This window comes from Hordeum vulgare, chromosome 6H (assembly GCF_904849725.1).
Source record: "Hordeum vulgare subsp. vulgare chromosome 6H, MorexV3_pseudomolecules_assembly, whole genome shotgun sequence".
In the NCBI taxonomy this organism is placed as follows: Eukaryota; Viridiplantae; Streptophyta; class Magnoliopsida; order Poales; family Poaceae; genus Hordeum; species Hordeum vulgare.
In genome coordinates, this window is record NC_058523.1 from 561,180,557 (window position 1) to 561,252,645 (window position 72,089).

Here is a 72,089-nt window from a genome sequence, read left to right on the forward strand (position 1 = left end):
AAGATCTTCGTAGAATATGTAGGATCCAATATGGGCATCCAGGTCCCGCTATTGGATATTGACCGAGGAGTCTCTCGGGTCATGTCTACATAGTTCTCGAACCCGCAGGGTCTGCACACTTAAGGTTCGACGTTGTTTTATGCGTATTTGAGTTATATGGTTGGTTACCGAATGTTGTTCGGAGTCCCGGATGAGATCACGGACGTCACGAGGGTTTCCGGAATGGTCCGGAAACGAAGATTGATATATAGGATGACCTCATTTGGTTACCGGAAGGTTTTCGTGCATTACCGGAAAGGTTTCGGGCTCATCGGTAGTGTACCGGGAGTGCCGGGAGGGGTGCCGGGGACCATCGGGAGGGGTGTCACGCCCCAAGGGGTCTCATGGGCTATGGGAAGAGATAAACCAGCCCCTAGTGGGCTGGAATAAGTTCCCACTAAGGCCCATAAGGTTTGAGAAGGAAAAAACACAAGGTGGAAAGAGTTTCCAAGTGGGAAGGTGGAATCCTACTCCAAGTAGGATTGGAGTAGGACTCCTCCACCTCCAATTTCGGCCAAACCTTTAGGTTTTGGGGCTGCCTCCTCCCCTCCCTCCCACCTATATATAGGAGGTTTTAGGGCTGATTTGAGACGACTTTCTCACGGCTGCCCGACCACATACCTCCATAGTTTTTCCTCTAGATCGCGTTTCTGCGGAGCTCGGGCGGAGCCCTGCTGAGACAAGATCATCACCAACCTCCGGAGCGCCGTCACGCTGCCGGAGAACTCTTCTACCTCTCCGTCTCTCTTGCTGGATCAAGAAGGCCGAGATCATCGTCGAGTTGTACGTGTGCTGAACGCGGAGGTGCCGTCCGTTCGGTACTAGATCGTGGGACTGATCGCGGGATTGTTCGCGGGGCGGATCGAGGGACGTGAGGACGTTCCACTACATCAACCGCGTTCACTAACGCTTCTGCTGTACGATCTACAAGGGTACGTAGATCACTCATCCCCTCTCGTAGATGGACATCACCATGATAGGTCTTCGTGCGCGTAGGAAAATTTTTGTTTCTCATGCGACGTTCCCCAACAGTGGCATCATGAGCTAGGTTCATGCGTAGATGTCTTCTCGAGTAGAACACAAAAGGTTTTGTGGGCGGTGATGTGCGTTTTGCTGCCCTCCTTAGTCTTTTCTTGATTCCGCGGTATTGTTGGATTGAAGCGGCTTGGACCGACATTACTCGTACGCTTACGAGAGACCGGTTTCATCGTTACGAGTAACCCCCTTTGCTCAAAGATGACTGGCAAGTGACGGTTTCTCCAACTTTAGTTGAATCGGATTTGACCGAGGAGGTCCTTGGATGAGGTTAAATAGCAACTCATATATCTCCGTTGTGGTGTTTGCGTAAGTAAGATGCGATCCTACTAGATACCCTTGGTCACCACGTAAAACATGCAACAACAAAATTAGAGGACGTCTAACTTGTTTTTGCAGGGTATGATTGTGATGTGATATGGCCAATGATGTGATGTGATATATTGGATGTATGAGATGATCATATTGTAATAGAAATATCGACTTGCACGTCGATGGTACGGCAACCGGCAGGAGCCATAGGGTTGTCTTTATACTAACATATGTGCTTGCAGATGCGTTTACTATTTTGCTAGGCTGTAGCTTTAGTAGTGATAGCATAAGTAGCACGACAATCACGATGGCAACACGTTGATGGATGATCATGGTGTGGCGCCGGTGACAAGAAGATCGTGCCGGTGCTTTGGCGATGGAGATCAAGAAGCACGTGATGATGGCCATATCATGTCACTTATGAATTGCATGTGATGTTAATCCTTTTATGCACCTTATTTTGCTTAGTACGACGGTAGCATTATGAGGTGATCTCTCACTAAAATTTCAAGACGAAATTGTGTTCTCCCCGACTGTGCACCGTTGCGACAGTTCTTCGTTTCGAGACACCACGTGATGATCGGGTGTGATAGACTCAACGTTCACATACAACGGGTGCAAAACAGTTGCACACGCAGAACACTCGGGTTAAGCTTGACGAGCCTAGCATGTGCAGACATGGCCTCGGAACACATGAGACCGAAAGGTCGAGCATGAATCGTATAGTTGATATGATTAGCATAGGGATGCTTACCACTGAAACTATTCTCGACTCACGTGATGATCGGACTTGAGATAGTGGATTTGGATCATGTACCACTCAAATGACTAGAGAGATGTACTTTTTGAGTGGGAGTTCTTAAGTAATATGATTAATTGAACTAATTGTCATGAACATAGTCTAATGGTCTTTGCGAATTACGATGTAGCTTGCGCTATAGCTCTACTGTTTTTATATGATCCTAGAGAAAATTTAGTTGAAAATTGATAGTAGCAAAACTTTGCAGACTGAGTCTGTAAAACCGAGGATTGTCCTCGTTGCTGCGCAGAAGGATTATGTCCTTAATGCACCACTCGGTGTGCTGCACCTCGAGCGTCGTCTGTGGATGCTATGAACATCCGACATACACGTTTATGATGACTACACGATAGTTCAGTGCAAAATACTTAATGGCTTAGATGCAAGGCGCCGAAAACGTTGTAAAACGTCACGGAACATAAGCGATGTTCTAAAGAGATGAAATTGTGATTTCATGCTTGTGCCCTTGTTAAGAGGTACAAGACCTCCGACAAGATTCTTTGTCCACAAAGTAAAGGAGAAAGGCTCAATCGTTGAGCGTGTGCTCAGATTGTCTGAGTACGACAATCGCTTGAATCAAGTGGGAGTTAATCTTCCAGATGAGATAGTGATGGTTCTCCAAAAGTCACTGCCACCAAGCTTTGAGAGCTTCGTGATGAACTATAACATATCAAGGATAGATACAATGATCTTTGAGAGATTCGCGACGTTTTGACACTGCGAAAGTAGAAATCAAGAAGGAGCATCAATAGTTGATGGTTTGAAAAACCACTAAGTTTCAAGAAAGGCGAGGGCTAGAAGGGATACTTCGTGAAACGGCAAAACAGTTGCTGCACTAATGAAGAGACCCAAGATTAAACCCAAACCCGAGACTAAGTGCTTCTGTAATAAGGGGAACATTCACTGAGGCGGAGCAACTCTAGATACTTGGTAGATAAGAAGGCTGGCAAAAGTCGAGAGAAGTATATTTGATATACATAATGTTGATGTGTACTTTACTAGTACTCCTAGTAGCATGAGGGTATTGGATACCGGTTCGGTTGCTAAGTAATTAGTAACGCGAAATGAAAGCTACGACATAAACGGAGACTAGCTAAAGGCGAGGTGACGATACGTGTTGGAAGTGTTTCCAAGGTTGATATGATCAAACGTCACACGCTCCCTCTACCATCGGGATTGGTGTTGAACCTAAATAATTGTTATTTGGTGCTTGCGTTAGGCATGAACATGATTGGATCGTGTTTATTGCAAATACGATTATTCATTCAAAGAGAATAATGGTTACTCTATTTGCTTGAATAATCACCTTCAATGGTTTATTGAAACTCGATTGTAGTGTTACACATTGGTGCCAAAAGATACGAGTTAAATGATGATAGTACCACTTACTTGTGGCACTGCCGCTTGAGTCATGTTAGTATAAATTGCATGAAGAGGCTCCATGCTGATGGATCTTTACTCACCTGATTTCGAATCACTAGTGACATGCAAATCATACCACATGAGCAAGGCCTTGTTTTCGTTGAGATGAAACAAGATAGTAACTTGTTGGAAAGTGATACATTTTGATGTATGCAGTCCAGTGAGTGCTGAGGCACGCAGTGGATATCATTATGTTCTTACTTCACTGACGACTTGAGTAGATACAGAAGTATTTACTTAATGAATCACAAGTCTGAAATATTGAAAAGTTCAATTCTGTTTCAGAGTGAAGTTCGTCGTAACAAGAAGATGAACTGTCTACGATGTGATCATAGAAATGAATATCTGAGTTACGATTTTTTGGTACACAGTTAAGACAATGTGGAAATTGTTTCACACTTCATGCCACCTGGAACATCATAGTGTGATGATGTGTCTGAACATCATAGCCACGCACTATTTAGTATGGTGCATACTGTGATGTCTCTTATCGAATTACCACTATCGTTTATGGGTTATGCATTAGAGACAACCGCACTCACTTTAAATAGGGCACCGCGTATTTCCGTTGAGATGACACAGTATAGACTGAGGTTTAGAGAAATCTAAACTGTCGTTTCTTGAAAGTTTGGGGTTTCGACACTTATGTGAAAAAGTTTCACTCTGATAAGCTCGAACCCAAAGCGGATAAATGCATCTTCATAGGATATCCAAAACAGTTGGGTACATCTCCTATCTCAGATCCGAAAGCAAAGTGTTTGTTTCTAGAAACGGATCCTTTCTCGAGGAAAGGTTTCTCTCGAAAGAATTGAGTGGGAGGGTAGTAGAACTTGATGAGGTTATTGAACCATCACTTCAACCAGTGTGTAGCAGGGCGTGGGAAGTTGTTCCTGTGGCGCCTACACCAATTGAAGTGGAAGCTGATGATGGTGATCATTGAGCTTCGAATCAAGTTACTACAAACCTCGTAGGTCGACAAGGTCGCATACTGCTGCAGAGTAGTACGGTAACCCTGTCTTGGAGGTCATGTTGTTGAGCAACAGTGAACCTACGAGTTATGGAGAAAGCGATGGTGGGCCCAGATTCCGACAAATGGCTGGAAGCCATGAAATCCGAAAGAGGATCCATGGATGAAAACAAAGTGTAGACTTTGGAAGAATTACTTGATGGTCATAGGACTATTGAGTAAAGATGGATCTTTAAAAGAAGACAGACGATGATGGTGATAAGTCACTATTAAGAAAAGCTCGACTTGTCGCAAAGATGTTTTCGACAAGATCAAACAGTTGACTATGATGAGTCTTTCTCACTCGTAGCGATGCTAAAGGTCTGTTAGAATTATGTTAGTAGTTGCTGCATTATTTATGAAATATTGCACGTAGGATGTCAAAACATTGTTTCCTCGACGGTTTCCTTGAGCAAACATTGTATGTGATACAACCAGAAGGTTTTGTCGATCCTAAAGATACTAGCAAGTATGCAAGCTCCAGCGATCCTTCAATGGACGGGTGCAAGCATCTCGGAGTTGGAATAAGCACTTTGATGAGATGATCAAAGATTTTGGGTGTGTACAAGGTTTATGAGAAACTTGTATTTCCAAAGAAGTGAGTGGGAGCACTATAGAATTTCTGATAGGTATATGTGGTTGACATATTGTAGATCAGAAGTAATGTAGAATTTCTGTAAAGCATACAAGGTTGTTTGAAAGAAGTTTTCAAAGGAGTACCTGGATTACGCTACTTGAACGTTGAGCATCAAAGATCTATGGAGATAGATCGAAAGCGCTTAATAGAAGTTTCAACAAGATGCATGCCTTGACAAGTTTTTGAAAGAGTTCAAAATAGACCGGCAAAGAAGGAGTTCTTGGTTGCGTTGTGAGGTGTGAATTTGAGTAAGACTCAAAACCCGACCACGGCAGAATAAAGAGAATAGACGAAGGTCGTCTTCTATGCCTTAGCCGTAGAATCTAAAGTATGCCATGTTGTGTACCGCACCTGATGTGTGCCTTGACTCAAAGTATGTTGAGAGGTACAGAGAGTGATCCATGATTGAATCACTAGCAGCGGTCAAAATTTATCCTTAGTAACTAATGGACTAAGGAATTTTTCTCGATTATGGAGGTGGTTAAAGAGTTCGTCGTAAAGGGTTACGTTGATGCAAGCTTTGACACTAATCCGAATAACTATGAGTAGTGAAACGGATTCGTATAGTAGAGTAGATATTTGGAGCATTTCCGAATAGCACGTAGTAGCAGCATCTATAAGATGACATAAAGATTTGTAAAGAACGCACGGATCTGAAAGTTTCAGAACCGTTGACTAAAACCTCTCTCACAAGCAAGACATGATCAGACCCCATAACTATATGGGTGTTGGATTCGTTGGAATCACATGGTGATGTGAACTAGATTATTGACTCTAGTGCAAGTGGGAGACTGTTGGAAATATGCCCTAGAGGCAATAATAAATTAGTTATTATTATATTTCTTAGTTCATGATAATCGTTTATTATCCATGCTATAATTGTATTGATTGGAAACACAATACTTGTGTGGATACATAGACAAAACACTGTCCCTAGTAAGCCTCTAGTTGACTAGCTCGTTAATCAAAGATGGTCAATGTTTCCTGGCCATAGGCAAGTGTTGTCACTTGATAACGGGATCACATCATTAGGAGAATCATGTGATGGACTAGACCCAAACTAATAGACGTAGCATGTTGATCGTGTCATTTTGTTGCTACTGTTTTCTGCGTGTCAAGTATTTATTCCTATGACCATGAGATCATATAACTCACTGACACCGGAGGAATGCTTTGTGTGTATCAAACGTCGCAACGTAACTGGGTGACTATAAAGATGCTCTACAGGTATCTCCGAAGGTGTTAGTTGAGTTAGTATGGATCAAGACTGGGATTTGTCACTCCGTGTGAACGGAGAGGTATCTCGGGGCCCACTCGGTAATACAACATCACACACAAGCCTTGCAAGCAATGTAACTTAGTGTAAGTTGCGGGATCTTGTATTACGGAACGAGTAAAGAGACTTGCCAGTAAACGAGATTGAAATAGGTATACGGATACTGACGATCGTATCTCGGGCAAGTAACATACCGAAGGACAAAGGGAATGACATACGGGATTATATGAATCCTTGGCACTGAGGTTCAAACGATAAGATCTTCGTAGAATATGTAGGATCCAATATGGGCATCCAGGTCCCGCTATTGGATATTGACCGAGGAGTCTCTCGGGTCATGTCTACATAGTTCTCGAACCCGCAGGGTCTGCACACTTAAGGTTCGACGTTGTTTTATGCGTATTTGAGTTATATGGTTGGTTACCGAATGTTGTTCGGAGTCCCGGATGAGATCACGGACGTCACGAGGGTTTCCGGAATGGTCCGGAAACGAAGATTGATATATAGGATGACCTCATTTGGTTACCGGAAGGTTTTCGTGCATTACCGGAAAGGTTTCGGGCTCATCGGTAGTGTACCGGGAGTGCCGGGAGGGGTGCCGGGGACCATCGGGAGGGGTGTCACGCCCCAAGGGGTCTCATGGGCTATGGGAAGAGATAAACCAGCCCCTAGTGGGCTGGAATAAGTTCCCACTAAGGCCCATAAGGTTTGAGAAGGAAAAAACACAACGTGGAAAGAGTTTCCAAGTGGGAAGGTGGAATCCTACTCCAAGTAGGATTGGAGTAGGACTCCTCCACCTCCAATTTCGGCCAAACCTTTAGGTTTTGGGGCTGCCTCCTCCCCTCCCTCCCACCTATATATACGGAGGTTTTAGGGCTGATTTGAGACGACTTTCTCACGGCTGCCCGACCACATACCTCCATAGTTTTTCCTCTAGATCGCGTTTCTGCGGAGCTCGGGCGGAGCCCTGCTGAGACAAGATCATCACCAACCTCCGGAGCGCCGTCACGCTGCCGGAGAACTCTTCTACCTCTCCGTCTCTCTTGCTGGATCAAGAAGGCCGAGATCATCGTCGAGTTGTACGTGTGCTGAACGCGGAGGTGCCGTCCGTTCGGTACTAGATCGTGGGACTGATCGCGGGATTGTTCGCGGGGCGGATCGAGGGACGTGAGGACGTTCCACTACATCAACCGCGTTCACTAACGCTTCTGCTGTACGATCTACAAGGGTACGTAGATCACTCATCCCCTCTCGTAGATGGACATCACCATGATAGGTCTTCGTGCGCGTAGGAAAATTTTTGTTTCCCATGCGACGTTCCCCAACAATTATAGCATGGATAATAAACTATTATCTTGATACAGGAATTATAATAATAACTATACATTTATTATTGCCTCTAGGGCATAATTCCAACACTAGCTATATGCAATTTTCATGACTATGACATATCATATTGCTATCCAATGGAACCTAGAGAGATCACTAGCTATATGCAATTTTCATAACCTTGGATCAAAGAACACCGCATAAAATTGTATCACTACAACTATGATTTCAATGGAACATATTGAACCAATCAGATTTTTCAGATTGTGGAACACTATTCCAATCAGATTGTGTTCCCTTCAACTAATCAAAATTGTTTCACTACAACTATTTGAAGCGAACCATCTATGATTCCAATGGAACATATTAAACACTAGTTGATTCTAATACGATTTTTCAGATTATGGAACACTATTCCAATCAGATTGTGTTCCCCTTCAACTAATCAAAATTGTTTCACTACAACTATTTGAAGGGAACCAACTATGATTGGAACAAATAAACTTACAATGTCATTACCTTGGATCAAAGAAAGCCTCAAAACTTACCTCGCCCATTGGAAGATCAAGACATGGTGTTTGAAACATAGTTGGATGACGGCAACACCGCGTTGATCGGCCGTGTACTCCAGATCAAGCCCCAAGAACTTCTCATGATCCACTGCGGCGTCAAGCCATCGTTCCTTCAACTGTCTAAGAAAATGCGGCACCTCCCTGCTCTCGTTCGTGTACACGATATCGAGCTTGGTCTTGCCATGTGCGAGCACCTCTCCAAAGCGAGTTGGCATGGTGGAAGAAGAGAAGGGAAGAAGAGAAGGGAAGAAGAGAGGGGAAGAACAGAGAAGGGAAGAAGAGAGAGAGGAAGAAGAACAGAGAAAGGGCGGCGCAACAAAGACTCTGCTTCGGTTGTGGTTTTGTGAAGCGGGATGCAAACCGTTTGGGCCTTTAGTCCCGGGTTGAGCCACCAACCAGGACTAAAGAGGGATACCAACGGTTGCCACCACTATGGCAGGCCACGTGTTAGGCCTTTAGTCCCAGTTTGGGACACGAACCGGGACTAAAGAGGGATACCAACGGTTGCCACCACTCCACGTGTCAGACCTTTAGTCCCGGTTTGGGACACGAGCCGGGACTAAAGGTGGCGCACATGCGGGCTGCCCACCGCGTAGCCCTTTAGTCCCGGTTTGGGACACGAACCGGGACTAAAGGCTCCTTACGGGCCGGGACTAAAGCCTCGAGGGAGGCATTGAAAATTGGGGCAACGTGGCCGGCCCTTTAGTCCCGGCCCAGAGGCAGGCCGGGACTAAAGGGTCCCGGCCAAAGGCCCGTTTTCCACTAGTGAATCTAAGACCTTTTAGAGATTTCACTAAAGGACTACATACGGAACAAAATGAGTGAATCTACATTTTAAAATACGTCTATGTGCATCCGTATGTAGTTCATAGTGCAATCTCTAAAAGGTTTTATATTTTGGAACGGAGGGAGTAGTGAACAGTGCATGTGGTAGAAATACTTGATTTTTTGTATAGCTCGCATGAAATGCATTTCATCATGACCCTTTACAATACATCCATATGCATATGTGTATGTTTTTTTCAGAATTGCTTGGAATTTAAATTTTTGATTGCTGAATCTTTAAAATTTTGTACCCCATGGCCAAAAGAGATTTGCGATGAACAAATAGGCTAGCTAGCTAGCACCAAACAAGACAACCGCAGTTCTACACAACATATCCATCGATTTAGCATGCCTACGTGCCTAATCAAGATGAATGTCATGTTTTCTGTACGTTTTTCCTCACCATTAGGCCCTCTTTGGATTGAAGGAATTTCGTAGGATTTAAATCCATATGAACTTTTCCTATATATGAAAGCCTTTGGATCATAGGAATGGGTGCACTAAATTACTAAGGAATCCATTCGGATACCCTCCATTCCATAGGAATTTAAACATGAGCTCAAATCTCATTTTCATCTTTTTTTTTTATTTTTGAGAAATCCAATATAATATAGTCGCAATCGATCTCTTTATTTGTTGTGTTCATTTCATGTGAACCATCCGAAAAACACATGTTAAAATTCCTGTGTTTTGAGACCTTGTACGAATTTATAGGGCATGGCATCTCAATCATATGTTTGTGGTATTCCTGCGTTTCTAAATTCCTGCAATTGATCCAAACAAGCCTAGTAGTTTCATCACCCCGCTGCTGTTGCAAAATAAACTGAAACCAAAATTAACTAAGCATGCGGCAGCTAGGAAAACTAGCGTTCGATTTTGTGCTGAAGAAGAAGAAGAAAATATGAAGGAAGAAAGCTAAATAGCACCAAACTACATATCCAAGCATTTCAGACATAAAAAAGAAAATCGGTGCATGCATGCAATGCATGTGTGGGTTCTTGTCACATAAAATTTTATCCAACTGAAGATGACGATCAAACACAACAGTTGAACAGATCAAATCATATCAGGTTACGATCGATCTGATTAAGTTCTCTCTCACATAGCAGCAATTAATTATTATCTACCTCACCAAGACTTGAGTTCAATCTGTAGATATGGGGGGATCAATCGAATCGATCGATATGCATGGAGCATGGTGCAGGAGAAAGGCCAAGCATTGGGAAGGCGATGGATGGATCAATGTCTGCCGGCGTCGGCGTCGGCGTCATCTCCGGCTGCTTCTGCGCCTCCTGCTGGAAATCGACTCAAGCATGAGCAACACAAAATAGTATGGTTCAAACACCGATCGATCTTTGGTTCGGCATGTGAGCAAGGCAAAACAAACAAAAATGGACACAAAATATAATGATTCAAGCACCAATTGGTCTTGGTCGAGGGGATAAGCGAATTGATTAATTAATTAACCTGCTCCGGCTCCGGCTCCGGCGTCGATGGGCGGTGGCGGCAGGACGTAGCCGAAGAAGTGCATGACGCGGGCGGTCGGGGGTTCGTCCTCGAGCTCGTCCTCAAGCACGCGCAGGATGTCGACGAGGGCGTCCAAGTTGGCAACGCCGCTACGGGCGTGGCGAGCCGCGGCGGCGCACGCCCCGGCGGCTCCCTGGGAGTGGGCGGGAGCCGGCACGGCGAGGAAGGCGTCCACGTCCGAGCACGCGGCCTCCAGCTCCGACCGCGCACGGGACAGCCTGCGGACGGCGTTATCGACGGCGGACTGGACGTCGGCGAGCCAGACCGGATACCAGAGGTGGCGGGTCTTGTGCCGCGGGTCCCGCAGCGCGAAGGCGCGCATGACGGCGGCGGTCGGCTGCGAGGCCAGCAGCAGGTCGATGCCATTCTTGAGGTTGACGAGGAGGCCGCGGTTGGGGCGCGGGCGGGCGGGCGCCGCGTCCGGGACGGGCAAGAGATCCTGGGTGCGGAGGGCGGCGACGCGGTCGCGGGCGGTGTCGAGGACGTAGCGACGGAGGAGGCAGCGGACCGGCGGCGCGTCGGTGGCGTTGGCGGCCAGGCGGTCCGCGGCGCCCTCCAGCTCGTCCGCCGCGTGGTCGAGCGTGCGGCGGGCCGCGTCGGCGTCGGCGATCATCCAGGCGAGGATGGAGAAGAGCTGGTGCCAGGTGTGCGTCGCCTCCATCTCCATGGATGGACTCGCCGCCGGCCACCGCTAGCCAGCAGTAACAGGTTGTCGGAAGGAAATTAAAGGAGGGAGTTTTGGTTTGAACGGAGGTACCTTCTGTAGCTTAGGTTAAAAAATACGAAAATTAAATGACTTCTTTCCATTTTGGTTTAATTACTAGCTTAGGGCATTTATTTTCTTCAGTAATGAAACAACGTACGTATCTGCTACGATTTGCTGGCAAATAACTTCTTTCCATTCTGGTTCATCTTTTCTTTTATCAAAAATATAAAGTCTCAGATCTTCGTTATAAAGTTTTGTCAGAAGTATGAAGTATTTCGGATATAATAAAATTTACATCCAGATCCGGTATCTCCGTTCTGGAGCCGGACTAACCTTGTCGGTGGCATCCGGGAAGTCACACACCCCTATGAACCTGTGCCTCGAAACCGTAGTTGTCAACTCTAAGCCCTTCAATCAATCCGATGAACCTGATAACAAATGTTGTCATCACGTATGCACATCGAGAAACCCTAATCTCATCACCCCCGATGGGGTCGCAAGAATCTACAACGTCAAATACAACCCGACAAACAAACCCAAGGATTTAGTATCTTGTAGGATTTGCTGGCTTGCTGGCTAATAACTTCTTTTCATTTTGGTTCAGTTTAGAGCATTTATTTTTTCAATAAAATAATATATTCTATAATTTTTAAAGAAAAAATATAAGGGCTCAAATCTTCATTATAAAGGTTTATCAAAAGTATGAAGTATCCCAAATATAATAAAATTTACGTCAAGATCTTGGACCATCGAACAACCATGGCATCCAGGAAGTCCTCGTGCACATATCCCTATGAACCTACACCTCGAAATAGTTGTTGTCATCATTGAACCCTTGAGTCAATCCGAAGAATCTACCACGGAATTTTGTCGTCGAGTATGCACCTCAACAACGGAAAACCCTCACGGAAAACCCCTAATCTCACCACCCAATGAGGTGGCAAGAATCTATGACAAAGCTTCATCTAATACGCCCCGACAAATGAACTCAAGAATGGATGAAGTCCAAATGACCGATTCGAAAATGAAGCACCACCATCGCCGCCCATGTGAGGGCAAAATATCCTAACCTGAAATCCTAACACGTGTGCTAGCCAAGGCCGAGGCCCGAGGAGAGAGCAGTCAAAGGCAAATCCACGGGCTTGCCAGCAAAGAGAGGAAAGGAAGGCATCGCCCTAGTCACCTTGCTAGAGGGGAAAGAGGGAGTTCACCAATACTCCCTCCGAGTGGCGAAGCTAGCTTTTCACATTAGGGTGGCCCACCCCTCAAAAAAAATTGACAAGAAATTTAACATGTGGACGTTCTAACTAGTTCTTGGTATCACATAGAAATATACCAATATGGTCTTGCAAACACATTAGAATTCTCAATTAAGACTAAATTTTGCATAAAGAAGCCTACATAGTACATACTATATGGACCATCGACATACCTTAAGAAGTTGAAAAGGAATATTTCCGGCCTACGCTTTATGCATTGCCATGAAGGTATCAATTATATCATCTTCATTCACCTCGGAGAAAGCATCCCTCTCAATGTATATGACTAGGCAATCATCTAAAAGTATAGCGTTCATCTTATTTCTCAACTTGCTCTTGACTATGCTCATTACAAAAAATGCTCTCTTAACATTTGTTGTTGCCTAACCAGGGGGCTAGGCCACGAGGGCTGGGGCGTTGCCGAGCCGGCCGGCGGCACTGGCGCTGGAGCGGAGTAGGAGAGGGAGGCGTTGGCTGCAGCATGGTGGAGAGCAGGGGCGGGCGGGGGACTGGGAAGACCGGAGGTGAGGCAGGAGCTTCCTGGACGGCGACAGGGTCGTGACCGGCGGCGTGGAACGACGAGGGCGCGACCAGGAACGGCAAAACTAGGTCGCGACTGCGCATGGGACTGGGAGGACAGCGACTAGGGGTCAAGCGCTCGATGGGCTCAAGGGGTGTTAATTGTGCTGACATTTTAATTTTTAGCCCAATTAAATGAATATGTATATAGGCTGTTCTAAAATCCCTCGATCCTAAAACAAGTGTCTCCACTTTAATACAACATTATGCTAAAATTAGTATAAAGTTAAAGACTTATTTTAGGACGGAGGGAGTATAACCTACTTATAGAGGAAGACACTAGCCAAAAGAATACACAATCTTCTTCTTTTTTACATGGAGAAACCACACAAGTTATACCAATATCACATCAGGTAAGCATACCACAGGTTATAATTAATAAAGTACACAAGTTATAAGTCACAATCACCAATATCAGATAGGTTATAATTAATAAAGTACACAAGTTATAAGTCACAATCACCAATATCAGATAAGTTAAGCATACACTACTACTACTACAAACCAGACCATGCATCCATATGATTATCTTGTGCACTACTACTACATTGCCAATGCAATTTGCAGCCTGGAATACATACATACATACTACTGACAAGCCACAACCGCTACAGCCATCCAGCATGCCTACAATCGTCTATCTACCTTACTACTAGCTACGACGGCAATCTATCCATCTACCTATCGTCCTTGCTCCGCGCCGCCCGGTCCTTCTTGTGCCCACCCAGGATCCTCGAGATCTGCAGACCACGGCTGAAGGCCTGGTTGAAGAGCATCCGAGTCTGGAACTCAGACACGAACGGGAACCACGCCAGGAACGCGATCGGGGTGAAGAGCAGCAGCCCCATGATGATCTCGTACCCACGAGCTAGAGCCCGGATCGACCCCCACAGCCCCACCCTCATGATCGCCGGCTTCAGTGCCTGAGCCACCTGCAACCGAGCGAAGTACCATGCATTTGTTAGAAGGTCCGATTGAATCATCACCTTGTAGCAGGATAGATGGATGGATACAGCAAGGAGCACAGGCAAGAAAATTACGAGGAGCAGGCCCCATCCCGTTGGCATGAAGGCAAGGATGCAGACGAATATGTCCTGGATCGTCATGTGGGGGATCACGATAAGGATCACGATGGTGGAGATGAACACGATGAAGATCAGCCCCTTGAGCAGCCGGAACACGAGCTGGAACTCCGCGCTGAATTTCCGCCGACCGACCGACACAGCCTGTGTGCGTGCATATAAACAGAGCCAGTCAACAACTATGTTGTTGGCGCGAGAGAATGCCCTAATGTCGGTTGTAGCAATCTACTAAAAAGACACGGGTAAAATGGCCAGGCCACTAGTTAGTGCTCACCTTCATCACCAGCAATATGAAGAAGATGACAACCCATGACAAGCAATAAACCTGGAATTAAAGAGCATTCATTAGTTGATAGGCTTACTAACACAAACATAATTAAGTCGATAGATAGGTAGATAGGCATCATCAGGATATAAAAGATCGAGCAAATAAATTACCAGGACGCTCTTGGTGTGTTTGGTTATGTTGAGATGGTAAACGAGCCCATACTGGTAGATGAAGAAGCGCACGGCAAGCACTATCTCAAGAACGGTGCCACGCTTCCCGGAGTATTTCAGGGGCTCGTGCTCTTTCTCCCACCATGACTCCCAACTTTTCTCCGGCGAAACACCGATACCCCCGCGGTTGCTGATCCACTTGTTCCAGTCAGTCCAGTCATCCACAATCTTCTGCCACTCGAACCCAGAAGGGTTGAACAGGAACGGCGCAAAGAGCCAGGTAACGACCATGAACCACATGGAGAAGGTTATGAAGATGTACGCGATGGCTCCTCGGTACGACTGCCCGAAGATCTCAAACACGATAAGCAAGATCATCAACTCGATGCCCTTGACGAAATGGCTCCGCGAGTACAGCCGATAGTTCTCGGCGAACTTGGCATGGAACACCACGAATCCACGTCCAGTAGCTCTATACTCAGCTCCTCCATGTAGCAGCGTCTTTCCGTAGTAGTGAGTCTTGGTTCCGAGGGAGAATGTGAAGAAGACGGATGCTAACTGAAGCTGCATCAGCACAAAGTCGCTCAATGCGGTCCTGAACCCTCTCTCCAGACCAATCTCCATCATCATAGGGAGTGCCATCAAGAAGCCAAGCTGCACAAACGACTGTGAGGCAAGAGCGACTTGGAGAGGGTTGTTGTGTATAAACCTTCTTCCTGTGGCTAGTCCTTCATCGAGGCCACTGAGGACGAGATACAAACGCCCATAGAGGAATACATACACGGTCCATACCGTAATCTGGAAAGAAAACAGAAAAGCTACAGAGGTTAGGGTTAACCAACCAACATAGAAAATAGGGAAGTCCGGGGCAGAGATAGTACCATTGTGCTGAAGTAAAAGCCAATGGTAGTATAGTAGCAGGACAACATTCTGAAGAAATCAAAACGATGGCCAAGTCGGTAGATGTCACGGCTCAGAGTCTGTTCGCCGTTACCATATGCTATCTTCGCCTCAAATAGTGAAATCTGATTGAGACCAACATCTCTTCCCTTGCCAACTTGCATGTATTCATGATGTGTAACGTTTCCTTCACGCAGTGTTGAATTGAATCCTGTCACAAAGGGACGGGTGGTATTAGAATAACATTTTCCAAGAATCGCACACAATAATAGGAGGAACGAGTTGACCGCATGCATACCAGCAAATATGTCCTCACTAAGATTGATAATCTTAGATGCTTTGCTTACACCACCCCTTGTGAGATGGAAGAGTCGATCAAAGATATCAGGATGTCCATAATGAAATCGAACCCTGCACGTGAGAATGTCCAGGAAAAGAAATCATAAACAGACATTCTTTAAATTTCTTTGGAAATACTAACCAAATGAATAGAGTAACACTAACAGGAAGAAACAAAACCAAGAAGACAACTCAACCAAATGAACAAAAAAGGAGTACTAAATTGAAATAATCAACATTAACTTGTTACTTGCAGAATGAAAGACAAGTTGTAGAAAGAAACATATAGATAGTGAGTAATTAAATTGAGATAAACTACATTGTGATCAGTCAAGATGATTTACCTTAAAGGATTGGCAAGTACACGCTGTCCAATAGTCACAAAACTTGTCTCTTGGTTTGACATGAACCACGCAAGCGAAGAAACACTGCAAAAGTAATCATAGCAGAGTAATTTATCCAAACAAATAGCAACAATGTATGACGAAGCCACGCGTTAATCACAAATTTAAGGGTGAAGAGGCAGTCAGAAACGACATATACCTGCCAGTGAATATATGTTCTCTTACACCAAGTATTGTTGGATACCTCACACCATCATGTTTCTTCGTAAACTCTTGCAGCAGGTTTCTCATTTTCAATGTTTCCTCCATATAATGTTCCTGTCATGACATCACGACATAACTAAATGGCCCAAAAATCCTAGCTAGCAGCACAAGAAGAAGCACAAATGGCGCATACCTGATTCATGTCTATGGTTTGTAGGCCTTCACCTCGAGTAAAAATTATCGCATGGTTCTGATTTTCTGGTTTCCCTTCACCCAACATTGCATTGCCTGGAAGTTTTATCCTGTATATGTCCTACACAACAAAATGTCACAAGGTAAGTAAGTTCATATCAAATCGGCACCGGTGAGATCGCAAAATGCAGGCAACTAATGGCTAAAAACATATTTATAGAATTAGATATCAGATATAATCAACACTAAATTAAAACCATTTCACAGTACCTGATCGAGTTTCTGACCAGGATCATCAGGCTTAGTTACTGCCGCCTTCACCAATGCTGAGTAGTAAACCTTCTCTATCTTCTTGCTCCTATCTTTGCTTGCCTCCCCCTCTTTGCTTGTCTCCTCGACTTCATCAATATAGGCAACCCGAAGTGATGGATAACTGACAAACAAACATTCCTTTTCAATATATTGCAATGATCAAAACAGACAAAGTAACGGTGCAAAATATTTAATGTCATGTCATGAGAACAAAGGCAGTATGTCCAAACTAGATAAGAACCCAGTGAATTGATACAACGGCTGAAAAACTATCTTGTGTACACACCCATGGAAGATCGGCAAAAATATATAAACTGCCAAATGTAGTAGTATAGTTGTATCCTAAGAGGCTAAGATAATCCCATGACCTAACACAACTTTCTACGGTTAAACTACAGATCATAATCCATTTTTCTGTGTAACAGTTTGCAAGGAGATATATTCTGGTTGTGACGTGACACCCACTATAGAACTTTATTCTTGAATAAAGACTTACGTTGTCATCAGTCTAAGAATATCCTGTGCATGATGATCACCAGAACGTTTCTGGATACCATATGACTGGCATGATACAACGTATGTAAACTTCATGTCAGCTACAGCCTTGCACTGAGTCAATAATTGTGATTCCTCAGATAGTATATCTGCAGCCCTGAAGCCTTCCATAAGATCTGAGGAGAACAGGCAACTTAGTTAATGCATGATCATACTGCATTCCGAATCACAATCAGGAAACAGTCTCGGTCACATAGAAATACCATCCTCTCTGGCCATATCAAGACAAGACTGAAGCACCAAAGCTTGTCGGTAGTACATCATCCCTCTTACTGTAAGATTGAGCAAGCATTACTAAAGGGAAAAAAAATACCAAACACGATACCAATATGTTTTTTTTTCGGAAAAGTACAGTGCCTATGACAGAAGAGGCAAAGGGGGATACCAGTCCTCGTCAAAGTTTGCCCCCTGTATGATGCCCAAAGGCGAAGCTCATCTTCCGTTTGTTCAGTCTCACGGAGTTCCTCTTCGTTCTTGCAGTCCACCCTTTCAAGGAAATTTTTCCATTCATCTGCAAGGAGAGGCAAACATGAGTTTGGTGTCCAGGGAGTGGAGTTACTAGGACATGTCGACTCATGGATGGGATGTACCTGGATAGATTTTTTGCAGGTAAAAAAGGATAGAAACCCCATCCTCGTTCTCTTCCTCTAGTGCATGTGAAGAGAAAAGGACGTCTTCTTTGTAATAGGGAGTCAAGACACTGCAGTACACAAGCAACAAGCCAACTGTTCATTATATGAAGGCAAAGAAGCAAAACTCCATGGAGCGAATGATGATTGTTTACCCGTAAAATACACAAGGAAGCTACACGATGATTCAAGCATAGAATAGAATATATCATAAATAAAATCTAGAGAGAAGAAAAACTTACGAGAAGGGCAGCATATTGCGCACTTTTGGAGCTTTTGGCATGTCCATAAAAAGAGAATTAGCAAAGAAAGATATCCTCCTTCTAGCATCCAGGTTTGTAGGAACATCCATAGCAGATTCCTTCACTGTGAGCAGAAGGTGAAGCCTTTTTATCTGAAGCCAAGAACAACAGCACCAATCTTAGAAGCTTATCTCTATTTCAAATATAAATATACTTGAAACAAACAAAAAAGAAAAAATAAATCTGAGATATAACCTTTTCCTTCCAGGCATCTGATGCCTTCACAGGAAATTCAATAGCTTTAGTGAACAACTGTTCCTGTTCTTGTTGATCAAGTGGTGTAATCCCTTCGTGTTTTCTGTTATTTCCACCATGTACCGTTTCCAGTAGCCTGATCAAGAGATAGCAACACATATAAGTAAGGAAAGACAACGCCAATAATCTAAAGCAAACGCGATCATCTGGTGCCTGTGCAACACCCGGTACTCTCTCTATGGGAAAAGACCATTCTGCTAGTTTCTAGAGTACAATGATAATTAGGATCTCTCACCCAATGGGTTGTAGTTGTTCTTCCATTATATCCCTTGTAACCACCTCGAGCATATCCTGGAACAAAATGATGACCTGACCTCGATCTTCTCTGTTATTCTTTTGCTGCATGGAAAGAATAAGAAGAATTAGGTGGTATGCACATTCAACATGACCCATCCATGCCATGATGACTAATTCAATACCAGTATCTCAAGCAGCTCGATGAACTTCTTGCTCAGGGTAGGTAAGTTACTCATGTGCAGTTCCTTTATCAGAAAGTCCTCTGCTACGAGATCATCCACCACTTTAAAAATCTTTTGGATGACACTGAAATATATACATCATGAAGTGTGTTCAGAATAAAAACAATCAAGACTTGGTACTTTTAAAGAAGTGAGAATGTAGAACATACTCTCGCTCCCGTGGACCAACCACTAAAGCATATATTATGTTTTTAAATGAAGCATAGCATTCCTTGATGGCATAAGTAAAATATGGATCTGAATCCATCCTTTTCTTTAGATCACGGTCTTTTCCTCCACTGTCTGCTGCCATATCCAATGCTATTGGAATCTGAAATGCAGTTAATAAAATCAAATGAAACAACGCCTCATTCCACCAAAACAACAAGCACGAGTTACATGAGAATATGTACCTTGCTAGCAAGCAGGAATGGTGGCCATTGGATCATATCCATTTCACGATCCTTGCAGTATGGAACAAGTAGCAAGTCCTTCTCCCTGACCGAAACGCAACAAACAACAGATCAGCAGGAAGCAAAAGAAAGACGGTTAATATGTAAGAATAGATGTCAGATACCACACCTGTTATCTATCAAGTCTTCCTGGCGGAAGCTTGTAATAATTAGATTCCATATCTGAGCAAATCTTGCAGCTATTTTGTCTTCTTCTTTTCCATCCTCAGGTTTCTAAAGTAACTTAAGCGGGTTAGATAAAAGAAAATACATAGATGCTCTATCATAGCAGGGATCCACACCTAATGTGGCCTCAGATAAGATGTGAGAATCAAGAAATCCCCACCTTAGAAGGTTTACTGGAGAAAGCGGAGCGGAATCCTCTCCTCTTTGAGTCATTTGGAATCAAGTGATCGTTGAAAGCCTTTGGCAAAGATTCGAAGCGAGATCTTAACATTCCTAAGGTCCGTATCTGATTTAGTGAAACCACACAGTATACTCTGTAAGTTACTTTATTCCCTTGTACAAAAATTTCAGAGGAGTACAATCATCCAGAAATATTGAGTAATAAGCAAGGTTCACAAAAAATTGGAAGTTTTGAAAGTGTTTAATTAAAGAACAATTTCATGTACTGACCCAGACCTAAACAGAATAGCTAAATAAAATATTGGTCGGCTTTACTAACCTCACCAAGACGACGACATGCCCCATAGATACCACCAACTAATGTTGAGAAAATTGCATACCATATTTGGGTATCCATGAAATAGACCTGAACCATTAAACCAAGTCAAGTCAAAATCGGATCAACAACTTCTTCTGTTCTACACAAGGAAGAGGACAGAAGGCGTACAAGAATGATAGGAGCCCAAAGTGCAATAACAACACCGATGTTGTTCTTTGCTGCAGATAAAACCAAAAATAAGAATATGTTCGGGCTCAACCAGGTTAGAGCGAGAGAGAGAGACAGAGAGAGACCGACCATGTGGGAAGAACTCGTGCCACTGAAATGTTGTTATTGGGACCTTCATTATATCTTTTGTTGGTTGCACGAGTGGCCTGATCTGCAGGTCGGGCATATGACAAGATGAGCAACCAAACCAAATTATGATTTCACTCGATAACGGATAACCTTTTACCAGCAGAAGTGTACTTATGAGTAGAGTAGTGGGGAACGTTGTAGGTTTCTACTACTAGCACTCAAGACATTAATGGGACAAAACTTCCGTTGAAATGGCTAGCAATAGTTTGATGCAAAATTATACAACATATATAGAGTTGAACCACCTCTGGAAATACCAGGACCTTAACATTCATTCACTTATTTATTTAAGTCGCGTTGCTCTTGGACATGCATAGTTTTGACCTAGGTACGTTACTTATGGAGATTTAAATGTGTCAAGTTCACCTGCATTGCAATTTCCGCTTTCAGATATATGTGTGGCACTCTAGCAAGTTAAATCTAAGTTATGGTGATCTCCTTTAATTGTCAGTACTATAATATAAACCTTAGGGCTATGAAGTTGCCCAAACATCTCACATATTCCACTAAGAATGCAGAAATATACTCAGATTTCATGTCTAGCAAAATGGTAGTGAAATCAGTTAAGAATAATACCTCCACGTAGAAGCTCACTACCAATTTTGTGGCCAAAAGAACGACCCAGAACATTGTATACCTAGAAGAACAACAATGCTCAGAAAGAGCACGCGCAATGGTAATTCATAAAGAATGACAAACACTTGACGGGCAAACGTACTTGAAAAGGGAGAACGCGCCTTCATGCATTCCTCTGCCAACGAATAAGCGAGGCTGTACAATGTTTTACATCTTAGTATAAACAGGGTACCAAGAATCAACAACTTGAATAAAACTGCCAAAGCAAAATTACCTGTGACCACCACATTATGAGGGCTACAACTTTAAGATTTGACTTCTCAAGAAACCTCCTCAGGACAGGAAAAATGAATAACGTAGCCGCCAGCATATTTGGTGACAAATATACCACAACAGCCAAGATGTATAATGATGGCTGGTTCCGGCCGTCACCAAACCAGCTTTTGATTGTTCTATTGAGTCCAGTAGGATTGTCTGAGGTGTATGCGTAAGTTACGGGTAAAATTACAACCCATGCAGCTCCTGATAGTAATTTCAAGATGTACCGGAGTTTAACAGCAAGAGACATGCTTTTTCTTGCTTTCCAGCTCAAGACAATGTCCAGAATTGCTGCATAAAAATATATTTAGTAAACCTAACCATTGATAAACATTGCCTAGTGTGTACAGAAAGAACAACCAACATGCTTATACAGTTTCATGCTTAGAATAATATGTTCAGAAAAATAAAACGAACGAGTCAATCAAATTACACAAGTATTTTCATCGAGCTTTGGTACAGCTCAACACAATGCCCATAATTGCTGCATTAAAATATATTTATGAAATCTAACCAATGGTAGCAATGTTCGGTGTTCCAATTTTTGTACCAAACCGACAACCACCATGCTCCTCTGGTTTCATGCTAAGAATATTATGCTCAGGAAAACTAAACGTCGAGTAAAATCAAGTAAACTGGGAGACGACAGCCATTTAAACTGTCAAAATCAATATCATGTGTAACCATGCTGATAATAAATGGGATGTGGACACAACAAAGGCAAGTAAGAAAAAAAAAAGACTAATGTGCATACCATAATATTAGGATAGGAAGGGAGGGAGGGGGGGGGGGTATTGCCAACATACCTTGGCCCATTTTCATTACTGCAGCAGTTATAAATATGCTCAAAACTTGTTTGAACACCCCTGCATCAAAGATGTCACCTGGTGTGCCGCCATTCCAAGCAACTATAACCATGGCCTGAGTGAACAAGAAAACCAACATAATAAGGTTCATCTCAGGTAAACAGAAAACATCCAAAAGTGCAGTCAAGAGAAGAAGAGCAACACGAAGGTGGGAAATCACAAATAACCTGTAAGGATAAAATTAAGAAGCTCCACATCCTGTCAAAGCTACGGAAGATGTGCCAAAATGACCGTATTTCAACAAAGTTGACTTTTCCCATCCAATGGTCATTACCAGTTGGTCTGTTTTCCTGTAGCAGAAAAAAATATCAATATCAAAAGAGACTGTATGAAGACTTAAACTGCAAAAAAATAGCATTTCTTTTTACTATCAGACAGTTGAATACATTTAATTTTGTTAAACAGTACTACTGAATGGTTTATTTGAAGATTAAGCCAGGTACCTGATTGCTACCAACTTTCTTACTCTGAGATGCTAGCATCTAGATAGTACTAAGCTCATTTGCATGAAGGTAATGCAAGTACATTCATATCAAAATGAACTTACTCCATTCGCCTGATCACGAGTATTGAGAACAAAATTTGGGGTCTTGAAAAAATCAGCATCAGCTCTCATAGGCCATCCTAATCGAAAACAATCTCTTGACCTGTAAGCAATGTAAAATTAATTGCATGGGTGTCCTCCAAAACTGGCTGGGGAAATTACAAAGGAAGATAACAAATTATGGTGTACTTACCAGAAGTACTCATTGAGATCATCATAATTTCTCCAATGTGAGTGTTTTGATTTTATGGTCTTGCTCCTTTCAGCTTCCTAAAAATCCCAAGGGGCATAAGTTAATTGTGCTTGGAATTAAAACACAAGAATGGAAATAAAGAAATATACCATCTCTATGATCTTGTAAATTGGGGTCACAACTTTCTTCAGGAAGGCTTCTTCGGCACCACCATAGGCTGGTTCAACATTTTCACCAGTTGTTGGGCTCACATTTCCAGCCAACATGCCATACAATTCAAAAGCCATCTGCAGCGGATCAACAACAAAACACGACCATCACTTGCCAATAATCATCTCACCGCAAGAGATATGGCCTAGAGATACAGCAATGCCCCAAGCCAATCAATCCCTTTTTACCCGGCATGCCCATGAACACAACTTCACAATTGCTAAACATGAAGTGGTATGAAAGGACAATAAATAACATAAATGGTACTCCCTCCGTCCCAAAATAACTGTCTCAAGCTTAGTACAACTTTGTACTAGAGCTAGTACAAAGTTGAGACACTTATTTTGGGACGGAGGGAGTATAAACTTGTACGGCACAGAAATATAATGTATTAACCTAAACCTTCCGCCCATTTACAATGGTCCAAAATACTAGGAGGGTGGGAAAAGGGGGAAGGCAAAAATAGGGATCATTTTAGAACTTTCTTGATCGGTGTTTACTGGATCACCTCAGTAGGAACTTATATTTTGCATAAATTATCGTGTACACAACATTGTTTGATGCTGCCGTGCTTAGAACATGCATCATGCAGCCAAATTATCGAAGACTTTTCACCTCAACAGTCTTGGCTACTGGAGAACCAGTAGAGCCATGCACGTAGAGAGAAACTCTTTACCCAATGGCGTACTGACATACTTTCTAGGTAAGCTACATCCTGATTCAAGAGAGACTGTTCTTTTTAACTCAAAGTTTTGCAGGTAAGTCCTCATGCCCAACATATACTTTCTGGACAACGGAAGTGAACAGAATGCGACTCCTCAGAAGATGCCACCAGATTTGTGAAGGTTCAAGTCAGAAGAGATAAAGGGTGTTTGGTTTCAGCCCAAGCTTGCCCTACCAAAATATTGGTCATGGTTTTGCCTACCCATGAGTTGGCTAATGTTGGCAAGAAAAATGTACTAGTGTTAGGGTACCAAACAATTGAAACTTTCGGCCACCTATATAAAAACTGGTAGGGCATATTTTGGCAACTATCCAGACATACCCAAATAGCATAGTATCATTTGCTTTGTTTTCTTTTGTAACCAGAAAATCACATTACGACCTTGAACTAAGAGTTTAATAGCCAGTTTGCCAGCTCAGTAAATAGATCATGTGTTTAATTTGACAAAGAAAGGAATTAACCATACATGATGATAGATATAGCAAAGACACTCTGGCATAAACCGCAAGTTAGCTGCCTCTCCCCATATGAGCAGATAAAGGCCCATGTAGAGAAGCTTCCGCTGTTGTACTTCTTGTTGAATTGTCGGCAGCCTAGAAAGATAATGATCAATTAATTAGTGGACCAAGCGACTGTGAAGAGCTTATGATTGCAGGCTTGAATTAAATCAAATAATCATGGTTAACTTCCACTGGAGATTGAACATCATACCATAAGCTGCTTTTGCGCCCAAGGTATTTGCACCATCTTTTGTAGTTCTTGAAGAGCTTCTTCATTACTATATCTAGCGCATGGTCATCTAACTGAAAATTTCACCAGAAAAGAAACAAGTAAGTCACATTACTACTCAAGGATCCATGTGCGCACACCTAACATGAATGCATGTTGGGAAATGCAGTACCTTTGATTGTTGGTCAGGTTTGGACATCTCCCTTATATGCACATTGGCAAGCAAGAGTATGAGATGTTCTCGTTGATTGGACACGTTATCTTTCTGCAGAGTGATTGTTGGAGTTAGAGAGCATTGATGCATCAGAGCTCACAAAGGAAACCATCGATACAAATATGTTTGATATGGAAGCAAAAGTCTGGCGAGAAATATGATATGAAAACAAAAGGCAGGCCGTAGCCATGTTGTCATAACCTGAAACCCAAACAGTGCCTGAAGCCACTCAAGAAGATCCGCGTCATCCTTCTTTTCATGGTCCTTGGGCCACGGCAGACCCCTTGTGTTACGAAGAGCGTGAAAAGAGGCTTGGATCTACATGTAATAATGGGAAGCAGCGCATAAGCCCTAGTGTAATCATCTCGACATCTCACCAGAGTATGATAAGCTCGTAGTGAATTCTGGATGGAAATCAGGATAGATGGGAACCTCAGGATATCGCATAATAGCCTGGTTAGCAGCACTGTCAGGGTCGAGCGGGAGGATATTGTAAGGAAGATAGAGCTTTTTCTTCTCCTCGACTTGGTTGTGCGTCTCCAAAATCTGCAACAATCAACAGCCACAGCAGGGAGGTGAGACCCACTATTTTTTTTCCAGATAACAACATTAGTGGTGGTTTGTTTTCGTTTTTGTGAGGAAACATAACAGGTGCATTGTGTAAACAAACAAAAGAAAAGAAAAGGTTGCAATGTCTTGTGCTAGAACTTACCGCCTGATCGACTTCGATTTTCTGTGAGACATTGACGGCCTTTAGGACCTCGAACAGGACAGCCGCGGTCTGATACGCCTTCGTCAGCTGGGCACTGAGCAAACAGAAAAGCAGAGCAGGCGTCAGGCAAGCCGTAGATGATTCAGCAACAGCGTACGGGGCAGGCACATTAAGGAAAGAAGATGGGTTGGTTGCTCTGACCGGTCAGCCTTATCGGCGGCATTCTGGAGCGCCTGGATGTACTTCTTGTAGTAGTGCTGGTAGAAACTCTGCATTTCACGGGCATCGCTCTGCTTGACCCTCCCCTTCAATGTGGGGTCGTTTTCCTGAGGAAGGAAGCGCGTGCATGGCAAGGAAGTCAAGCACTTAATATGGCATATACGTTGGGTGTCATGCAATCAATTTCGCTGTGGGGTAAAACAAATGACTAGCAGCGGTAGCCTCTGTATGCACTTAATATGGTATAATGATTTGGAAGCTATAAATAGAACACAGTTTAGCGGGAAGGAGCAGAAACGGAATGCAATCAAATATGCAGCAAGTTTTAATGCGGTGCAAGGGAGGCGGGAAAGGCGTATGTAGGCACACAAGCATGTACCCTTTCGAGCCTCTGGAGGAGCGCGGTCTTGAACTGGCGGACACCACGGCCGCTGGAGGTGGGGTCGAGTCGATGGGCCTTTTCGAAGGCGTAGAACCGACCTAGCATCACAGCAAGAGACGTATTAGTACATTGTGTGGGTGGGTGGGTGAAACAAGGAAACAGATAGCACTCTGTTATGCAGCTATAGAGTTATGCCCACTTGAGTTGGAGTTAATAAACTCGGTACTCGTAGTGCTATTGTACTACTCCGTCAGTCCCAAAATAAGTGTCTAAACTTTGTACTAGATAACTCTAGTACTAGAATTTTGTACTATACTAAGGTTGAGACAGTTAGTTATTTTAGAATACAACAGTGCACATGTAGTAACTAGTGGAGTAGTAAGTATTAGTAGTAGAATACAGACGCAGAGAGTAACTAGGTGGATTAGTAGTAGCATTAGAAGCGAGGTAGCACCCAAGGGACAAGAGGGTAGGGTGTGAGACAAGAGAAGTCTCTTGTATGTGCTGCTAGAAAAGGAATTATGTCCGAATAAATTAACAGAGTGAGTCCATGGACTGTCACCACTCTTGTACTGCACTAGTACTTGAGCAATAATAAGAATATAGTAATACACTTTGCACTAGTAGTGGAGTAGTAATAGAATAGAATAGAATACATACAGAAGAAGCAGTGAGTAGAGTGGTACTCCAATTAAGAAAGAAACAGGAGTCGGGTAGGGTTGAGATCTGCCTTCCTTGGTAACAGTAATTAACAAGCAGCGAGGAGGATGAATGTGCCAAAAAGTGGTTTGCTTGCTTACATAGGTATGCGACCCGCGGGTTGCTTCCTTCGACCTCGTTGGCAACGCGGAGGATGGGCGCGATCTCCACCAGCGAGGAGGGGACCACCTCGCTGTCGAAGATGGACTCGCCAAGGTTCCCCGCCGTCTGCGTCCGCAGGATCCTCCTGCCGCCGCCGGACGCCGGGCCAGGGGTGGAGGAGGGCTCCCCGCCGCCGGGGCCCGCGCCCGTCGGCCGCCTCCCGGAGGAGGAGGCCATCACGCCCGCCCGCCCGCCGGTCGGTCTGGAGAGAAGGGAAGGGAAGGGAAGGGAAGGGAAGGAAGGAGCTCACTCGCTCAACAAGGGAAGGGAAGCTGAGGAGGGTTTGGTGGAGTAAAATGGGTTGCTTGGTTTTTCACCCTCCGCCGGCAGATGGGATGGTGCTTGGCTTGGCTTGGCTTGGCGGATGGAAGCAAAAAAAAAAAAACCCTAGATCGACGGATTTGGGGGATTGATTGATGGCGAGGGCGAGGGCGAGGTGGAGCTGCCGCAGTCGCAGTCGCAGTCGCAGTGGGGGGGAAAGCAGTGGTGAGAGAGAGGGACGGCCGAGCGAGCTGATCGATAAATTTGGATTCTTTTTCGTTTTTCCGTTTACAAAAGACACGACTGTTGGCGGAGTGGAGAAGAAAGCGGGCGGGGACACCACTTTAGTTCACCCCACGCTCCTCCTAACAGCATCTCCACCAATACCCCTCCTACCACTCTCAAACGTCCGCGCACAAAGACCGTCCGTTTATTAAACATGGGGTGACAGGACGTCACGTGGCATCACTCCGACTCGTCGTCGAGGCCTTAGCCAGCTATTTAAGCCTGTCGTCGTTCCCCAGCCCTATCACATCCACCTCCTCCCTTCTTTCGTCGCAACTCGAGCCCGTCAGCCATGTCCACATGTCGCCGCCACTACATGATCCAGCACCATCTATGGCTCCTTGAGCAGGTCCGGATCCGGAGGGCTACGGGGCTACCTCTGGATCTAGAGGAAGATTTCGAGGAGGATGAGGAGGTGGGGAGGAAGAGGAGGAGGGGCTAGGGGAGGAATAGGGGGAGGGTAGGAGCCGGCAAAGGAGGCGTCGCCGCTAGGTGTCGGGGAGGACCACCAGGAGTCGGTGTCGTGGTTTTGTCACGGCAGATGTCCTCGTGAAAGGACTTAGTGTTGGAGCCATCGCACCTTGGTGGCGACTCAAAGGGGTTGAACGGGAGCGGGACATAGATTTACCCAGGTTCGCCCCCTCGTGAGGAGGTAAAAGCATACGTCCTGCTTTGTGTTGTATTGATGATGTTTCGATTACAAGGAGGGCCTAACTCGCCTGACCTAGCTCTCGATGATTTCTAACCTCTCATCTCCTTCCCTGGGACTCGCCTTTATATATAGGTCGAGCCCTTAGAGTTTACAAGAGTCCTCGCCATCATACAAGTCATGATTCTTTCTATCTCTAAGTCGTCGTGCTTTCCAAGACTGGAGAACTCCCCGATGATTGATTCTCCACGAGGATCTTGAACCGCCATCCAGCTCCTGGCCCTATTGGGCCAAATCTTGAATCGCCAAAGGATGAGTCGCCCGCTTGGTGACCCGACCCAGATAGGGCGGGTCACACAGCAGATAATATCCCCAATAGTCGGCGAAGGAGACGCCACCGCTGGATGTCGTGGAGGACCAGCAGGAGCCGGCAAAGGAGACGCCGCCGCTAGGTGTCGGGAAGGACCGGCAGGAGTCGGTGAAGGAGACGCTGCCGCTGGGTGTCGCGGGGACCAGCAGGAGCCGGCGTAGGAGGCGTCGCCGCTCAGTGTCGGGGAGGATTAGCACGAGCCGGTGGAGGAGGCGTCGTCGCTGGATGTGGGGGAGGACCAGCAAGATTCGACGAAGGAGGCACCGCCTCTGGATGTGGGGGAGGATGAGGCGCCGGCGATGTGGGAGGACTGGACCTGTGGCCGGAGCAACATGCCATCCTGAACTCTATCCGCTCGAAGTCGGTTCTGGAGGCCGGGCGTCTTCGTTGGCAGCAGATGGAGGCGGCGCGTGTTGCTCCGGAGGCAGCTCAGGCTCCGGCGCAGACAGCTTAGGACATCAAATAGTTTAGTACATAATACGTAGGCTATATATTCTGCATGTTTTTGTATGATCTAGGGGTCAAATGTGAAAGAGTTGGCTGTGGACGGGCAGATTTAAGTTATGAGTGTCCGCGGACGCATCCGGACACGACTGTGGATGTTTGAGGGGACGGATTTACAAAGTCCGAGTGTAGATGCTCTAACTCTAACCAATCTCCAACCATACGAAGAAGAATCCCGGACTAGCAAAACTTTGTGTACTATATTTACTCAATAATTTTTTGACGGACGTAGTTGATCTCATAAATATAACAAATTAACATTTTTTATCCTATGCAATTCTGATATACATTGTAACTACATATTAGCACACATATAAGAACTAACCAGAGAAATATGAATGTTCAAGCAAATCGTGAATATATAGTTTACAAGACGAATTAATCAAATTTAAACACAATGAATGGTCCAAATGTGGTAAATGACATGAAAAAGAACAATCCAGGGAGCACTACGAAATTGTCGGTGATGCTTGGTAAGATCATCTTGGAGCTGAGGATGGACTTGTCGGTTCTCGATGCTCTTCGAGGAATGCATGAATCCTATTTGGACTATACTCTTGCTCAACCGACATCTCCCTCTCGTCTTAAATGATCATGTTATGCAATATGATGCGACAAGTCATGATTTGTCATAGAATCTTGGATCTTCAGTACTCGGCAAGGGTCACGAACCATTGCAAAGCGCTTTTGAAGCACACCGAAGGCTCCCTCCACATCTTTTCTAGTCGTTTCTTGACATTAATGTGAATATTTTAGTTACCTTTTGGACGCGGAATTTTTTTGACTAAATGTGGCCCATGTTGGATAGATAACATCTACAAGGTAGTAACCCATCGAGTAGTTGTGCCCATTGATCGAGTAGTTACAAGCATGAGCATCTCCTGTAACAAGCCTATAAAACGATGATGATCTTGGCAACACATTCAAGTCAATGTGAGAGCTAGACAAACCAAAGAATGAATGACATATTAAAAGATACTTCATTGCAACTGCCTCAAGAATAATGTGACCCTTCCACCATGCAGGACAATTCTTCCATGCCGAGTGCATACAGTCAACTAATCCAAGCATCCTTGGCCATCATCGTGTTTTACTATTTGTCATCAACCTCTAAGTGTCGTTCTCGTTGGGTGCCCTCAAGAAAAGGGAGAGGTGAACTCACGAGTCCAATCCATCCATCCGTGAGAGAAAGAGGGAGAGAGAAATGTTGCCTTTTGACTTTCCCTTTTTCACTTAGAAGAAGCATACATATATTTGGTATAACATATTATATCTAAATCTTGGTAAAGATCCTTTGTTTGCTGACAAGGAGAAGATTAACAAAAAGATATGATGAAATGCCTCTTTTTCTCTAAGTGGCCTAAGGCCATATATTGAGTAACATGGGTCTTTACAAACACACTACTACAGAAGAAAAAAAAGGTATATTCAAATTCTTGGGGTATCACAGACTAGGAGGCGCCAACAGCGAAGAACTACAAAGTAAATCATTGCCCCGGATAAGAAAATGGCGGAAGAGGCTTGTGTAAACTACAAAGACCAACTCGTAAGAAACCACAAAGGCTATGGTCAAATTGAGACAGATCCACTGGAAAACCAAACCAACTGGATTTTAGATGACCTATCGGAGTTATAGCTCCACACGCCCTTCGTCGGGTACAGTAAGCATGCCAACATAACGGGAAAAGGTCATACGGTCAGATCAGAGCGCCGCCTCAAAACAAACACGAAACTTTCCAAAGTATAACCTAGACAAACTTATCATGATGTAGCACGGAGACCCAAATTTAAGGTTGAGATCGCCACTGCCAATGACCATACACAACCGCCCTCGATGGTCCAGCCAGGTCGGCCCATTACGCTATATCACCAGCGCGATCAGACATCGCCTACCTCGGCCGCTCATCTTCTTTAACAACCCACACTAGGCCACTAAGTTGTTCATAGTATGCACTCCCATGATCGGCAACCTCCCCGCCGGTGACGCCCCCCTGACGATGGCGAGGGGGGAGGAAAACTGGGTGGCGGATAGGGCCTCTCTCGCTAAATGTTTTTTTAGTGCCCGGTTAGCTTAACCATGTTGCAGCGAGCATAATGGAATGGAATGTCGAGGAGGCACCTTTTGACTTTAGGCATACAAAGGGAATAAAACTCGATCCTCTTTGTTGTACGCTAAACTAGAGATGATAGCACACTTAAACTAGCGATGATGGACAGTGCTAAGCTGCTAATGGATGGTGGCGTAAAGCAGCCAAACCCAAAAAGAGATTTTGAGAGGAGGGAGGTGAGAAAGTCTTTCTTTTGTGTTGGGCCCCTTCCCTTCCCTTCCCTTCCTTCCTTTCGGTGCTCAATCTAGTCAGCATCATCATCATCATCGATTCATTCTATCACACCACACGTCCGACACAGATAGATAGATAGATAGGGACGACGATGATCATCACACCACGTACGGACACATACACATGTGTCTTCTCACTAATCGTTCCACGTCTCTTGTTGTTTATAATAACCACTAAACATTACAACCTTCATCTTTGATTTTTTTTAAACATCTACACCCGTTCGGCTCCACGGACATGAAAGGGTCGTTTGAAGACGCGTAAGCCAAAAAAAAAAATCGACGTGGGGCTCTGGTTTTAGTTGCCCCTCCAAAGGCCGCCCTAACTATTTTTTCAAAAAAATAAACACGGCTCAAATTCGGTCAAAAACAATTTAAATTTAAAGAAAATTCATAGTTTTTCATTAAAATTTGTACAAAAGTGAAATAAAAACATAACTGAACGCTAAAACTACGTCACCGCCACCACCGCCTTGTCCCGCGCTGCGCCGTCGTCCTTGTTGCACCCCTGCCCTGGATCGCCGTGGCGAGCGGGGTTGGAAGGCCCAGGCGCCTCCTCGTCGCTGTCGTCGAAGCGCCGTCCTACTTGCGGCCGCGACGTGGGGCGGCGATCTCCTCAAGGGCGCGACACTGGCGCTCCATCTCCAACTGGACATAGTCGTCCCACGCTCATTTGAGGGCGGTCTCGTCATCGGCAGCCATGTCGAGGTGTTGGTGCTTGACGGGGAGGAGCGTCGGCTCCGTCTTCGGCTTGACGAGGCGGGAGGAGGCGCCGGGATCGTCGATGACGATGCCGCCGCTCAAGCGGCGTCTCGTGCGGCTCCACTTTGACGGGGAGGAGCGCCGGCGACCCGGAGGAGCGGGAGCGGGAGCCGGACGAGGAAGACGACGCCGTCTCCATCCGCCTCAGCGTCCAGGAGGTATCGAGGCGGCGGGAGAAGGCGGGCGGCTCTGGGTACTCGAACCACGGCGAGTTGCCGCCCTCGATGTGCTCGAGGACGGCCTTCAATGTGCGGCCGAGACGCCCCACCATTGACGACGTCCCTCGGAGTTGTGACGGCCGCGGGGTTGGACATACGTCGTCCACAGCGTGTTGCTCTCGAGGACGTACCTTAGCTGGTTTCGCGCGCTGCCGGGAGCGATGATCGGATGCACGCGTTTGAACTTTTTTATTGGCGACATTCTTCATCTTCAGGTTTCAAAACTGATCGATCAAACAAATATACAAGTAGTAGCGGATCAAACCAACAAAGTAGGGACACGTATGTATACATATCTGTGTGTGGACAAGACAAACATAAAAACTCATAATATTAGTTAATAGCATGAAAACAAAGGATGTTTAGCCATCTTGTGTGTCAGGACTGAGGAAGGAAAGGATCCTTTGTTTGTTGACGATGAATCGATAGATCCTTTGTTTGTGTGTGTGGACAACTGGAAGAGATTATTAATACTAATATAGTATAGAAACATAATACTTCCTTTGTTTTTAAATATAAGTCTTTTAAAGGTTTCATTATAAGACTATATACGGATATATATACTTATTTTAGATTATAGATTCATTAATTTTGCTTCGTATATAGTCATGTAATGAAACATCTAAAAAAAACTTATATTTAAAAACTTATCTTCTTTCTTTCCCTGATTACTGATTAGGGATGATCAATCTAATCTTCTTTCTTTCACTAATCCTGATTAGGGACGATGATGATGCATGCCGTCTTCTCTTCTCACTCATTCGTTCCACGATGATAATGCTATTGACGTCTCCTCGTGGTCGCTATTGGCTGGATGTCCGTGATGCCCACAAACAACCGATGCTGGGTGAAGATCGGGCTCATGCTTGAGCACATCTAGGGTGTGGGGGTAGGGATGAAAACGAAGCGTAAACAAATGGAATTAGATGCCACCAGATTTACTTTTATATACTTTTACAGAAGTAGAAACGAATACAGAATCTCCAGAATGAATATGAAAATAGATCTATCGGAAACAGACACAAAGTAAATACGGAGCGGACACAAAAACATCAGTGGACATTGTCTAAAAAATTAAAACCCCTTGAATAGTGTAGAAATAAACATAAAACCAAAAATATAATGAAATGTTACCATGGCTAAAAATAATATGATTATGTTGGCACCTTAGAGCATCTTCAACAGTCCGTATGTTCAATCGTTGGTATAAGTGTCCACATCAACAACCAACAACACATCATACAAGCTCTTCAATGGAGTGTATGTTAACCGTATGTAAAATAACTAAGCGGGTCCACTAAATAGTGAAGAAATAACCATGCTTGCCTCTTGTGCGTGAACCGTTGCTTCAAGTTCATACGATTTCATTCTCTCTCTTCTTTTATTATGTGCCATGTCATCAAAATCATCTATGTGGCAATTTTACCAACGATGATCATACCACCATTGGAGATGCCCTTAGAGCAACTCTAGGAGACCCCGCATCCCGCTCCGACCCGGAAAATAACCGCCAAAATGCGGGTCGAGGCGAAAAAACCTGCACGATCAGACCCTGCATCCCACCCCGGCCCGCAAAAAAATTGGGGGCGCGGCAAAATCTCGGCCCCAACCCGCGTATTCGCGGGTTTCCCCCTCGTCGCTGCGGTGCCCTGCATATAAGCGGAAGCGGTTGATGGGGGGGCATTTCAGCCCGCGCTTCCCCCACCAACCAGCTCCCCTCTCCCCCCTCGCGCCACCGCCACCTCGCCGCCCAAGATTACGGCGAAAGCAGCCGACAGGAGCTCGCCGAAAGGCCGCCACACGCACGAGGCCTCCCCTCCCCCCTGCGCCGTCGGGTCGCTGGATTTGTGGATCTGCGGACCCTCATCGCGGGACCGTCGGATTTGGCTTTTGCCGGTTGCCGGTGGCTGCCCAAGCGATGGAGTGGTCGGGGAGCATCTCCCGCAGACCCGACAAGGGCGCATCACCGCATGCAGGGACGGGTTCGTCCTCCCGGCGCCGCCGACGATTTGCGGGCTTGGATTCGTCCGGCTGTCCACCGGGTTCGGCGCTCGTGCAGCGACTTTGTGGCTCGCTGTTGCCGCTCATACAGTGCGACTACCGCACGCAGACAGTGCTGCGTCTTACTTCGGCCACGCCGAAGCACCCCAGATGGGTGTTCTTCAAAAGCGAAAACGCCAATGTTGTTGAAAAAGCAAAGAAATGCATTATGTTGGATCAAATTAAGGTGCAAATTTAGATTTTCTGGGCTGGAAGGATTCTGCTTTAATAGTAGATGTCCGAGATAAGACCAAATTTGCCCCTAAACTATATTTTGTCCCAAGACTCGGACTACGACCTTCGGGCCTCTTTTGTGTATATGATTTATGTAGAAATTTTGTAGGAAAGAAGTCTTTTGGAGAAGCTTCATTTCATTCCTTCCGTTACAGTTGTGTCCCAATGGTGACCTGCAAATTTTCTTCGGTATCCGTTCGCGGACACTAATATCGAAGGCTGTCATCCCGCACGTTCTCTCTGGTATCTGTCTGCAGACAGGGGGACACATGCTGTAACCTATGTCAATATAATAGCACAAACACGCAGGGAGAACCGACGGCGTGTGTCGGCGTTTGGACGACCGGGATGCGGTATTATAGCGGTGTCACTGGTAGTTAGGCCCAGGGATGTAGCCACATTGGTGAACCTCGTTAATAAATCTTGATGTCCCGTTCGTGTGATTACTTGGTCCTCAGTAGATCAGTTGTGCTTCTCAAATTAATTCTAACACCGTTCAATTACAACTCTAAGCTCCGAAAAAAGTCCCAAACACATATTTTTCCCGGTTTGGCTGCTTTTAAACACACACACAAACCATGCTTTCATGTAGGGTACAAAAAAACATGCTTTCATGCAAACTCATCGAACGAGACAAACTGTTGTATCACCAGCCCACTCTGGACCTGTTCAGCCAACCAACCACTCAAACTAATCCCTAAAATATGTCTTCAACCATCTTCAACATGGCGTGCAGATGCCACCGGCGAGTGTAATGAGAGGTAGGGTAGTGACCCAACAACAGCCGTTGGTGAGCGTATGACCGGAGCAGTAGCTTCAATAATGAAGCCTTGTCGGCGGCAATAGGCTGACAGGAAGAGGAGGGCCATTAATGGGGATGGCAAGAGGAAGAGAAGGTCTGCAGGGGTTTTATGGTAAAAGCGGAGTTGAAACTAGTTTAAGTTGTGTATGGTGGACTGTTTATAAAGCTCAATGAAGTATTTTGAACCAAATTAAAGTTTTAAGACTGTTGCCTGAACCAAATATAATTATAGAGGTGATTCCATATTTGCCACTCGTTGCGGCAAATTGCCGCCCAATCACACAAAGGGGAGCCAACGAATGATGATAATGGGCCTATCCATTCAATGGTTGCACGTGTAAATAGAGTATCGGTTTTGGGAACTCTTTTTTGCTGGTTTCGTGAACTCTCTAGAAGGTTTTTTTCTATATTTTTTTAATTTTTAATTTTACATGTTTTATTTTTCAAAAAATATTTAAAAATGTAGTTATTTATAATTATTCAAAAATAATTCAATTTTGTAGCATTTATAAAATTCAAAAAAAAAGAATGAAATTGTAGTAGTATATATTTACAATTTTTCCAAACCTTATTTCTCGTGGAATTTTTTCAAAAAAAATCACTAAAGTTTTAGAAAAAATCATGTTTTTAAAAGAACCATTATACTTTCATTTTTGAAAATAGAAAAACCTACCGGCACTATGTATTTAGTTTAGCGGTATATATGAGGAATTAGAATGGGCTCAAGCACAAGAGAAGAGAAGAGAAGAGATTTGGGCCCATCAATCAATCGAAGGAAGGAAGGAAAGTCGTCGTCTTCTCCGCAGCAGCAGCAGCCACAACCCAACCCAACCCTATCCATCTCTCTCTCTCACACACTCCTCACCTGCCGCCGGAGTTCGGCTGATGGAGACCTCCCTGCGGCTTCGCGGCGCCGACTCGACCTCCGGGCAGCAGCTCGGCCTCCGCATCCACGCCAAGCAGAAGTTGCCCATCGCCTACAACGCACTCCTACAGGCAAGAAAAGAAGCCTTCTTTCTTTCTCTCTTTTCTTTACTCAATCCTCCCTCTCTCCCGACGCCCCAACTGAATCAATCAATCAATCAATCTGCGGCAGGCTCACGCGGAGATCGACACCGCCACCAGGAAGCCCTGCCTCCTCGCCGTCCTCGCAAGGCACTTCTTCCCACAGGTAGTCACTACCTACTCTGCATTTCTTTCCTTTTCCTTCCAACCCAATGACTAATTTTATACTGATTGATTCATCTCTGCTCTGCTCTGCTCTGCTCCATTAACCAGCTGTCGGCCAACGTCGGGGCAGGGGTCCAGCTGGAGAGGGGCAACATCTTCAGGTACGCCTTCCGGGGCAAGAAGGCCGTCTCCTTCACGGACGACGGCCTCCTCGGCCTCAACATCAAGGGACGCCTCCTCGCCGACAAGAACTTCAAGCCGGTACCTGCCCCTCGGCCTCGGCTTCACCCCGACCTGTCTGCAACTTCAGCATTTGCAGCATGGCCATGTTCAATTTTGTACCTGACTGAAACTTTTGGTGTTGCCCTGTTCCTGCCTGCCTGCAGAGGAGGAAGAGCGGCGCCGTCGAGTTGGCCTGGACCATACTCGACTTCAGAAAGGGCCAGGACGTCAGGATCAAGGCCGGATACGAGCTATACCGCAAGGTACGCCCCACATTCGTACTATTTGTTAAGCTCCCTTTCTGCAATGCCTGCAAGACCCATTGCCATCGCCCATCGGTCGAATAAACACATACCTGTATAATGCATTTATCTACCGAACTACGATGCTAAATTCTCATGCACATATATTATTCTCACATGGTCTGCTGCATCTCTTTTGATTGATTGTTCCCATTAAAGTTCACCGTCGCTTGTGCCTGAATTTCTTTCAGTTAGCAGCAACAAACCCTGGTACCAGCACTAAAAACCTTGGGAGATATCAGCACAACACTAAATATTGTATTGTATGTGTATGAAATATGGGAAAGTTTCTCTTTCGTAAAGCGAAAAGCTTCAGAGCAGCACACAATTGTTCCTCACCAGGCAAATTTGATCAAGAAACCTTAGCACGTATCAGTACCATTGGTCCGATTAATTCTTGTAAAATATCACTACACTGGCCAGTTTCTCTTTTTTTGTAAAACAAAAAAGTTCAGAGTAACTTGATGTGCCTTTAATATCTGCCAGTGTCTCCCCCTTGTGGCTTGTTAATTCTTGTACAAGTATTTTCCAGAAACAGACTCATGTTGAAATATGTGGTTCCATCCCCTTCCCTCTTCGCCATATATTATTGCTGATGTACTAGTTCATATAACTGTATAATCTGATGAGTATTTCTTCTGCACACTTTATAGTCTTATACCACAATTAATTGGATTAATTTAGTGAAAAAAAACATTTGGTTTTCCTTTCGTTCGCTGCTCACCAAAACATTACCAAGCAATGTTAAATTTATGTTTCCTACCTGCCTGTAATTTTCATAAAACTGAAAACGTATTTCTGACTGCAGATGCCTTATTTCCAGTTGAGGGAGAACAACTGGACTCTTAATGGTTACATGGATGGAAAATGGGATGTGAGATTCGATATGTGATCGACTTGGAACCTGTTTGTGGAGGAGAGACTTCTCTGGCGATCAGTTAGCGCTCTAGTTGTGTTGTCCCTCTTTTAGAGGCCACCATTCCATTTCATTTCATTGTATTGCTCTGGAAAGATGCCATTCACCAGCAAGCACCAGTTTTATGGAGAAAAGCCGTATGTAGAAGTAGAAACCTGACATTTCATTGATGGAATTGGGTAGTCTTGAAATTCAGGATTCAGTCGTCAACTGCAGTCGGTGTCTTTATGTAGCACTGATGAGATTATTTGGTTGTATGATTGCGAATAAGAAGAATGTACAAGATGAAGTGCATGTAAGAAAGAAAAACACAAATTAGAAACTAGAGTGTTTTGCTCCTGGCCCAGTCCAGATATTGAAGGCAAAACAGTTTCCTCGGTGACCTTCTCTTTGCACGTCAACATCTTTGGATCTTCTCTTTTATGGTCTGCAGCTGATTCCACTTGCCTTCCATGGAGATGGAGGTTGAGATTTCTTTTTCTTCTCAGAAGTAAGCACTTTGAAGGTGGCCACTGGAACTGCAACAATCATTCATTCAGTTAGCAAATAAAGGTTTCTCTTTTATGGAAACTTTACATGCTCTTTCGACACCCTGTAAATCATCTTGTCAATGAAAGACCAGATTCGAATATAGCTTTCCATCTCATGGCTGACCGGTGCAGTTGCAATGAATCTGAACAAAAGCCAGGTTTCAAAATCATTTTGGTTCCACTAAATAAATTGGATGTGAATCAATGAATCTGAACAAAAGCCAGGTTTCAATATCATTTTGGTTCCACTAAATAAACTGGATGTAAATCAATCTAAATGTGCTTGAAGCGAACTATATATAGAGTATGTCGCCGACTCCCGTGGGGATCTTATTCTGACGAAGCTTTTGGCTCCCGACGCCCTGACGTCGGGAGTGGTGGATCTCGCCCTCGAGGCGGTTTCCGCTCCGCCCCAGGGCCCGAACAAGACGATATATTCGGATCATCTTCGGATGAACGCTACCCTGATGCGACTCCAAATATCCCGGCAACAACGATGCTCATGCTCCGAGTCAACCCCATGTACTCCGAAAACATGGACGCCGTAGATTTCACGGAACTAAACGAGTTGCTCGACAAGATTCAGGCTATGGGAATGTCAAACGACCAACCGTTGATCTATGAATAGATCGGGATTAAACCCGACGACAGGGAAATCCATGTCCCACCTATCACGCACTTGGTTGCCAACATCGAGAAACCAATTGAAGGTTCGCCTTCCCAGTCGCCGGAGCTTAGAACTGTCTATGTTTCGGTCTCCAATAATCCGGACCGCCTCACTAGTTCAACATCCGAGCTCCGCCCCAAACTTAATTCGGAGTGCGACCGGCCATGTCCGCCCAGTAAGTCGGACCCCGAGCCTAGCGCGGTGGACTCTACGATGGTGCTAGACACAATCGCCAATACCGGGAATTCATATCTTATCAGGACGCGGAATTTGCCCCCACCCATATCCCAATTCAAACGCTCTGGGAATAACTCAGAGAAGCCCAACTCACGGGACCTACTATGCGTCAAGCAACGGCGAGGAAAGACATTCCAACAATTTTGGGCTAGATTCCTCCTGACAAAAAGTCAGATACCGGACTGCAGCGGCCAGGAAATTATAGAAACCTTCCAGTCGGCTATGAATCAATCTACGTTGAGCAATCCATAGGAGCTCCGAGGAACTGAACACCCCAACAATGGTCCGCCGAGCACGGGCCCGCCGGGGAAAATAATAAACCCCTCTACGAATCCAGAACTGTCCTTGATAAATTGTTGGACAATCCAAGCCCCATACACTCCACACTGCGAAACACTAGCTTGACCCATAGCCTTCAAGCTTGCTGGGTCATTAGGCAAATAACAAAGAGTGGAGAGACTATCCTTGGGGTCCAATCATCCAACAAGTGTCCATCCACACCGTCGGACAACAACGTCAATGTCTTCACAATTGATGAGACGTTCTCCTCAAATAATCAGAGGAAAAGAGCACTTCAAGAATTCGACCATGTATTCCAGGTGGCAGCAACGAACTCATGGACGATTACACCCATAACCTTTGGCGAGGAGGACCAGCCGGGAATTTGTTCCAGCCTGCTGCTTTGGTCCTCAACCCCATTATAGACGGCTTTAGGCTATGCAAAGTACTAATGGACGACGACATTGACTTAAAACCTCATCTATGAGGATACTTTGGATAAAATGCAGTTCGACAGGTCTCGTGTCGAACAAAGCCACACAACGTTTCGAGGGATTATCCCCGGAAGAGAGGCGTGATGCACATGACGAGTTCCTCTCGACGTGGTATTCGGTACCCATGAGAACTACAGATCCAAAGAACTTGTATTCCATATTGTACCCTTTCATAGCGGTTATCACCCTCTTCTGGGACGTGAGGCCTTCACCAGATTCCAGGCCATACCGCATTACACATACACGAGGCTCAAAATTGCCAGGGCCTAATGGTGTTATTATACTTACAAGTGACCCGGACAGAGCCCTTTGGGCCGAAACCAAAACTGCACCGCTCGCCCTTGAGGCACTTTCTAGAGCTCTTGCGGCCGAGGAATTAACTGACTTACGATAAGTGGTCGATAAGGATGATGTAACCCTCAGCAGGAGGCCCAAGTCCACATCCTCCAAACCAGCTAACGAAATAATAAAATTTCAAGTGTATCCAGTCGACCCCAACAAAACGACGTCCATCGAAGCCGAGCTAGACCGTGTGATCAATGAAGCATTGCACACATTCTTACGAGAAAACTGGGACATATTCGCTTGCCACCCTTCAGATATGTCAGGAATCCTGTGAAGACTGGTAGAACATAGCATGCACATAATTACAGGCTTTAAGCTAGTCGAACATGCATTACATCGATTTTCTGAACCCAAGCGTCAAGCCATGGGTATCGAACTAGCAAAATTGCTCGAAGCCGGATTCATCCGAGATATCAAACACCCCGATTGGTTGGCAAATTTGGTCATGGTACAAAAGAAGGATAAATCCCGGCGGCTATGTGTCGATTTTAAATACCTAAATAAATCCTACCCTAAGGATCCATTTCCCTTACCCCGTGATGTCAACTACACAACTTTATTCTTGTAGACTATGTTTGGCCTCCAAGCTTAGAGTTTTGTAGGACAATAGCAATTTTCCCTCAAGTGGATGACCTAAGGTTTATCAATCTGTGGGAGGTGTAGGATAAAGATGGTCTCTCTCAAACAACCCTGCAATGAAATACAAAAAATCTCTTGTGTCACCAACACACCCAATACAATGCAAATTGTATACAAGTGTAGTATGGATAGTAGATAAAGGATTTTGTAATCTAAAAATATAAAAACAGCAAGGTAGCAACTGTAAAGCAGCGAGCAAAATCTTGTATAAATGCTTGGTAATAAGTCCTAGGGTTCATACTTTCACTAGTGCAATCTCTCAACAAAGCTAACATAATAGAATCATATGATCATTCCTCGACATGCAACAAAGAATCACTCCAGAGTTCCTATCTAGCGGAGAACAATAAGATGAAATTGGTGTAGGTAGTAGAACCACCTCAAAGTTATTCTTTCTGATAAACCTTTTGAGCTATTCCTATAAGTGTCACAAACAACCCTAGAGACTGTACTGGAATAACACCCATGATACATATCAATCAACCCTAATGTCACCTAGATACTCCTATGTCACCTCAAGTAAAGGGGGTAAATAATGCAACATGCATCAAACAATTTCAGATCTATCATATTCAATCCAACACAAAGAACTTCAAGGAGCACCCCAAGATTTCTATTAGAGAACGTAGTATGAAAACGTGCAATCAAGCCCTATGCATAGATCCCGAAGATCACCTGAATCTGCAAGTTGATGCCATAACATATATGAAGTGAATCACTTGAATACCCCAATGTCACTACGGGTATCCGCATGCAAGACATACATCAAGTGTTCTCAAACCATAATATTCAATCCAACATAACGAGATCTTAAAGGGAAAGATTCAATTCATCACAACAAGGTAGCAAGGGAATAACATCATATGATCCAACTAGATTAACAAGGCCCGTGATACATCAAGATCGTGCCATCTCAAGAACACGAGATAGATAGATAGATAGAGAGAGATTGAATACATAGCTACCGGTACATACCCTCAACCCCGAGGGTGAACTACTCCCTCCTCGTCATGGCCTATGTCAGGATGATGAAGATGGCCACTAGAGATGATTTTCCCTCTCCGGTAGGGTAATGGAAAGGCTCCAGATGGGTTTTTCATCGATACAAAGAGTTGCGACGGTGGAGCAGAAGTTCTCTCTTTATTTTTGAGGTTTCTGATATATATATATATAGCATTTTTCAGCGTTGGAATCATGGTAAATGGAGCCACATGGGCCCCACAAGCCATCAGGGCGCGACCTAGGGGCGGGGGGGGGGGGGGGGGCGCTCTGTTGGCTTGTGCCCCACACGTGGCTCCCCTCTGGTGGTTCTTTGCTTCAATATTTCTTATTTCCTCCAGAAAAAAATAAAAAAAGCTTTGGGCAATTCCGAGAACTTTCATTTTCTGCAAAAAAACAACACCATGGTAATTCTGCTAAAAACAACGTCAGTCTGGGTTAGTTCTAAATAAATCATATAAAGTGCATCAAAACCATAGAGAAGTATTGTAAACATAGGCAAACATGGCATGAATACTTCATAAATTATCGATACGTTGGAGACGTATCAGCATCCCCAAGCTTAGTTCCTACTTGTCCTCGAGTAGGTAAATGATAAAAGAAATAATTTATGAAGTGTGAATGCTAGCATAGTATATAAGTTTGATCAATGATAATTCCAATCACTTTTTCTAGCATGATAACCAGCAAATTTTTCAAAAAAATCATCATGGTTGAGTAGCAATCAATTCACATGTCATGGTTCAAACAACACATTCTCTTGAAACTCAACATCATATGTTCTTAGTCATCAAAAAATTTCAATGCATCATCAAGTCTAAGTAAGAGCTCCACATACTCAATTATCATATAATCTTCTATGATTGCTAATACTCGAGGCATATTTTTAGAACAAACAACATCCATCGAACATAGAGAAAGATAGGGGCTTAATTCTTTCGCTTCCCTTTGTGTCGAATCAATAAATTTGGGTTGAATACTCTACCCTCGAAAACTGTTGCGATCCCCTACACTTGTGGGTTATCAGTTCTCCGTAATCAGACCACGGGGTTCCTGAAACGTTCGGACCGCAGGAGGACCCAAAATGAGTGACTAATAGCATACAAACCTAGCGAGGATAGGCCAAAACTGAGAGTTTTCATGAGTTCCCCGTAACTCGACCCCGGGTTTCCCGAAACGTTCGGATCGCAGGCCCAAAATCTGTTGGAAGTATGCCCTAGAGGCAATAATAAATTAGTTATTATTATATTTCTTAGTTCATGATAATCGTTTATTATCCATGCTATAATTGTATTGATTGGAAACACAATACTTGTGTGGATACATAGACAAAACACTGTCCCTAGTAAGCCTCTAGTTGACTAGCTCGTTGATCAAAGATGGTCAAGGTTTCCTGGCCATAGGCAAGTGTTGTTACTTGATAACGGGATCACATCATTAGGAGAATCATGTGATGGACTAGACCCAAACTAATAGACGTAGCATGTTGATCGTGTCATTTTGTTGCTACTGTTTTCTGCGTGTCAAGTATTTGTTCCTATGACCATGAGATCATATAACTCACTGACACCGGAGGAATACTTTGTGTGTATCAAACGTCGCAACGTAACTGGGTGACTATAAAGATGCTCTACAGGTATCTCCGAAGGTGTTCGTTGAGTTAGTATGGATCGAGACTGGGATTTGTCACTCCGTGTGACGGAGAGGTATCTCGGGGCCCACTCGGTAATACAACATCACACACAAGCCTTGCAAGCAATGTGACTTAGTGTAAGTTGCGGGATCTTGTATTACGGAACGAGTAAAGAGACTTGCCGGTAAACGAGATTGAAATAGGTATAGGGATACTGACGATCGAATCTCGGGCAAGTAACATACCGAAGGACAAAGGGAATGACATACGGGATTATATGAATCCTTGGCACTGAGGTTCAAACGATAAAATCTTCGTAGAATATGTAGGATCCAATATGGGCATCCAGGTCCCGCTATTGGATATTGACCGAGGACTCTCTCGGGTCATGTCTACATAGTTCTCGAACCCGAAGGGTCTGCACACTTAAGGTTGGACGTTGTTTTATGCGTATTTGAGTTATATGGTTGGTTACCGAATGTTGTTCGGAGTCCCGGATGAGATCACGGACGTCATGAGGGTTTCCGAAATGGTCCGGAAACGAAGATTGATATATAGGATGACCTCATTTGATTACCGGAAGGTTTTCGGAGTTACCGGGAATGTACCGGGAATGGCGAATGGGTTCCGGGAGTTCACCGGGGGGGGGGGGGGGCAACCCACCCCGGGGAAGCCCATAGGACTTGGGGGTGGCGCACCAGCCCTTAGTGGGCTGGTGGGACAGCCCAAGAAAGCCCTATGCGCCATAGGAAGAAAAATCAAAGAGAAAAAAAAAGAGGAGGTGGGAAAAGGGGGAAGGACTCCTCCTTCCAAACCTAGTTGGACTCGGTTTGGAAGGGGAGGGTTCCCCCCTTAGGCTCGGCCGACCCCCTTGGGAGTCCTTGGACCCCAAGGCAAGGCTCCCCCTCCTCCCCCTATATATACAAAGGTTTTAGGGCTGATTTGAGAAAACTTTGCCACGGCAACCCGACCACATATCTCCACGGTTTTACCTCTAGATCGCGTTTCTGCGGAGCTCGGGCGGAGCCCTGCCGAGACAAGACCATCACCAACCTCCGGAGCGCCGTCATGCTGCCAAAGAACTCTTCTACCTCTCCGTCTCTCTTGCTGGATCAAGAAGGCCGAGATCATCGTCGAGCTGTACGTGTGCTGAACGCGGAGGTGCCGTCCGTTCGACACTAGATCGTGGGACTGATCGCGGGACGGTTCGCGGGGTGGATCAAGGGACGTGAGGACGTTCCACTACATCAACCGCGTTTACTAACGCTTCTGCTGTATGGTCTACAAGGGTACGTAGATCACACATCCCCTCTCGTAGATGGACATCACCATGATAGGTCTTCGTGCGCGTAGGAATTTTTTTGTTTCCCATGCGACGTTCCCCAGCAGTGGCATCATGAGCTAGGTTCAGGCGTAGATGTCTTCTCGAGTAGAACACAAAAGTTTTTTGTGGGCGGTGATGTGCATTTTGCTGCCCCCCTTAGTCTTTTCTTGATTCCGCGGTATTGTTGGACCGAAGCGGCTCGGACCGACATTACTAGTACGCTTACGAGAGACTGGTTTCATCGCTACGAGTAACTCCGTTGCTCAAAGATGACTGGCGGTTGACAGTTTCTCCAACTTTAGTTGAATCAGAATTGACCGAGGAGGTCCTTGGATGAGGTTAAATAGCAATTCATATATCTCCGTTGTGGTGTTTGCGTAAGTAAGATGCGATCCTACTAGATACCCATGGTCACCACGTAAAACATGCAACAACAATTAGAGGACGTCTAACTTGTTTTTGCAGGGTATGCTTGTGATGTGATATGGCCAACGATGTGATGTGATATATTGGATGTATGAGATGATCATGTTGTAATAGTTAATATCGACTTGCACGTCGATGGTACGGCAACCGGCAGGAGCCATAGGGTTGTCTTTAAACTAACGTTTGTGCTTGCAGATGCGTTTACTATATTGCTAGGACGTAGCTTTAGTAGTAATAGCATGAGTAGCACGTCAACCCCGATGGCGACACGTTGATGGAGATCATGATGATGGAGATCATGGTGTGACGCCGGTGACAAGAAGATCGTGCCGGTGCTTTGGTGATGGAGATCAAGAAGCGCATGATGATGGCCATATCATGTCACTTATGAATTGCATGTGATGTTAATCCTTTTTGCACCTTATCTTGCTTAGAACGACGGTAGCATTATGAGGTGATCTCTCACTAAAATTTCAAGACGAAATTGTGTTCTCCCCGACTGTGCACCGTTGCGACAGTTCTTCGTTTCGAGATACCGCGTGATGATTGGGTGTGATAGACTCAACGTTCACATACAACGGGTGCAAAATAGTTGCACACGCAGAACACTCGGGTTAAGCTTGACGAGCCTAGCATGTGCAGACATGGCCTCGGAACACATGAGACCGAAAGGTCGAGCATGAATCGTATAGTTGATATGATTAGCATAGAGATGCTTACCACTGAAACTATTCTCGACTCACGTGATGATCGGACTTGAGATAGTGGATTTGGATCATGTACCACTCAAATGACTAGAGAGATGTACTTTTTGAGTGGGAGTTCTTAAGTAATATGATTAATTGAACTAATTGTCATGAACATAGTCTAATGGTCTTTGCGAATTACGATGTAGCTTGCGCTATAGCTCTACTGTTTTTATATGTTCCTAGAGAAAATTTAGTTGAAAGTTGATAGTACCAAACTTTGCAGACTAAGTCTGTAAAACCGAGGATTGTCCTCGTTGCTGCGCAGAAGGCTTATGTCCTTAATGCACCACTCGGTGTGCTGCACCTCGAGCGTCGTCTGTGGATGCTGTGAACATCCGACATACACGTTTCTGTTGACTACACGATAGTTCAGTGCAAAATACTTAATGGCTTAGAAGCAAGGCGCCGAAAATGTTTTAAAACGTCACGGAACATAAGTGATGTTCTAAAGAGATGAAATTGTGATTTCATGCTTGTGCCCTTGTTAAGAGGTACGAGACCTCCAACAAGATTCTTTGTCCACAAAGTAAAGGATAAAAGCTCAATCGTTGAGCGTGTGCTCAGATTGTGTGAGTACGACAATCACTTGAATCAGTGGGAGTTAATCTTCCAGATGAGATAGTGATGGTTCTCCAAAGTCACTTCCGCCAAGCTGTGAGAGCTTCGTGATGAACTATAACATATCAAGGATAGATACAATGATCCTTGAGCGATTCGCGATGTTTGACACTGCGAAAGTAGAAATCAAGAAGGAGCATCAATGTTGATGGTTAGTAAAACCACTAAGTTTCAAAATAGGCAAGGGCTAGAAGGGATACTTCGTGAAACGGCAAAACAATTGCTGCACTAATGAAGAGACCCAAGATTAAACCCAAACCCGAGACTAAGTGCTTCTGTAATGAGGGGAACAGTCACTGAGGCGGAGCAACCCTAGATACTTGGTAGATAAGAAGGCTGGCAAAAGTCGAAAGAAGTATATTTGATATACATGATGTTGATGTGTACTTTACTAGTACTCCTAGTAGCATGAGGGTATTGGATACCGGTTCGGTTGCTGAGTGATTAGTAACATGAAATGAAAGCTACGACATAAACGGAGACTAGCTAAAGGTGAGGTGACGATACGTGTTGGAAGTGTTTCCAAGGTTGATATGATCAAACGTCGCACGCTTCCTCTACCATCGGGATTGGTGTTAAACCTAAATAATTGTTATTTGGTGCTTGCGTTAAAGCATGAACATGATTGGATCGTGTTTATTGCAATACGATTATTCATTTAAAGAGAATAATGGTTACTCTATTTGCTTGAATAATCACCTTCGATGGTTTATTGAATCTCGATCGTAGTGTTACACATGTTCATAATATTGGTGCCAAAAGGGATACGAGGTGATGATGATAGTACCACTTACTTGTGGCACTGCCGCTTGAGCCATGTTGGTATAAATTACATGAAGAGGCTCCATGCTGATGGATCTTTATACTCACTTGATTTCGAATCACTAGTGACATGCAAATCATACCACATGAGCAAGGCCTTGTTTTCATTGAGATGAAACAAGATAGTAACTTATTGGAAGTGATACATTTTGATGTATGCAGTCCAATGGGTACTGAGGCACGCAGTTGATATCATTATGTTCTTACTTCAATGACGATTTGAGCTGATACAAGAGTATTTACTTAATGAATCACAAGTCTGAAATATTGAAAAGTTCAATTCTGTTTCGGAGTGAAGTTCGTCGTAACAAGAGGATAAACTGTCGATATGATCATAGAAATGAATATCTGAGTTACGAGTTTTGGTACACAGTTAAGACAATGTGGAAATTGTTTCACAGTTCATGCCACCTGGAACATCATAGTGTGATGATGTGTCTGAACGTCATAGCCATGCACTATTTGGCATGGTGCATGCTGTGATGTCTCTTATCGAATTACCACTATCGTTTATGGGTTATGCATTAGAGACAACCGCATTCACTTTAAGTAGGGCATCGCGTATTTCCGTTGAGATGACACAGTATAGATTGAGGTTTAGAGAAATCTAAACTGTCGTTTCTTGAAAGTTTGGGGCTTCGATACTTATGTGAAAAAGTTTCAGTCTGATAAGCTCGAACCCAAAGCGGATAAATGCATCTTCATAGGATATCCAAAACAGTTGGGTACATCTCCTATCTCAGATCCGAAAGCAAAGTGTTTGTTTCTACAAACGGATCCTTTCTCGAGGAAAGGTTTCTCTCGAAAGAATTGAGTGGGAGAGTGGTAGAACTTGATGAGGTTAATGAACCATCACTTCAACCAGTGTGTAGCCGGGCGCAGGAAGTTGTTCCTGTGGCGCCTACACCAATTGAAGTGGAAGCTGATGATGGTGATCATTGAGCTTCGAATCAAGTTACTACAAACCTCGTAGGTCGACAAGGTCGCGTACTACTGCAGAGTAGTACGGTAACCCTGTCTTGGAGGTCATGTTGTTGAGCAACAATGAACCTACGAGTTATGGAGAAAGCAATGGTGGGCCCGGATTCCGACAAATGGCTGGAGGCCATGAAATCCGAGAGAGGATCCATGTATAAAAACAAAGTGTAGACTTTGGAAGAACTACTTGATGGTCATAGGCTGTTGAGTAAAGATGGATCTTTAAAAGGAAGACAGACAATGATGGTGATAAGTCACTATTAAGAAAAGCTCGACTTGTCGCAAAGATGTTTTCGACAAGATCAAACAGTTGACTATGATGAGACTTTCTCACTCGTAGCGATGCTAAAGTCCGTTAGAATTATGTTAGTAGTTGTTGCATTATTTATGAAATATTGCACGTAGGATGTCAAAACATTGTTTCCTCGACGGTTTCCTTGAGCAAACATTGTATGTGATACAACCAGGAGGTTTTGTCGATCCTAAAGATACTAGAAAGTATGCAAGCTCGAGTGATCCTTCAATGGACTGGTGCAAGCATCTCGGAGTTGGAATATACACTTTGATGAGATGATCAAAGTTTTTGGGTTTGTACAAGGTTTATGAGAAACTTGTATTTCCAAAGAAGTGAGTGGGAGCACTGTAGAATTTCTGATAAGTATATGTGGTTGACATATTGTGGATCGGAAGTAATGTAGAATTTCTGTAAAGCATACAAGGTTGTTTGAAAGGAGTTTTCAAAGGAATACCTGGATTGAGCTACTTGAACGTTGAGCATGAAAGATCTATGGAGATAGATCGAAAGCGCTTAATGAAAGTTTCAACAAGATGCATGCCTTGACAAGTTTTTGAAGGAGTTCAAAATAGATCAGCAAAGAAGGAGTTCTTGGTTGCGTTGTAAGGTGTGAATTTGAGTAAGACTCAAAACCCGACCACGACAGAATAAAGAGAATAGACGAAGGTCGTCTTCTATGCCTTAGCCGTAGACTCTAAAGTATGCCATGCTGAGTACCGCACCTGATGTGTGCCTTGCAGCAAGTCTGTTAAGAGGTACACAGAGTGATCCAGGATTGAATCACTGATCAGCGGTCAAAGTTATCCTTAGTAACTAAATGGACTAAGGAATTTTTCTCGATTATGGAGGTGGTTAAAGAGTTCGTCGTAAGGGGTTACGTCGATGCAAGCTTTGACACTAATCCGAATAACTATGAGTAGTGAAACGGATTCGTATAGTAGAGTAGATATTTGGAGTATTTCCGAATAGTACATAGTGGCAGCATCTATAAGATGACATAAAGATTTGTAAAGAACACACGGATCTGAAAGTTTCAGAACCGTTGACTAAAACCTCTCTCACGAGCAAGACGTGACCAGACCCCATAACTATATGGGTGTTGGATTCGTTGGAATCACATGGTGATGTGAACTAGATTATTGACTCTAGTGCAAGTGGGAGACTGTTGGAAATATGCCCTAGAGGCATTAATAAATTAGTTATTGTTATATTTCTTAGTTCATGATAATCGTTTATTATCCATGCTATAATTGTATTGATTGGAAACACAATACTTGTGTGGATACATAGACAAAACACTGTCCCTAGTAAGCCTCTAGTTGACTAGCTCGTTGATCAAAGATGGTCAAGGTTTCCTGGCCATAGGCAAGTGTTGTTACTTGATAACGGGATCACATCATTAGGAGAATCATGTGATGGACTAGACCCAAACTAATAGACGTAGCATGTTGATCGTGTCATTTTGTTGCTACTGTTTTCTGCGTGTCAAGTATTTGTTCCTATGACCATGAGATCATATAACTCACTGACACCGGAGGAATATTTGTGTGTATCAAACGTCGCAACGTAACTGGGTGACTATAAAGATGCTCTACAGGTATCTCCGAAGGTGTTCGTTGAGTTAGTATGGATCGAGACTGGGATTTGTCACTCCGTGTGACGGAGAGGTATCTCGGGGCCCACTCGGTAATACAACATCACACACAAGCCTTGCAAGCAATGTGACTTAGTGTAAGTTGCGGGATCTTGTATTACGGAACGAGTAAAGAGACTTGCCGGTAAACGAGATTGAAATAGGTATAGAGATACCGACGATCGAATCTCGGGCAAGTAACATACCGAAGGACAAAGGGAATGACATACGGGATTATATGAATCCTTGGCACTGAGGTTCAAACGATAAGATCTTCGTAGAATATGTAGGATCCAATATGGGCATCCAGGTCCCGCTATTGGATATGGACCGAGGAGTCTCTCGGGTCATGTCTACATAGTTCTCGAACCCGCAGGGTCTGCACACTTAAGGTTCGACGTTGTTTTATGCGTATTTGAGTTATATGGTTGGTTACCGAATGTTGTTCGGAGTCCCGGATGAGATCACGGACGTCACGAGGGTTTCCGGAATGGTCCGGAAACAAAGATTGATATATAGGATGACCTCATTTGATTACCGGAAGGTTTTCGGAGTTACCGGGAATGTACCGGGAATGACGAATGGGTTCCGGGAGTTCACCGGGGGGGGGGGGGGGCAACCCACCCCGGGGAAGCCCATAGGCCTTGGGGGTGGCGCACCAGCCCTTAGTGGGCTGGTGGACAGCCCAAGAAAGCCCTATGCGCCATAGGAAGAAAAATCAAAGAGAAAAGAAAATAAAGAGGAGGTGGGAAAAGGGGGAAGGACTCCTCCTTCCAAACCTAGTTGGACTCGGTTTGGAAGGGGAGGGTTCCCCCCTTAGGCTCGGCCGACCCCCTTGGGAGTCCTTGGACCCCAAGGCAAGGCTCCCCCTCCTCCCCCTATATATACGGAGGTTTTAGGGCTGATTTGAGAAAACTTTGCCACGGCAGCCCGACCACATATCTCCACGGTTTTACCTCTAGATCGCGTTTCTGCGGAGCTCGGGCGGAGCCCTGCCGAGACAAGATCATCACCAACCTCCGGAGCACCATCGCGCTGCCGGAGAACTCTTCTACCTCTCCGTATCTCTTGCTGGATCAAGAAGGCCGAGATCATCGTCGAGCTGTACGTGTGCTGAACGCGGAGGTGCCGTCCGTTCGGCACTAGATCGTGGGACTGATCGCGGGACGGTTCGCGGGGTGGATCGAGGGACGCGAGGACGTTCCACTACATCAACCGTGTTTACTAACGCTTCTGCTGTACGGTCTACAAGGGTACGTAGATCACACATCCCCTCTCGTAGATGGACATCACCATGATAGGTCTTCGTGCGCGTAGGAATTTTTTTGTTTCCCATGCGACGTTCCCCAATAAAATCAGTGACTAATAGCATACAAACCTAGCCAGAATAGGCCAAAACTGCGAGTTTTGACGAGTTCTCCGTAACCGGACCTCAAGGTTCCCGAAAAGCTCGGATCGAGGAGGACCCAAAATAAGTAACTAATAGCATACAAACCTAGCCATAATAGGCCAAAACTACGAGTTTTGACGAGTTCCCCGTAACCGGACCCCGGGGTTCCCGAAACATTTGGATCGCAGTGGGACCCAAAATCAGTGAGTAATAGCATACAAAACTCGCCAGAATAGGCCAATACTGTGAGTTTTGACTAGTTCCCCATAACCGGACCCCGGGGTTCCCGAAACGTTCGGATCGCATCGGGACCAAAAATCAATGACTAGTAGGATACAAAACTAGTGGGAATAGGCCAGAACTGCGAGTTTCCATGAGTTCCCCGTAACCGGACCCCGAGGTTCCGAAAACGCTCGGCTCACAGCGGAACCCAAAATCAGTGACTAATAACATACAAAACTGGTCGGAATAGGCCTTCGAGTTTTGATCAGTTCCCCGTAACCGGCCCAAGGGTTCCCGAAACATTCGGATCACACCGGGACCCAAAATCAGTGACTAATAGCATACAAAACTGGCCGGAATAGGCCAAAACTGCGAGTTTTCACGAGTTCCCCGTAACTGGACCCCGGGGTTCCCGAAACGCTCGGATCGCAGCGGGACCCAAAATCAGTGAGTAATAGCATACAAAACTTGATAGAATAGGCCAAAACTGCGAGTTTTGACGAGTTCCCCATAACCGGACCGTGGGGTTCTCGAAATTTTCGGATCGCAGCGGGACCCAAAATCAGTGACTAATAGCATACAAAACCGGCCGGAATGGGCCAAAACTACGAGTTTTGATGAGTTCCCCATAACCTGACCCCGGGGTTCCCAAAACATTCGGATCGAGGCGGGACCCAAAATCACTGAGTAATAACATACAAAACTGCCGGAACAGGCCTAAACTGCGAGTTTTGACGAGTTCCCCGTAACCGGCCCAAGGGTTCCCGAAACATTCACATCACATCGGGACCCGAAATCAGTGACTAATAGCATACAAAGCTGGCCGGAATAGGCCAAAACTGCTTATTTTGACGAGTTCCCCATAACCGGACCACGGGTTCATGAAACATTCGGATCACAGCGGGACCCAAAATCAGTGACTAATAGCATAGAAAACTAGCCGGAACAGGCCAATAATGCGAGTTTAGACGAGTTCTCCGTAATCGGACCACGGGGTTCCTGAAACGTTCGGACCGCAGGAGGACCAAAAATGAGTGACTAATAGCATACAAACCTAGCGAGGATAGGCCAAAACCGAGAGTTTTGATGAGTTCCCGGTAACTGGACCCCGGGGTTCCCGAAACGTTTGGATCGCACGAGGACCGAAAATCAGTGACTAATAGCATACAAACCTAGCCAGAATAGGCCAAAACTGTGAGTTTTGACGAGTTCTTCGTAAGCGGACCTCAAGGTTCCCGAAATGCTCGGATCACAGGAGGTCCCAAAATAAGTAATTAATAGCATACAAACCTAGCCATAATCGGCCCAAACTACGAGTTTTGACGAGTTCCCCGTAACCGGACCCCGGGGTTCCCGAAACATTTGGATCGCAACGGGACCCAAAATCAGTGAGTAATAGCATACAAAACTCGCGAGAATAGGCCAAAACTGTGAGTTTGGAGGAGTTCCCCGTAACCGGACCCCGGGGTTCCCGAAATGTTCGGATCGCATCGGGACCAAAAATCAATGACTAATAGGATACAAAACTGGCAGGAATAGGCCAGAACTGCGAGTTTCCAAGAGTTCCCCATAACCGGATCCCCGAGGTTCCGAAAACGCTCGGCTCACAGCGGGACCCAAAATCAGTGACAAATAACATACAAAACTGGCCAGAATAGGCTTGTGAGTTTTGACGACTTCCCCGTAAACCGGCCCAAGGGTTCGCGAAACATTCGGATCACATCGGGACCCGAAATCAGGGACTAATATCATACAAAAATGGCCGGAATAGGCCAAAACGATGAGTTTTCACGAGTTCCGTGTAACCGGACCCTGGGTTCCCGAAACATTCGGATCACAGCGGGACCCAAAATAAGTGACTAATAGTATAGAAAACTGGCCGGAATAGGCCAATAATGCGAGTTTTGACGAGTTCTTCGTAATCGGACCACGGGGTTCCCGAAACGTTGGGACCGAGGAGGACCCAAAATGAGTGACTAATAGCATACAAACCTAGCGAGGATAGGCCAAAACTGAGAGTTTTGATGAGTTCCCCGTAACTGGACCCCGGGGTTCCTGAAACGTTCGGATTGCAGGAGGACCGAAAATCAGTGACTAATAGCATACAAACCTAGCCACAATAGGCCAAAACTGCGAGTTTTGACGAGTTCTCCGTAACCGGACCTCAAGGTTCCCGAAACGCTCGGAGCGCAGGAGGACCCAAAATAAGTAATAAATAGCATACAAACCTAGCCATAATAGGCCAAAACTACGAGTTTTTACGAGTTCCCCGTAACCGGACCTCGGGGTTCCCGAAACATTTGGATCGCAGCGGGACCCAAAATGAGTGAGTAATAGCATACAAAACTCGCGAGAATAGGCCAAAACTGTGAGTTTTGACGAGTTCCCCATAACCGGACCCCGAGGTTCCCGAAACGTTCGGATCGCATCGGGACCAAAAATCAATGACTAATAGGATACAAAACTGGCGGGAATAGGCCAGAACTGTGAGTTTCCACGAGTTCCCCGTAACCGGACCCCGAGGTTCCGAAAATGCTCGGCTCACAGCGGGAACCAAAATCAGTGACTAGTAACATGCAAAACTAGCCAGAATAGGCCTACGAGATTTGATGAGTTCCCCGTAACCGGCTCAAGGGTTCCCGAAACATTCGGATCACATCGGGACCCGAAATCAGTAACTAATATTATACAAAACCGGTCGAAATAGGCACAAACTGCGTGTTTTGACGAGTTCCCCATAACCGGACCCCGGGGTTCCCCAAACGTTTGGATCACAGCAGGACCCAAAATCAGTGACTAATAGCATAGAAAACTGGCTGGAATAGGCCAAAACTGAAAGTTTTGACGAGTTCTCGGTAACCGGACCACGGGGTTCCCGAAACGTTCGGACCGTAGGAGGACTCAAAATGAGTGACTAATAACATACAAACCTAGCGAGGATAGGCCGAAACTGAGAGTTTTGACGAGTTCCCCGTAAGTGGACCCCGGGGATCCCAAAACGTTCGGATCGCAAGAGGACCCAATATCAGTGACTAATCGCATACAACTCTAACCAGAATAGGCCAAAACTGCGAGTTTTGACGAGTTCTCCGTAACCGGACCCCAAGGTTCCCAAAACGTTCGGAACATAGGAGGACCCAAAATTAGTGACTAGTAGCCTACAAACCTCGTCGGAATAGGCCAAAACTACGAGTTTTGACGAGTTCCCCGCAACTAGACCTCGGGGTTCCCGAAACGTTCGGATCGCAGCGGGATCCAAAGTCAGTGAGTAGTAGCATAGAAAACTAGCCAGAATAGCCAAAACTATGAGTTTTGACAGCTTCCACGTAACTAGACCATGGGGTTCGCGAAACGTTCGGATCGCAGCGGTACACAAAATCAATGACTAATAGCATACAAAACGGGTCACAATAGGCCAAAACTGCGATATTTGACGAGTTCCCCGTAACCGGACCCCGAGGTTCGTGAAATGTTCGGATCACAGCAGGACCAAAAATGAGTGACTAATAGCATACAAAACTAGCAAGAATAGGCCAAAACTGCGAGTTTTGACGAGTTCCATGTAACCGGATCCCGGGGTTCCTGAAACGGTCGGATCGCAGCAGGACCCAAAATCAATGAGTAATAGCATACGAAACTGGCCACCATAGACCAAAACTACGAGTTTTGACGAGTTCCCCGTAACCGGACCCCGGGGTTCCCAAAACATTCGTATCGCAGCGGGACCCAAAATAAGTGAGTAATAGCATACAAACCTCGCCAGAATAGGCCAAAACTATGAGTTTTGACGAGTTCCAGGTAACCGGACCCCGGGGTTCCCGAAACGTTTAGATCGAAGCGGTACCCAAAATCAGTGAGTAATTGCATTCAAAACTGGCCGGAATAGGCCAAAACTGCGAGTTTTGACGAGTTCCCTGTAACCGGCCCAAGGGTTCCCGAAACATTCGGATCACATCGGGTCCCGAAATCAGTGACTAATAGCATACAAAACCGGCCGGAATAGGCCAAAACTGCGAATTTTGACGAGTTCCCCGTAATTGAACCCCGGGTTCCCGAAACATTCGGATCACAGCGGGACCCAAAATCAGTGACTAATAGCATAGAAAACAGGCCGGAATAGGCCAAAACTGCGAGTTTTGACGAGTTCTTCGTAATCGGACCACGGGGTTCCCGAAACGTTCGGACCGCAGGAGGACCCAAAATGAGTGACTAATAACATACAAACCTAGCGAGGATAGGCCAAAACTGAGAGTTTTGATGAGTTCCCCGTAAGTGGACCCCAGGGATCCCGAAACATTCGGGTCAGAGGAGGACCCAAAATCAGTGACCAATAGCATACAAACCTAGCCAGAATAGGCTAAAACTGTGAGTTTTGACGAGTACTCCGTAACCGGAGTCCAAGGTTCCCGAAACGTTCGGAACGTAGGAGGACCCAAAATTAGTGACTAATAGCCTACCAACCTGGCCGGAATAGGTCAAAGCTGTGAGTTTTGACGAGTTCCCCGCAACTAGACCTCGGGGTCCCCGAAACTTCGGATCGCAGCGGGATCCAAAATCATTGAGTAGTAGCATACGAAACTAGCCAGAATAGGCTAAAACTGTGAGTTTTGACAGGTTCCACGTAACTCGACCCTGGGGTTCCTGAAACGTTCAGATCGCAGCGGGATACAAAACTGGCCACAATAGGCCAAAACTACGATTTTTGACGAGTTCCCCGTAACCGGATCCCAAGGTTCCTGAAACGTTCGGATCACAACAAGACCCAAAATCAGTGACTAATAACATACAAAACTGACCAGAATAGGCCAAATCTGCGATTTTTGACGAGTTCCCCGTAACCGGATCCCAAGGTTCCCGAAACGTTCGGATCGGAGTGGGACCCAGAATCAGTGAGTAGTAGCATACAAAACTGGCCACCATAGACCAAAACTACGAGTTTTGACGAGTTCCCCGTAAGAGGACCCCGGGGTTCCCGAAACATTTGGATCGCAGCGGGACCCAAAATCAGTGAATAACAGGACCCCGGGGTTCCCTAAATTTTAAGATCACAGCGGGACCCAAAATCAGTGACTAATAGCATACAAAACCGGCCGGAATGGGCCAAAACTGCGAGTTTTGACGAGTTCGAGGTAACAGGACCCCGGGGTTCCGAAACGTTTGGATCGAAGCGGGACCCAAAATCAGTGAGTAATAGCATACAAAACTGGTCGGAATAGGCGAAAACTGCGAGTTTTCATGAGTTCCCCGTAACCGGACCCCAGGTTCCCGAAACATTGGGATCACAGCGGGACCCAAAATAAGTGACTAATAGCATAGAAAACCGGCCGAAATAGGACAAAACTGCGAGTTTTGACGAGTTCTCGGTAACCGGACCCCGGGGATCCTGAAACGTTCGGACCCCAGGAGGACCCAAAATGAGTGACTAATAGCATACAAACCTAGCGAGGATAGGCAAAAACTGAGAGTTTTGACGAGTTACCCGTAAGTGGACCCGAGGGATCCTGAAACGTTCGGATCGCAGGAGGACCCAAAATCAGTGACTATTAGCATACAAACCTAGCCAGAATAGGCTAAAACTGCGATATTTGACGAGTTCTCCGTAACCGAACCCCAAGGTTCCCGAAACGTTCGGAACGTAGGAGGACCCAAAATTAGTGACTAATAGCCTACAAACCTGGCCGGAATAGGCCAAAACTGTGAGTTTTGATGAGTTCCCCGCAATTAGAACTCAAGGTTCCTGAAATGTTCGGATCACACCGGGATCCAAAGTCAGTCTGTATTAGCATACGAAACTATCCAGAATAGGCTAAAACTGTGAGTTTTGACGGGTTCCACGTAACCAGACCCTGGGGTTCCCGAAACATTCGGATCACAGCAGGACCCAAAATCAATGACTAATAGCATACAAAACTAGGCCAAATCAGCGATTTTTGACGAGTTCCCCGTAATCGGATCCCAAGGTTCCCAAAACGTTCGGATCGGAGTGGGACCCAAAATCAGTGAGTAATAGCATACAAAACTGGCCACCATAGACCAAAACTACGAGTTTTGACGAGTTCCCCGTAACAGGACCCCCGGGTTCCAGAAACATTCGGATCGCAGCGGGACCCAAAATCAGTGAGTAATAGCATACAAAACTCGCCGGAATAGGCCAAAACTATGAGTTTTGACGAGTTCCCATAACCGGACCCCGGGGTTCCCTAAATTTTCAGATCATAGCGGGACCCAAAATCAGTGACTAATAGCATACAAAACCGGCCGGAATGGGCCAAAACTGCGAGTTTTGACGAGTTCGAGGTAACACGACCCTGGGGTTCCTGAAATGTTTGGATCGAAGCGGGACCCAAAATCAGTGAGTAATAGCACAAAAAACTGACCGAAATAGGCGAAAACTGTGAGTTTTGACGAGTTCCCCGTAACCGGCCCAAGGGTTCCCGAAACATTCGGATCACATCAAGACCCGAAATCAGTGACTAATAGCATACGAAATTGGCAGGAACACGCAAAAACTGTGAGTTTTCACTAGTTCCCCGTAACCGGACCCCGGGTTCCCGAAACATTCGGATCACAGCGGGACCCAAAATAAGTGACTAATAGCATAGAAAACCGACCGGAATAGGAGAAAACTGCAGTTTTGACAAGTTCTCCATAACCGGACCCCGGGGTTCCTGAAAAGTTTGGACCGCAGGAGGACCCAAAATGAGTGACTAATAGCATATAAACCTAGCGAGGATAGGCCGAAACTAGGAGTTTTGACGAGTTCCCCGTAAGTGGACCCCAGGGATCCCAAACGTTCGGATCGCAGGAGGACGCAAAATCAGTGACTAATAGCATACAAACCTAGCGAGAATAAGCTAAAATTGCGAGTTTTGACGAGTTCTCCCTAACCGGACCATAAGGTTCGCAAAACGTTCGAACATAGGAGGACCCAAAATTAGTGACTAATAGCCTACAAACCTGGACAGAATAGGCCAAAACTGCAAGTTTTGACGAGTTCCCCGCAACTAGACCTCGGGGTTCCCGAAACGTTCGGATCACAGCGGGATCCAAAATCAGTAAGTAGTAGCATACGATACTAGCGAATAGGCTAAAACTGTGAGTTTTGACGGGTTCCACGTAACCAGACCCTGGGGTTCCTGAAACGTTCGGATCGCAGGTGGACCCAAAATCAATGACTAATAGCATACAAAACTGGTCACAATAGGCAAAAACTACGATTTCTGACGAGTTCCCCGTAACCGGATCCCAAGGTTCCCGAAACGTTCGGATCACAGCAGGACCCAAAATCAGTGAGTAATAGCATACAACACTGGCCAGAATAGGCCAAAACTGCAAGTTTTGACGAGTTCCACGTAACCGGACCCCGGGGTTCCTGAAACGTTCGGATCGCAGTGGGACCCAAAATCAGTGAGTAATATCATACAAAACTGGCCACGATAGACCAAAACTATGAGTTTTGACGAGTTCCCCGTAATAGGACCCCGGTGTTCGCGAAACATTCGGATCGCAGCGGGACCCAAAATCAGTGAGTAATAGCATACAAAACTCGCGAGAATAGGCCAAAACTGCGAGTTTTGACGAGTTCCGCATAACCGGACCCCGGGGTTCCTGAAATTTTCGGATCATAGCGGGACCCAAAATCAGTGACTAATAGCATACAAAACTGGCCGGAATGGGCCAAAACTGCGAGTTTTTACGAGTTCCCCATAACTTGACCCCGGGGTTCCCAAAACGTTCGGATTGAGGCGGGACCCAAAATCACTGAGTAATAACATACAAAACTGCCGGAACAAGCCAAAACTGCGAGTTTTGACGAGTCCCCCGTAACCGGCCCAAGGGTTCCCGAAACATTCAGATCACATCGGGACCCGAAATCAGTGACTAATAGCATACAAAGCTGGCCGGAATAGGCCAAAACTGCTTATTTTGACGAGTTCCCCGTAACCGGACCACGGGTTCATAAAACATTCGGATCACAGCGGGACCCAAAATCAGTGACTAATAGCATAGAAAACTAGCCGGAACAGGCCAATAATGCGAGTTTAGACGAGTTCTCCGTAATCGGACCACGGGGTTCCTGAAACGTTCGGACCGCAGGAGGACCAAAAATGAGTGACTAATAGCATACAAACCTAGCGAGGATAGGCCAAAACCGAGAGTTTTGATGAGTTCCCGGTAACTGGACCCCGGGGTTCCCGAAACGTTCGGATCGCACGAGGACCGAAAATCAGTGACTAATAGCATACAAACCTAGCCAGAATAGGCCAAAACTGTGAGTTTTGACGAGTTCTCCGTAACCGGACCTCAAGGTTCCCGAAATGCTTGGATCGCAGGAGGTCCCAAAATAAGTAATTAATAGCATACAAACCTAGCCATAATCGGCCCAAACTACGAGTTTTGACGAGTTCCCCGTAACCGGACCCCGGGGTTCCCGAAACATTTGGATCGCAACGGGACCCAAAATCAGTGAGTAATAGCATACAAAACTCGCGAGAATAGGCCAAAACTGTGAGTTTGGAGGAGTTCCCCGTAACCGGACACCGGGGTTCCCGAAATGTTCGGATCGCATCGGGACCAAAAATCAATGACTAATAGGATACAAAACTGGCGGGAATAGGCCAGAACTGTGAGTTTCCATGAGTTCCCCGTAACCGGATCCCTGAGGTTCCGAAAACGCTCGGCTCACAGCGGGACCCAAAATCAGTGACAAATAACATACAAAACTGGCCAGAATAGGCTTGTGAGTTTTGACGACTTCCCCGTAAACCGGCCCAAGGGTTTGCGAAACATTCGGATCACATCGGGACCCGAAATCAGGGACTAATATCATACAAAAATGGCCGGAATAGGCCAAAACAGCGAGTTTTCACGAGTTCCCCGTAACCGGACCCTGCGTTCAAGAAACATTCGGATCACAGCGGGACCCAAAATCAGTGACTAATAGCATAGAAAACTGGCCGGAATAGACTAATAATGCGAGCTTTGACGAGTTCTTCGTAATCGGACCACGGGGTTCCCGAAACGTTCGGACCGTAGGAGGACCCAAAGTGAGTGACTAATAGCATACAAACCTAGCGAGGATATGCCAAAACTGAGAGTTTTGATGAGTTCCCCGTAACTGGACCCTGGGGTTCCTGAAACGTTCGGATCGCACGAGGACCGAAAATTAGTGACTAATAGCATACAAACCTAGCCACAATAGGCCAAAACTGCGAGTTTTGACGAGTTCTCCGTAACCGGACCTCAAGGTTCCCGAAACGCTCGGAGCGCAGGAGGACCCAAAATAAGTAAAAAATAGCATACAAACCTAGCCATAATAGGCCAAAACTACGAGTTTTTACGAGTTCCCTGTAACCGGACCTTGGGGTTCCCGAAACATTTGGATCGCAGCGGGACCCAAAATCAGTGAGTAATAGTATACAAAACTCGCGAGAATAGGCCAAAACTGTGAGTTTTGACGAGTTCCCCATAACCGGACCCCGAGGTTCCCGAAACGTTCGGATCGCATCGGGACCAAAAATCTATGACTAATAGGATACAAAACTGGCGGGAATAGGCCTATGAGATTCCACGAGTTCCCCGTAACCGGACCCCGAGGTTCCGAAAATGCTCGGCTCACAGAGGGAACCAAAATCAGTGACTAGTAACATACAAAACTGACCAGAATAGGCCTATGAGATTTGACGAGTTCCCCGTAACCGGCTCAAGGGTTCCCGAAACATTCGGATCACATCGGGACCCGAAATCAGTAACTAATAGCATACAAAACCGGTCGGAATAGGCCAAAACTGCGTGTTTTCACGAGTTCCCCGTAACCGGACCCCGGGGTTCCCCAAACGTTTGGATCACAGCGGAACCCAAAATCAGTGACTAATAGCATAGAAAACTGGCTGGAATAGGCCAAAACTGAAAGTTTTGACGAGTTCTCCGTAACCGGACCACGGGGTTCCCGAAACGTTCGGACCGTAGGAGGAGTCAAAATGAGTGACTAATAGCATACAAACCTAGCGAGGATAGGCCGAAACTGAGAGTTTTGACGAGTGCCCCGTAAGTGGACCCCGGGGATCCCCAAATGTTCGGATCGCAAGAGGACCCAATATCAGTGACTAATAGCATACAACTCTAGCCAGAATAGGCCAAAACTGCGAGTTTTGACGAGTTCTCCGTAACCGGACCCAAGGTTCCCGAAACGTTCGGAACATAGGAGGACCCAAAATTAGTGACTAGTAGCCTACAAACCTCGCCAGAATAGGCCAAAACTGCGAGTTTTGACGAGTTCCCCGCAACTAGACCTCGGGGTTCCCGAAAGGTTTGGATCGCAGCGGGATCCAAAATCAGTGAGTAGTAGCATAAAAAACTAGCCAGAATAGGCAGAAACTATGAGTTTTGACGGGTTCCACGTAACTAGACCATGGGGTTCGCGAAACGTTCGGATCGCAGCGGTACCCAAAATCAATGACTAATAGCATACAAAACTGGCCACAATAGGCCAAAACTGCGATATTTGACGAGTTCCCCGTAACCGGACCCCGAGGTTCCTGAAATGTTCGGATCACAGCAGGACCCAAAATGAGTGACTAATAGCATACAAAACTAGCCCAAATAGGCCAAAACTGTGAGTTTTCATGAGTTCCACGTAACCGGATCCCGGGGTTCCTGAAATGGTCGGATCGCAGCAGGACCCAAAATCAATCAGTAATAGCATACAAAACTGGCCACCATAGACCAAAACTACGAGTTTTGACGAGTTCCCGTAACCGGACCCCGGGGTTCCCGAAATATTCGGATCGCAGCGGGACCCAAAATAAGTGAGTAATAGCATACAAACCTCGCTAGAATAGGCCAAAACTACGAGTTTTGACGAGTTCCAGGTAACCCGACCCCGGGGTTCCCGAAACGTTCAGATCGAAGAGGGACCCAAAATCAGTGAGTAATTGCATTCAAAACTGGCCGGAATAGGCCAAAACTGCGAGTTTTGACGAGTTCCCCGTAACCGGCCCAAGGGTTCCCGAAACATTTGGATCACATCGGGACCCGAAATCAGCGACTAATAGCATACAAAACTGGCCGGAATAGGCCAAAACTACGAATTTTGACGAGTTCCCCGTAACCGAACCCCGGGTTCCCGAAACATTCGGATCACAGCGGGACCCAAAATGAGTGACTAATAGCATAGAAAACAGGCCGGAATAGGCCAAAACTGCGAGTTTTGATGAGTTCTCCGTAATCGGACCACGGGGTTCCCGAAACGTTCGGACCGCAGGAGGACCCAAAATGAGTGACTAATAGCATACAAACCTAGCGAGGATAGGCCAAAACTGAGAGTTTTGATGAGTTCCCCGTAAGTGGACCCCAGGGATCCCGAAACGTTTGGGTCAGAGAAGGACCCAAAATCAGTGACTAATAGGATACAAACCTAGCCAGAATAGGCTAAAACTGCGAGTTTTGACGAGATCTCCGTAACCGGACTCCAAGGTTCCCGAAACGTTCGGAACGTAGGAGGACCCAAAATTAGTGACTAATAACCTACAAACCTAGCCGGAATAGGCCAAAGCTGTGAGTTTTGACGAGTTCCCCGCAACTAGACCTCTGGGTCCCCGAAACTTCGGATCGCAGCGGGATCCAAAATCATTGAGTAGTAGCATACGAAACTAGCCACAATAGGCTAAAACTGTGAGTTTTGATGGGTTCCACGTAACCAGACCCTGGGGTTCCTCAAACGTTCAGATCGCAGCGGGATACAAAATTGGCCAGAATAGGCCAAAACTACGATTTTTGACGAGTTCCCCGTAACCGGATCCCAAGGTTCCTGAAACGTTCGGATCGGAGTGGGACCCAGAATCAGTGAGTAATAGCATACAAAACGGGCCACCATAGACCAAAACTACGAGTTTTGACGAGTTCCCTGTAAGAGGACCCCGTGGTTCCTGAAACATTTGGATCGCAGCGGGACCCAAAATCAGTGAATAATACCATACGAAACTCGCCAGAATAGGCCAAAACTACGAGTTTTGACGAGTTCCCCATAACGGGACCCCGGGGTTCCCTAAATTTTCAGAACACAGCGGGACCCAAAATCAGTGACTAATAGCATACAAAACCGGCCGGAATGGGCCAAAACTGCGAGTTTTGACGAGTTCGAGGTAACAGGACCCCGGGGTTCCCGAAACGTTTGGATCGAAGCGGGACCCAAAATTAGTGAGTAATAGCATAGAAAACTGGCCGGAATAGGCGAAAACTGCGAGTTTTGACGCGTTCCCCGTAACCGGCCCAAGGGTTCCCGAAATATTCGGATCACATCAGGACCCGAAATCAGTAACTAATAGCATACAAAAATGGCCGGAACAGGCAAAAACTGCGAGTTTTCATGAGTTCCCCGTAACCGGACCCCGGGTTCCCGAAACATTGGGATCACAGCGGGACCCAAAATAAGTGACTAATAGTATAGAAAACCGGCCGGAATAGGACAAAACTGCGAGTTTTGACGAGTTTTCAGTAACCGGACCCCGGGGATCCTGAAACGTTCGGACCCCAGGAGGACCCAAAATGAGTGACTAATAGCATATGAACCTAGCGAGGATAGGCCAAAACTGAGAGTTTTGACGAGTTCCCCGTATGTGGACCCCAGGGATCCCGAAACTTTTGGATCGCACGAGGACCCAAAATCACTGACTAATAGCATACAAACCTAGCCAGAATAGGCTAAAACTGCGAGTTTTGACGAGTTCTCCATAACCGGACCACAAGGTTCCCAAAATGTTCGGAACGTAGGAGGACCCAAAATTAGTGACTAATAGCCTACAAACCTAGACGGAATAAGCCAAAACTGCGAGTTTTGACGAGTTCCCCCCAACTAGAACTCGGGGTTCCCGAAACGTTCGGATCACAGCGGGATCCGAAATCAGTCAGTAGTAGCATACAAAACTAGCCAGAATAGGCTAAAACTGTGAGTTTTGACGGGTTCCACGTAACCAGACCGTGGCGTTCGTGAAACATTCGGATCAGAGCTGGACCCAAAATCAATGACTAATAGCATACAAAACTGGTCACAATAGGCCAAAACTGCGATTTTTGACGAGTTCCCCGTAACTAGATCCCAAGGTTCCCGAAACGTTCGGATCACAGCACGACCCATAATCAGTGAGTAATAGCATACAACACTAGCCAGAATAGGCCAAAACTGCAAGTGTTGACGAGTTCCACATAACCGGACCCCGGGGTTTCTGAAACGTTCGGATCGCACTGGGACCCATAATCACTGAGTAATATCATACAAAACTGGCCACCATAGACCAAAACTATGAGTTTTGACGAGTTCCCCGTAACAGGACCCCAGGGTTCGCGAAACATTCGGATCGCAGCAGGACCCAAAATCAATGAGTAATAGCATACAAAACTCGTCAGAATAGGCCAAAACTGCGAGTTTTGACGAGTACCCCATAACCGGACCCCGGGGTTCCTGAAATTTTCGGATCACAGCGGGACCCAAAATCAGTGACTAATAGCATACAAAACCGGCTGGAATGGGCCAAAACTGCGAGTTTGACGAGTTCCAGGTAACCAGACCCCGGGGTTCCCGAAACGTTCGGATCGAAGCGGGACCCAAAATCAGTGAGAAATAGCATACAAAACTGACCGGAATAGGCCAATAATGCGAGTTTTGACGAGTTCCCCGTAACCGGCCCAAGGGTTCCCAAAACATTCAGATCACATCGGGACCCGAAATCAGTGACTAATAGCATACAAACATAGCGACGATAGGCAAAAACTGAGAGTTTTGACGAGTTACCCGTAAGTGGACCCTAGGGATCCTGTAACGTTCGGATCGCAGGAGGACCCAAAATCAGTGACTAATAGCATACAAACCTAGCCAGAATAGGCTAAAACTGCGAGATTTGACGAGTTCTCCGTAACCGAACCCCAAGGTTCCCGAAACGTTCGGAACATAGGAGGACCCAAAATTAGTGACTAATAGCCTACAAACCTGGCCGGAATAGGCCAAAACTGTGAGTTTTGACGAGTTCCCGCAATTAGAAATCAGTTAGTAGTAGCATACGAAACTATCCAGAATAGGCTAAAACTGTGAGTTTTGACGGGTTCCACGTAACCAGACCCTGGGGTTCCCGAAACATTCGGATCACAGAAGGACCCAAAATCAATGACTAATAGCATACAAAATTGGCCAGAATAGGCCAAATCTGCGATTTTTGACGAGTTCCCCGTAATCGGATCCCAAGGTTCCCGAAAAGTTCGGATCGGAGCGGGACCCAAAATCAGTGAGTAATAGCATACAAAACTGGCCACCATAGACCAAAACTACGAGTCTTGACGAGTTCCCCGTAACAGGACCCCAGGGTTCCCTAAATTTTCAAATCACAGCGGGACCCAAAATCAGTGACTAATAGCATAGAAAACCGGCCGGAATGGGCAAAACTGCGAGTTTTGATGAGTTCGAGGTAACAGGACCCCGGGGTTCCCGAAACGTTTGGATCGAAGCGGGACCCAAAATCAGTGAGTAATAGCACAAAAAACTGACCGAAATAGGCGAAAACTGTGAGTTTTGACGAGTTCCCCGTAACCGGCCCAAGGGTTCCCGAAACATTCGGATCACATCGGGACCCGAAATCAGTGACTAATAGCATACGAAACTGGCCGGAACAGGCAAAAACTGTGAGTTTTCACTAGTTCCCCGTAACCGGACCCCGGGTTCCCGAAACATTCGGATCACAGCTGGACCCAAAACAAGTGACTAATAGCATAGAAAACCGACCGGAATAGGACAAAACTGTAGTTTTGACAAGTTCTCCATAACCGGACCCGGGGTTCCTAAAAAGTTTGGACCACAGGAGGACCCAAAATGAGTGACTAATAGCATATAAACCTAGCGAGGATAGGCCAAAACTGGGAGTTTTGACGAGTTCCCCGTAAGTGGACCCACGGATCCCGAAACATTCGGATCGCAGGAGGACCCAAAATCAGTGACTAATAGCATGCAAACCTAGCAAGAATAAGCTAAAACTGCGAGTTTTGACGAGTTCTCCCTAACCGGACCATAAGGTTCCCAAAACGTTCGAACGTAGGAGGACCCAAAATTAGTGACTAATAGCCTACAAACCTGGACAGAATAGGCCAAAACTGCAAGTTTTGACGAGTTCCCCGCAACTAGACCTCGGGTTCCCGAAACGTTCGGATCACAGCGGGATCCAAAATCAGTAAGTAGTAGCATACGATACTAGCGAGAATAGGCTAAAACTGCGAGTTTTGACGGGTTCCACGTAACCAGACCCTGGGGTTCCTGAAATGTTCGGATCGCAGCTGGACCTAAAATCAATGACTAATAGCATACAAAACTGGTCACAATAGACCAAAACTACGATTTCTGACGAGTTCCCCGTAACCGGATCCCAAGGTTCCCGAAATGTTCGGATCACAACAGGACCCAAAATCAGTGAGTAATAGCATACAACACTGGCCAGAATAGGCCAAAACTGCAAGTTTTGACGACTTCCACGTAACCGGACCCCGGGGTTCCTGAAACGTTCGGATCGCAGTGGGACCCAAAATCAGTGAGTAATATCATATAAAACTGGCCACGATAGACCAAAACTATGCGTTTTGACGAGTTCCCCATAATAGGACCGCGGGGTTCGCGAAACATTCGAATCGCAGCGGGACCCAAAATCAGTAAGTAATAGCATACAAAACTCGCCAGAATAGGCCAAAACTGCGAGTTTTGACGAGTTCTGCATAACCGGACCCCGGGGTTCCTGAAATTTTCGGATCACAGCGGGACCCAAAGTCAGTGACTAATAGCATACAAAACCGGCCGGAATGTTCCAGGTAACCGGACCCCGGGGTTCCCGAAACGTTCGGATCGAAGCGGGACTAAGAAAAAAGGAGTAATAGCATACAAAACTGGCCGGAATAGGCCAAAACTGCGAGTTTTGACGAGTTCCCCGTAACCGGCCCAAGGGTTCTCAAAACATTCGGATCACATCGGGACCCGAAATCAGTGACTAATAGCATACAAACCTAGCGAGGATAGGCAAAAACCGAGAGTTTTGACGAGTTCCCCGTAAGTGGACCCCAGGGATCCCGAAACGTTCACATCGCATGAGAACCCAAAATCAGTGACTAATAGCATACAAACCTAGCCAGAGTAGGCTAAAATTGCGATATTTGATGAGTTCTCCGTAACCAGACCCAAGGTTCCCGAAACGTTCGGAAGGTAGGAGAACCCAAAATTAGTGACTAATAGCCTACAAACCTGGCCGGAATAGGCTTTGACGAGTTCCCCGCAACTAGAACTCGGGGTTCCCGAAACGTTCGGATCGCAGCGGGATCCAAAATCAGTGAGTAGTTGCATAAGAAACTAGCCAGAATAGGCTAAAACTGCGAGTTTTGACGGGTTCGACGTACCACACCCTGGGGTTCCTGAAACGTTCAGATCGTAGGGGGACCCAAAATCAATGACTAATAGCATACAAAACTAGCCAATATAGGCCAAAACTACGATTTTTGACGAGTTCCCACTACAAGAAATATGCTCATACATGACATTCTTTAAGATGTCGTTGATGAATTCGTCATAAATCTATGACGATTTCATCCGAGATTGTCGTAAGCCGTTTGAGGGGATCAAATCTACATATAAATTACGACGATGTGAGTCAAAAACGTCATAACCGCATAAGATGAGATCGTCATAAATTTTATGACGATTATAAAAATGTCGTAACATGTTCTAACTATGTTGACATGTCACTCGTGGGTCCATTCTATCCCACCTCATCCATGTATTGAACTGTTTTTATACCACTTTTCTATTGGGCTATTTTTTCATCTTACTTTTATATTGGGCTGGTATTTTATCCTCCATGCTTGCTAATGGGCTGGTTTGTGGTCTGTGATAATATTTATATTATACATAATATATGGTCTAATATATTTTTAAATGAGTTGATACATTTTTACAACAAAGATTTGGTAGGTTCTTTACAAAAAACCTATTATCTCGCACTTCGAATTTTTTTTGGTTTTTTTGTGCAAACAAAATGTAAAATCTCTTTGACAACGTTGTTTGTCATACCAACATACAGACATGTGAAAAATATTCGGTCATTATAACAAACTATAAGAGGATAAAATATAAAACAAACAAACAAAAAACAAATAAAATTATATAAGCTTAATTCTGATTGGTGGAATCTACTATGGCGAAAATCAGTGACTAATAGCATACAAAACCGACCGGAATGGGCCAAAACTGTGAGTTTTGACGAGTTCCACGTAACCGGACCCCGAGGTTCCCGAAACGTTCGGATCGAAGCGGGACCCAAAATCAGTGAGTAATGGCATACAAAACTGGCCGAAATCGGCCAAAACCACGAGTTTTGACGAGTTCCACGTAACCGGCCCAAGGGTTCCCGAAACATTCGGATCACATCGGGACCCGAAATCAGTGACTAATAGCGTATAAAACTGGCCGGAATAGGCAAAAACTACGAGTTTTCACAAGTTCCCCGTAACCGGACCCCGGGTTCCCGAAACATTCGGATCACAGCGGGATCCAAAATAAGTGACTAATACCATAGAAAACTGGACGGAATAGGACAAAACTGCGAGTTTTGACGAATTCTCCATAGCGGACCCCGGGGTTCCTGAAACGTTCGGACCGCAGGAGGACCCAAAATGAGTGACCAATAGCATACAAACCTAGCGAGGATAGGCCAAAACTAAGAGTTTTGACGAGTTCCCCGTAAGTGGACCCCAGGGATCCCAAAATGTTCGGATCGCACGAGGACCCAAAATCAGTGACTAATAGCATACAAACCTAGCAAGAATAGGCTAAAACTGCGAGTTTTGACGAGTTCTCCGTAACCGGACCACAAGGTTACCGAAACGTTCGGAACGTAGGAGGACCCAAAATTAGTGACTAATAGCCTACAAACCTGTCCGGAATAGGAGAAAACTGCGAGTTTTGACGGGTTCCACGTAACCAGACCCTGGGGATTCCTGAAACGTTCGGATTGCAATTGAACCCAAAATCAATGACTAATAGCATACAAAACTGGCCACTATAGGCCAAAACTGCGATTTTTGACTAGTTCCCCGTAACCGGATCCCGAGGTTCCCGAAACGTTCGAATCACAGCATGACCCAAAATCAGTGAGTAATAGCATACAAAACTGGCCAGAATAGGCCAAAACTGCGAGTTTTAAAGAGTTTCACGTAACCGGACCCCGGGGTTCCTGAAACGTTCGGATCGCAATGGGACCCAAAATCAGTGAGTAATAGCATACAAACCTGGCCACCATAGACCAAAACTATGAGTTTTGACTAGTTCCCCGTAACAGGACCCCGGGGTTCCCGAAACATTCAGATCGCAGCGGGACCTGATACATCTCCAACGTATCTATAATTTTAATGGTTCCATGCTATTATCTCGTCAAACTTTGGATGTTTTGTATGCCTTTTATATCTATTTTGGGAATATTTATTAACTCAGTGCCAAGTGATAGTTCCTGTTTTTTCTGTGTTTTTGACCCTTTTCAGAGGAGGATTTTAAACGGTGTCCAAATGGAATAAAACTTCCGAAAAGATTTTTTCCGGAACAGAAGATACGCACGAGACTTGAGAACCAAGGCACGGGCCATCAGGGGACCCTACAAGCCCCCTAGGCGCGGCCAGGGGGGCCCGCGCCTAGCAGGCTTCTGGGCCCTCTGTGGCTCGCCTGCCCTACCTGTTCCGCCTATTGATGACCCACAAGTATAGTGGATCAATCGTAGTCCTTTCGATAAGTAAGATTGTCGAACCCAACGAGGAGAAGAAGGTTCTGATAAACGGTTTTCAGCAAGGTAATAACTGCAAGCACTGAAAGTAGCGGTAACAAGTGATGGTGTCGTAAGGTGAAACGTAGCAAGCGAAAAGTAACAAGTAACAAGTAGTAACAACGGTGCAGCAAAGTGTCCCAATCCCTTTCGTAGCAAGGGACAAGCCTGAGCAAAGTCTTATAAGAGTAAAAACGCTCCCGAGGACACACAGGAATTTCTGTCATGCTAGTTTCATCATGTTCAAATGATTCGCGTTCGTTACTTTGATAGTTTGATATGTGGGTGGACCGGTGCTTGGGTACTGCCCTTACTTGGACAAGCATCCCACTTATGATTAACCCCTATGGCAAGAATCTGCAACTACGAAAGAAGAATTAAGACAACGTCTAACCATAGCATTAAACTAGTGGATCCAAAGCAGTCCCTTACGAAGCAACACATAGACTGGGGTTTAAGCTTCTGTCACTCTAGCAACCCATCATCTACTTACTACTCCCCAATGCCTTCCTCTAGGCCCAAATATGG

At 45.4% G+C, this 72,089-nt stretch overlaps 2 protein-coding genes and 1 long non-coding RNA gene across 3 annotated transcripts; 2 read left to right on the forward strand and 1 right to left on the reverse strand.

Annotated features, from left to right (window-relative positions):
* The first annotated feature begins 13,554 nt into the window (after positions 1-13,554).
* LOC123401152 lies at positions 13,555-13,820 on the forward strand. Its single transcript, XR_006611039.1, has 2 exons — positions 13,555-13,691; positions 13,746-13,820. It is a non-coding gene; the product is annotated as an uncharacterized LOC123401152 (long non-coding RNA).
* On the reverse strand, positions 13,673-27,552 carry LOC123401151 (callose synthase 3-like). Its single transcript, XM_045094882.1, has 42 exons — positions 27,315-27,552; positions 26,512-26,612; positions 26,115-26,239; positions 25,914-26,007; positions 25,634-25,747; positions 25,403-25,519; positions 25,160-25,252; positions 24,970-25,061; positions 24,725-24,851; positions 23,474-23,611; positions 23,325-23,401; positions 23,135-23,234; positions 22,755-22,877; positions 22,528-22,642; positions 21,678-22,012; positions 21,546-21,598; positions 21,404-21,464; positions 20,768-20,849; positions 20,639-20,688; positions 20,471-20,557; positions 20,132-20,257; positions 19,916-20,019; positions 19,747-19,831; positions 19,504-19,664; positions 19,295-19,418; positions 19,111-19,214; positions 18,816-18,951; positions 18,561-18,712; positions 18,280-18,389; positions 18,075-18,200; positions 17,893-17,961; positions 17,631-17,805; positions 17,093-17,255; positions 16,824-16,943; positions 16,626-16,744; positions 16,427-16,510; positions 16,042-16,154; positions 15,725-15,954; positions 14,844-15,641; positions 14,680-14,730; positions 14,364-14,549; positions 13,673-14,255 (listed from the first exon to the last, which is right to left on the reverse strand). Exons 1-42 carry the CDS (start codon positions 27,550-27,552, stop codon positions 14,001-14,003), a joined length of 5,913 nt encoding a protein of 1,970 aa, XP_044950817.1. The 3' UTR covers positions 13,673-14,000.
* A 9,063-nt stretch (positions 27,553-36,615) lies between these two features.
* Positions 36,616-38,833, forward strand: LOC123401153 (outer envelope pore protein 21, chloroplastic-like). Its single transcript, XM_045094883.1, has 5 exons — positions 36,616-36,837; positions 36,938-37,012; positions 37,120-37,272; positions 37,398-37,496; positions 38,344-38,833. The coding sequence occupies exons 1-5, from the start codon at positions 36,727-36,729 to the stop codon at positions 38,425-38,427; spliced, it is 522 nt and encodes a 173-aa protein (XP_044950818.1). The 5' UTR covers positions 36,616-36,726; the 3' UTR covers positions 38,428-38,833.
* The last annotated feature ends 33,256 nt before the right edge of the window (positions 38,834-72,089 follow it).

Excerpts from the sequence above, each read along its gene's own strand:
- LOC123401151 (XM_045094882.1), bottom strand. The coding sequence starts at position 27,552 with ATGGCCTCCTCCTCCGGGAGGCGGCCGACGGGCGCGGGCCCCGGCGGC. Across the intron at positions 25,748-25,913 it reads AAATCGAAGTCGATCAGGCG|ATTTTGGAGACGCACAACCA; the intron begins GTAAGTTCTAGC and ends TGATTGTTGCAG. Across the intron at positions 20,689-20,767 it reads GCACGAGTTCTTCCCACATG|CAAAGAACAACATCGGTGTT; the intron begins GTCGGTCTCTCT and ends TTTTATCTGCAG.
- LOC123401153 (XM_045094883.1), top strand. The coding sequence starts at position 36,727 with ATGGAGACCTCCCTGCGGCTTCGCGGCGCCGACTCGACCTCCGGGCAG. Across the intron at positions 36,838-36,937 it reads CCTACAACGCACTCCTACAG|GCTCACGCGGAGATCGACAC; the intron begins GCAAGAAAAGAA and ends AATCTGCGGCAG. Across the intron at positions 37,497-38,343 it reads GATACGAGCTATACCGCAAG|ATGCCTTATTTCCAGTTGAG; the intron begins GTACGCCCCACA and ends TTCTGACTGCAG.